The sequence below is a fragment of the Schistocerca serialis genome, chromosome 6, assembly GCF_023864345.2.
Source record: "Schistocerca serialis cubense isolate TAMUIC-IGC-003099 chromosome 6, iqSchSeri2.2, whole genome shotgun sequence".
NCBI classification, from domain to species: domain Eukaryota; kingdom Metazoa; phylum Arthropoda; class Insecta; order Orthoptera; family Acrididae; genus Schistocerca; species Schistocerca serialis.
Genome location: NC_064643.1, coordinates 95,642,449 through 95,714,537, shown reverse-complemented (window position 1 = coordinate 95,714,537; position 72,089 = coordinate 95,642,449). Strand labels below are relative to the sequence as shown.

Genomic DNA, 72,089 nt, shown 5'->3' with positions numbered 1-72,089 from the left:
CGTGTTCGCGTACTGAATTAATGCTTGACGTGTCAGTTGTTTCGCTACAGGTGTAATCGGTCTCGATATTTTCTTCGATAGTTTGTATCAACTCTGTTCGAAGCTTTTCAAACTGATCTTTGTTTTTAAGTTCTATTTTATTGACCCGCTGATCATATTTTTTCAGTGCAACCTTTGCGACCTTGCTTTGAATTGCTTGTTCTTCCGAAATTTGCATTGCTGTTCGAGTGGCTTTTTTCGTAAAACGTTCCACCTTTTTGTCAACGTTTACGACGTCCAATTGGACCTTGTCCACGTCGGTACGTAATTGCTGCTGACCTTGTGTTAGTACTTGAATTCCGGTAGCGTTCTCGCTTCCCACGACCGGGTTCCCGGGTTCGATTCCCGGCGGGGTCAGGGATTTTCTCTGCCTCGTGATGACTGGGTGTTGTGTGATGTCCTTAGGTTAGTTAGGTTTAAGTAGTTCTATGTTCTAGGGGACTGATGACCATATATGTTAAGTCCCATAGCGCTCAGAGCCATTTGAACCAGTACCTGAATTCTTTCTCTGGATTCTTTCGCATCTTTGTTTATCTGTGTGATCTGACTATCAATTCTGGCGATCCGTTCTTTCATATGGGTTTTAACCGGTTGGATCTGTGTCTTAATCTCTTCTCTCAAGTTCTGATTATCCTGTTTCAATTCCAGATTATCCTGTTTCAATTCCTGATTATCCTGTTTCAATTCCTGATTATCCTGTTTCAATTCCTGATACTTTTTTGTCATCTGTGTATTAATATTATCAATATCCTGATTCTGTTTCGTCATAATAGCGTTCATTTTTTGTAACATCTCCATGATCGAGCCCTGTCCTGCAACACTACCTTCTGCTGAACTATGTATTCTCGATCTATTGTTTTCCACTCGGTCAGTTACGTCGTTTACTGGGCAATGCTGCGGCGTTTCTAAGTTTGATAACTGCAATAACCCGTGCTGCCTGTGTTGAGGACTAGTTGCGTTTGTCATTGAACCATTACGTGACGCAAACAACTCCGCATTCTGCCCTCTCTGTTGTGTATGTCTTGTGTTTTGCAGGTACAGTTGCGTCTGTTACAGAACCTTTTCGTGGCGCTCGTAACTCCACAAAATTCTGTGTCTGTTGTTGGGGCATATTTAGAATGTGTACGATAGGTTCGACGTATTCTAAATGTTCCCCCTCTTCCTCACTGTCTGCTTCTCTTTGAACGTTAGCTAACTGCCGGTTCATTGACTGTATTGACGCGTATTCTGTCCCTGAATATGCGGCAAACAAACGCGTTTCCTGTGCTCGTTCGCTTCTAATCTTTGCCATTTCCTACGTGGGCTGTCTATTTCAGGCTAAGAATCTGTCGTACCTGGAATTTCATATTCTGGAAATTCGATGTTCTCGTCCCTTCGATTCCCATCTGTCTGATCTGTCTCAATTCTATCCCGATCTAACTGAGCCTGCTGATTCTGCAGCTCCCCCACTGTCCTATTCTCTGATTCACCGTCTGTCCTATTCTCAGGTTCACCTATTCTCAATAAGCTCGTTTACTTGCTGTCTATCTGGTTGATTCTCCCCCATCTTGTCTACTTGCTGTCTCTCACGTAACCTTTTGGCTTGTGCTCTCGTTAATATGGAAATTCTTTCACCACACCACGACCCTATCTACTAAACTGTACGACTACTTAACAGTTGGTTGAACCAACAACAACAACAACGTCGTGACTTCTCGGCTAATGTTCTGTCTGCTCTGCTACAGTCTCCAATCTCCACCTGTGCGCTTGCAAAGGGAGTAAAATGTTATTTCTTAATTCTAACTTATATGATGCTGCGTCACACTGCGTCTCTGCGTCACTCTGCGTCTGTGCCTATCACCTGAAAATCCTATGCCCTAACAGCTACACAAAAATCGTAAAAAATTGCAAAATTTTCCAACACAATAACACACGCCCTTCTTCAATACCTGTATCTATTCTGATCCCAATCTTTGCAAACAGTTATTTAATACATGAAAGAAAGTTCTTCGAAGTGCTACTGCTGCAACCTGCCATACCTAACTATCCTGACACTTTCCTATCCTGGTGGCTTACCTATTTTACCTATCCTGGCACGGTCGCCATTTTCTGTGAGCGCCGGGATTTGCTCTTCTGTCATTATGCGCAACGGATTAATCTGAGATGTACCCTTTACCCTGTGACTCCTGCAAGATGCAATTTCCACCCCCACACTACTACAGAAGTCAGACAGACGCTCCTAGCGTTCTAAAGAGAAATACCTGAAAAACTTTCAGCAATAAATGTCTTCTGCAGTCGTCCGCTGTAAGGAAATGACACAAAAATACACAAAATTTCTTACGTAACTAGTGGGATACTTGGGTACTGGAGTAGTGCTAGTTAGTGCAAGAAAAACATGAAACTAACGAAAATTATTATTTATTTGGCAAAAATTCTGAGAAATCACAATGGCACTTTTAGTTATGAATTGAACTCATTGTTTCCGGGTTCTTTTCGGAATGTGAAGTTACCTCTTAAGGATTGGATTCGCTAATGAAATTTCTATACAAAGTTTAAGATTGTTATTGACTTGTCAGAATGGCTGAGAACCGCGCCTACTCAACTTGAATAATATTCGGTTAGAATGTTGCTAGGTACGGTCGAGGCTGTTACGTGTGAAATACAGTGAAGTGTACTGTTGTGGAGGAAATATGGGGCTCGCAAGATCTGTAGCGCACAATACCGTAAGCTACGATGACTGCTGTCTGCGCCGCTCGCTGTTGACAAATAAGATAACTCTCGTTCTATCTGGATTGACCTTCGCCAATCAAACTCTCCCTACGCCTTGATGAAGTCAAGGACTCCTAGTCTAACTCAATCACCCCTAGTCTAACTATTGGCGTGGTACACCGGTCAGATAACCACCGCAATGCCATTCAAATATTTGCTCGCAGGCGTTTAACTATAATTCTGTCCGTTCACACCGCACAATAAGTGCGGTGGCCAACACAGTGACTTAATCGCAAGGACTCAATATAGAGTCGCACTTCGATTCGCTTTGAGTACACGTACGAGCACGCACGCTCTCGTTACGTGTTCTCGCTCCAAGAGCGACAATGGAACGGCCCCTCTGTATGCCAGACGTGAAGGGGTATATCTTTCGGTCTCTTCCATTACTCCTTCAGCTCAAGGCGTCAGGACTATCGTCTGCCAATCAGCATTGCTCTTCTAAAATGAGAGAATGACGTTTCGTTTAAGGCGAACAATCCGGAAATCTGCAGTATCGGCGTTTGGCTTTTGCTGTCTCCCTGCGAAAATCTCTGAAACTGCGTGCTATGTGTAAAGAATGCATAGGCTGGCCGCTCCCACACAATGTAGTGGAATTTGCTTTTAAGCCGAACACGGGGTCGTCCTTTCACTCGGGCAAACGCTGTCAGCTCTACGGGCGGTCACCGGCCGACGTAGATGGGTTGGGACTGGCCTCCTGGCGTGCAGCCTCTCTCGAACTAGAAGCTCCTGTGACCGTCGTGTCTGGAATGTATGTGTGTACGCCAGCCTCGAATATTTCAACCACGGTGCGCACTTGCGATTTATTAGTTATTTGCATATCGTTTACATGAATTCATACAACATTGACTTTATCTTATCGAGTTTGGGTTCGAATGAAGCGTCTTGATGTGCGGAATATGATTGTGAGGGCGGAATATGTAAGCAATGAAGGTCAGGAGACCACGACGTCTTACAATAGTTCAATAATTCTCACCCTGTACATTCACTCGCTAGTGAAATTCGTCATAAATAATCCATCACAATTTGAGAAAAATACTGATTATGTCCATATCTGCAGCTCTTGAGGGATAAATGACATTGTTACCAAATATAATTCTCCGTAACTAACTAATAACTCAAACTCGGAGGAAGGCATGAGGGATGTGGAAGCAGCGTACCTTTCTTTGTTCGCTCAAACAGTTGGCGGTAGCACGGTGACCGCAGAACGTGTAGTAGCGAGATGCACTCAGGACAACAGCGTGGCGGGCAGTGTGTCCAGAATGAGAACTCCGCGGAAAGATCGTAGCTGTTTTCGACTGTCGCTGACCAACACACGGACGATAGCAGCTGAAAGGTGGACAGAGGCAACGGGCCGAGTGTCACCATCAACTGTGGACGACAGATTACTGGGAGCTCTGTCGAATCTCGAGTTGCTATGCTTCGTCTACAACTGAAATCAGACCGCAGGTGGCAGAGACTCGCAGAGCCAGAGACAGCTGGGTCACCGAATGGCATTCTGTGGTGTTCGCATCTGTTGGTGCTGGTGAGATCGGCGCCAGTTTGCGTGTAGAAGAACTGGCGAGAGGTCACAGGGAGCGGCGATTCTCTACACGCTAACCTCTCCAACTCATCGACCCCGTAACGTCTCGCCTATTGCGCCCATTAATATTTAATTATAATTCCCAAGTACGTGACCAGGTTACCAGAGTTCTAATTTCTAATACCACTGGGAGGCCCAACGATGCACAGGTGAGGGGAATTTTATGTGTACTAGCAGTGTAAATGACAACGCTGCAGAAGTCTTTCACTTGTACAGCCGGTGGACTTCTGGCAGCTGGCCACCTACAGCGTTCGCTACGACAGAGGGGTTATGTATGATACGACGGCAGCCCGACTGTGACTGCAGTCTGCTTCTGATATCTATGCGGTTGTTGTCTAAATTGTTTTGAATCAAGACTGATGCGTCGGGCCAAGAATTCTTTAAATCATCTGAATTGAAACTGAACTCGACTTAGAGTTAGACAGGAAAATACGGCGCAGCTATTCAGCTGAGATTCATCTTTCGTAGCTGCTGCCTTGACGCCGCTATCCGATTCCACTAACCTTGCCTTGATTGTCTCTATTTTTCTGTCGATGTATAGATGTATGTTTGGTTCATGCTATCCCATCGGGATGAGGAAATTGCATCCTTGCGAATTTGTCCGTAGCCTACAGTATACTGACAGGGTTAAATTTTGGTTGTTGTTGCTGTCTTCGGTCCAGAGACTGGTTTGATGCAGCTCTCCATGCTACCCTATTCTCTGCAAGGCTCTTCATATCCGAGTAACTACTGCAACCTACATCCTTCTGCATCTGCTTAGTGTATTCATCTCTTGGTCTCCCTCTACAGCCCTCCGCTGAGGCCGAGCTGTTCTAGGCGCTTCAGTCCGGAACCGCTCGGTAGCTCCGGTCGCAGGTTCGAATCCTGCCTCGAGCATGGATGTGTGTGATGTCTTTAGGTTAGTTAGGTTTAAGTAGTCCTAAGTCTAGGGGACTGATGACCTCAGATGTTAAGTCGCATAGTGCTTAGAGCCATTTGAACTGATTAGTTACAGAAACGAAACACTCATTTTATCAGACATAAATACTACTAGAAAAGAACTTGTGGTGAAATTACATGATTGTAGTCTGCTTTTTAGATGGACCTGTTGTTAATGTGAACGCGAAGTTTCAAGCATCTGAGTAAGATTTGAAGTATTGACCAGCGAATAGAACATGTAATTTACCGATCTTCACAAAAATTATATTAAAGTCAATATGAGAAATAACGTCATTAACTGTATATCAAAATGCTCAGCAAGAAGCACTTCTAGTGTCCAACTGTTTTCATCCTACTAAGAGTTTCCGTTTCTTAATTAGAGCTATGTAAACTTCATGAAAATTGTGAGAATTTTACCAAGTGTTCACAAGCAAGTTACCTTAAAGCGGTCACGAGCATTCTGGAAACGTCTTTCCAAGAAGGGACTTAGTATTCTGGCCTCCGAGCAGCGCTCGGCTGTCGCAAGCGAATAATAGATTCCCGTTGCAAAATGACGACAAAATTAGTTTCTCCTGTTATTACGATCAATATCACGCAGAACGTGAATTTGTTTGTATACGAAGTTCTCGTTTACGCCTTACAGTCTCTTCCTAGAAGTTTATTTGCAGTATCAAATATTTCTTTGACTTAAATTTTCATGCATTTTTCGAAAAAATTAGTAAATACAATATCCTGAGCATTATTTCGGTTTATTTGCCGTGTAAATAACGTCAAAACTGAAAAAACGTTCAGGCATAAGGACCCGTCCCCAACGTCCGTCGGATTACTGTTTCGTACTCTTTCAGCTGCTACAAGCACGCCCTGAAAACTGCACTGACTTTCGAGTAGATGGCTCATGTCTTACACGACCCGCGCAAAAAGTGTTATTCTTTTTCTAAACGCTTGGTCATCAGGAGCTGCCACTTCTGTCACTTTCATTTCGGGCCGGGCCTTCCATGTACCATAAACTTTGACGAAATCGATGATGACGGGTAGGCGCGATCCCTTGATGGCGAAAAACGAAAAGAGGGAAGATGGGAAAAATATTTATTTCTGTCTCCGTTTTTAACAACAGAGAACGTTAGCTGAAACACACAGTTCTTAATACCTTCTTGCACAACTACAAAATGCAGATGTGTACTTTAATGTTTTGAAACAGTCATATCGCTTCTTTCATGGAGTCTTATGACCGCTCTGAAAGAAAAGATAGCTGGCAACGTTTTTCAGTGCGTTTTAGCAACCCTTGTTCACTCAATCGGGCAGACACCGTTGGCAGCAGCGGACCTGATCTTTCACGCAGTTCAGTGTATCGACGGCCGATTTGACGAGAATGGCGAAGAACGCGCCTTCACAGTCGCTGGAGCCGACTATTATCAAGATGCTGAAGTTAATCACGAGTAAACAAGTACGTAATATAAACACAACTACAGAGTGTCTCAAGGAATTGTGAAACGGTCCTGTGGCCAGCTTTCATTAGTCCGGTAGCCCATTTTCACTAGTATTTCTCTTTCCTTCCTTGTTTCTCTTTTCCCATAATTATCATAGTGGTGTGATTGAATGAATGTGGTTGTGTGTCACGTTGCTAGACGGTGGCGTAGTCTGCTGCAGAAAGTCTGCGATAGTCGTACAGATTCACCAGCAGTGGTACAGAATAGCCAACTCTCGTAGTGGTCAAGTCGGCAGAGAGGTTTTCGCTACTTGTGAGAAATCCACCTGCGTTAGGTTGGTGGCGGAAATGGCATCTTTGGGTTTTCCGGGCCACGCGGAGCGTGGAAGAGGCTGGAGAAGCGGGAGGCAGTCTGCCGCCGGTACGGGAAGCGTCCACAGCTGTGCTCCTGTCGAAGGAGGGTAAGGTACGTTGTCAAAGACGCGACGCACACTAGCGACTGCGACGGGACGCTACGTGACGTCAGAAGTTGCCTGCTGGCGCATGCGCAGTTCGAGTTTGGGATGCGACGCGCGACTGTTGCGGCAGCTGCCGCAGCACTGCACCAGTGAGCAGTGTTGCGACGGAAGTCGGACGACACAAAGACGTACGGCTGCCAGAAAGATGTCAAGCCAGTCAAGGAACTGAAATGAGCCACTCACAGGACGTGGTGCTCTGTGAGCTGGTCTCGCAACATCCTTGCCTTTACGATTTGAAGAACCCTAAATATAGAGACACTATGTTCAGAGACAGAATTTGGGAAGAAATTGGTGCACAGTTGAAACTGCCAGGTGAGTGAAATATATAATATTTTCCCATTAATGCAAATTTTTCAGGCCTGTTATGAAAATCAGTATAATCCATGCAGATGTAGAATTAGAATGATGAAAATGAACTTGAAGGTCAATTTTCGCATTACTCTTTTTTGTGACAATAAAAATTGAAAACGGCAAGTACATTATAAAATGAACAATCTAAAGTACAACGAGAAAGTTACATTTTACAATACCTTCACTTTGGAAGTAAACGGTAGATTGGTGTCTTGATGATACCTTCTAGTTGTGAAAAACCACCAGCAGATTGTTGTACAGCTTTCTGTAATCAATAGATGTTCGTTTTTGAGCAAGGCGTTTCTCAACAGATTGCGCAAACAGTATGCTGCAATAAGTAATTTGTCACATTCACTTCAATTCATTGGTAGAAGATGGTGCTCAAAAAACTTGTGCCAAAAGTGCACTACTGTTTTACAAGGCCCTTCTGGTCTGACACAGTTCACAATTGAAATTCGTCTTTTGTAAATCCTGGAGTCATCGTTTGAGTGCAGCTTGGCAAGATTAAATGTTCATGTCATCCATAACGATGTATGCTGTGAGAATATAAGAATATGGAAGTTAATTTGGATGGGAATAAAGATTCAGTCGGCTGTGAAAGTTGCCTTAGCTTGTTCCAAAAGTTTCTGCATGGGAGAAACTGACAAGTATAATTTGGGGAAATTTTGTGAACAAGCACGGACATTATTTCTTCCACATTTCTGCCGGTGTATACTGTAGACGTTCAGAATCAAAATTCTAGAGATGTTTAAGGTGTAGCCCTATCTTGTTGTCAAGAACTTGAAACAATGCAATGACACTAGCGTGCGCTTATTGTTAATAAACTTATCTTTCATTGGAATTTTAGGTGAAATGTGCAAAAACAGATGGAGGAATATTCGGGACTCGTATCAGAGAAATAAACGAGAAAGAAAGCTTGGAACAGGTTCAGATGCCTCAGCAAAACCAAGAAAATGGGTTCTGCTTGATCACTTGGCTTTAAGAAACCTACATTTCGTGGCATTTTAAATGAAATTGTCAAGAGCATATGGAGAAATATTAGTAACTCATACCGGAGAAATATGACATAAAATGGTTTCATTAGGTCCAAATGTGTCAGCGAAACAAAACAAATGCATTCCCTATCGTGTGATGACCACATGATTCTCGTTGCGCGTCGACAGAACTGGCGGCTAGTCGCGACGCTCCCGGAGATATATGAGCCCAAATCTCGGAAACGGAGATCGATATCATTCTGATCTCAACTTTAAAAATAATTTCGATATGTTAGCTTCTTTTCATCGGCAACGATGTATGACCTAACGTGAACCACACGTAAAGTAGCCAGCGACCACATTTTTCACTGTACACAATTCAAATTTTATACAGTAGGTTACTTGTAAATTAAGTATCGGAATAACTGTGACGAATATCGGAAAAATAGACACCTCATTATCAAGCTGTGATGTGAAACTGTAAGATACGTAAACATCAATTTTTTGTGCCTTTTACTTTCCTCACAATTGATAGAGAAGTAATATACAGCGAAAAAAAACACGCAAAACCGGAAGAGATACTTTTCAATTTTTTAAAGTAAAAGGAGAATCTGTATCGAAAAACTAACTCTGGGAGCCGATGTAACTTTGTTGCATTAACATACAGTATTTTTTACAGCAAGAAAATCGGAATTCTTATTTTTCTTATGTATTTGAATCCGCCGCCGCCGACCGGAGCTTGGGAAACAGCGACGACTCCAGTCGTGTTGCGGCCGTGTCGCCGTCTGCCAGGGTGGGGAAAGAGGAGGGGGCAGCGTCGCAGTCGCAGCCAACTGTCGCGTCTTGCACAACGTAACTTTAGACTGACCGCGTGGCGCGCTGTTACTTGGCGAGGGGAGAGCTGTTAGCTTTTGGTCTCGCTTTTCAAATCTGGAAGATTGCTTTGCCTTGTCGCAGCAAGGAATGCAAAACTTTGGCAGATTTTTCTTTTAGCAAATTTCTGTAGCAGACTTGGATCCGCCGGAAGAGCGCCACACAGAGGTGTCGATAAGAAGTGAGCACTCGCTTCTGTATGAATGTCTGTTTGCCTTCAGCTGTGCCTGCATAAGCTTTCACCTTTCTAAATATTTAGAGCTTTGCCTTCTCGTAAATTTTCCTTGCTTTATGTGTCTTTAGTCCGTGGGGAGCCAACCACGTGGTAGAACATTATAGTTGTTGGGCTACTGGCATCACTAACTGTCCGATCGCATGTTTGTTTTAGATAATGTTAACATGATTGTGTGATGTGATATTGTTGGAATTTGGCACTATACCTAGAAATTATGTCTCCACGAACCACGTGTTATCAGGAATCGTGTGCATGCCTCACATCCTTATCTTAGGAATAAATGATTTTATCTACAATTTTCTCTTGTGTTCCGAGATTACGTTTTTGCACCTAAGCCACTCACCTCGTAGCTTTCCCGTTAGCACATCCAATGCGTTTCCTCATGCACAGGTCCAGTGATTAGTCTCCCCCTGTATTTTATAACAAATGCTTTAGATTAAGTCTTATTTTCAGGTGTGTTGCTGGGAGCTGATCTTCTGCACAGTGTTCTTGCATGTGCTATTTTATTTTAAATGTTTGATTATCGTGAACAGTGCACGGGGAACACTTAATTACATCGTATCCCCTATGAGCGACATCACAATGTATGCATTTTTGTGAGTTTTTGGTCTGTGATCAAATTAATTTATTTTCCGACTCGACCAAATCTTTGATTAGTTGTATGGTTAGAGTCGGTGGCGACCCTACTCTTCTCACGTTAATTTCATAAGCAGTAAGTATTTCAATTCCCAATAATAAGGAATAACCCGTAGTAACAGGTTAGTTACAATTGTACCACTCTGTCTTTTTGAGGCGTGTGGTACGAAATTCCGTCGACCTTCATTTAAGATATGTGGAGGGAGAGTAGGAAAAACACAAACAAGGTAGAGCCCGTTGTATAGGAAACATAATTTGTCAGTTTTCAAGGATTGGCATAGTTTTGACTGTATGGGGAGTCGAAGTTTGAATTTCTTTGGATTGAGGTGGGTACACGACAGGGAACGCTAATGTTTTGAAATTAATGAAAAAAATGGTTCACATGGCTCTGAGCACTATGGGATTTAACATCTGAGGTCATCAGTCACCTAGAACTTAGAACTACTTAAACCTAACTAACGTAAGGACATCACACACATCCATGCCCGAGGCAGGATTCGAACCTACGACCATAGCGGTCTCGCGGTTCCAGACTGTAGTGCCTAAAACCGCTCGGTCACTCCGGCCGGCAATGGAAAAGGCACTCGATGTCCAATGCAACAAGCGTCCTGTGTATTCTCCACTATGTGTCACTACAGATGACACGCGCCTGTCCACGTTTGTACTGTGAATGTAGAGCATGCGAGGGTCGTAACTGTACCGTGCTGTGTTAAAGTTTCTAAGCTTGTCCACCCACCTGACGTCTTCTACAGATATCCCTGCACATAAACGGCTTGCATAGGTCGTGGATGTGTTTCGTGGTGTGAGGCTGTAACAACATTCTAGTGATATGGCTAAACTTCTCAGTGCTACGAAATAAGCAGCCAAATTTCAATCACAGATGTCATCCTACAGAATGCGAGTCCAGTATAGCGTCCCGACATGAAATGCAGTTGCCTATTGACTATAAGACAACTGACACCGAAGCAAAATTTTAGTTTGTTATTTCTTACGTGGCTGAAGCGAGTAGCTCTCCTGTATTGCAACATACACTCAAGCGCCAAAGGAACTGGTATAAGCATGCGTATTCAAATACAGAGATACGTAAATAAGCGGAATACGGCGTTGCGGTCGGAAACGCCTATATAAGACAACAAATATCTGGCGCAGTCGTTAAATCGGTTACTCAAATGGCTCTGAGCACTATGGGACTTGACATCTGAGGTCATCAGTCCCTAGAACTTAGAACTACTTAAACCTAACTAACCTAAGGACATGACACGCATCCATGCCCGAGGCAGGACTCAAACCTGCGTCCGTAGCGGTCGCGCGGTTCCAGACTGAAGCGCCTAGAACCGCTCGGCCACACCGGCCGGCTAGATCGGTTACTGCTGCTACAATGGAAGGTTATCAAGATTTAAGTGAGTTTGAACGTGGTGTTATAGTCGGCGCATGAGCAATGGGACACTGCTTCTTTAAGGTAGCGATAAGTGGTGATTATCCCGTACGACCATGTCACGAGTGTACGGTGAATATCAGGAACCCGGTAAAACTTCAAATCTCCAACATCGCTGCAGCCGCAAAAAGATCCTGCAGAACGGGACCAACGACGACTGAAGAGAATAGTTCAAAGTGACAGAAGTGCAATCATTCCGCCAAATGCTGCAGATTTCAATGCTGGGCCATCAACGTCAGCGTGCGAAAGATCCAACGAAACATCATCGACATGGACTTTCAGAGTCGACGGCCCACTCGTGTACCCTTCATAACTGCATGACACAAAGCCTTATGCTTCGCCTGGACCTGTCAGTTGTCTTATAGTCAATAGGCAACTGCATTTCATGTCGGGACGCTATACTGGACCTGTCAACACCGACATTGGACTGTTGTTGACTGGAAACATGTTGCCTCGTCTGATCATGTGAGTGTAGAAAAGTTGTGGAATGTTTTCAAAGAGATAATACCGACAGCAATTGAGAGATACATACCACATAAATTAATAAGTGATGGTACTGATCCCCCATGGTACAAAAAACTGGTCAGATCGTTGTTGCAGAAGCAACGAAAAAAGCTTGCCAAATTTAAAAGAACGCAAAATCCCCAAGATTGGCAAAGTTTTACAGAAGTTCGAAATATGGCGCGTACTTCAATGCGAGATGCTTTTAATAATTTCCATAACGAAATTCTGTCTCGTAATCTGGGAGAAAACCCAAAGAGATTCTGGTCATACGTGAAGAACACCAGTGGCAAGACGCAATCAACACCTTCACTGCGCGATAACAACGGTGAAGTTACTGACGACAGTGCCACTAAAGCAGAGTTATTAAACACGATTTTCCGAAAATCCTTCACCAAAGAAGACGAAGTAAATATTCCTGAATTGCAGTCAAGAACAATTGCCAAGATGAGAAACACAGAAGTAGATCTAGAATGAAATGGAGACGAGGTACTGGCGGAATTAAAGCTGTGACGACGGGGCGTGAGTCGTGCTTGGGTAGCTCAGCTGGTAGAGCACTCGCCCGCGAAAGACAATAGGTCCCGACTTCGAGTCTCGGTCCGGCACACAGTTTTAATCTGCCAGGAAGTTTCATAGAAGTAGATATCTTCGGTGTAACGAAGCAGCTTAACTCACTTAATTAAGGCAAGGCTTCCGGTCAAGATTGTCTACCAGTCAGGTTAGCAATTATATACAACCACTCGCTCACAGAAAGATCAGTACCTAAAGACTGGAAAATTGTGAAGTCACATCAATACCCAAAAAGGGAAGTAGGAGTAATCCGCTGAACTACAGGCCTATATCACTAACGTCGATTTGCAGTAGGTTTTTGGAACATATACTGTATTCGAACATTATGAAGTACCTCTAAGAAAACGATTTATTGACACATAGTCAGCACGGTTTCAGAAAATATCGTTTTTGTGAAACACAACTAGCTCTTTATACTCATGAAGTAAAAAGTGCTATCGACAGGGGATGTCAAATTGGTTCCATATATTTAGATTTCCAGAAGGCTTTCGACACCGTTCCTCACGAGCGTCTCCTAACCAAACTGCGTGCCTATGGAGTATCGCCTCAGTTGTGAGACTGGATTCGTAATTTCCTGTCAGAAAAGTCACAGTTCGTGGTAATAGACGGAAAGTCATCAAGTAAAACAGAAGTAATATCCGGAGCTCCCCAAGGAAGTGTTATGGGTCCTATATTGTTCCGGATCTATATTAACGACACAGGAGACAATCTGAGTAGCCGTCTTAGATTGTTTGCAGATGATGCTGTCATTTACCGTCTTGTAGAGTCATCAGATGATGAAAACGAATTGCAAAATGATTTAGATAAGGTATCTGTATGACGTGAAAAGTAGCAGTTGACCCTGAATAAAGGAAAGTATGATGTTATTCACATGAGTACTAAAATAAATCAGCTAAATTTCGATTACGCGATAGGTCACACAAATATGAAGGCTGCAAATTCAACTAAATGCTTAAGGATTACAATTACAAATAACCAAAATGGGAACGATCACATAGATAATATTGTGGGTAGAGCAAACCAAAGACTGCGATTCATTTGCAGAACACTTAGAAGGTGCAACAGGTCTACTAAAGAGACTGCTTACATCACGCTTGTCCGCCTATTCTGGAGTACTGCTGTGCGGTGTGGGATCCGCATCAGGTGGGACTGACGGATGACATCGAAAAAGTACAAAGAAGGGCAGCTCGTTTCGTATTATCGCGAAATTGGGGAGATAGTGTCACAGACATGATACGTGAATTGGAGTGGCAATAATTAAAACAAAGGCGTTGTTCGTTGGGACGTGATCTTCTCATGAAATTTCAGTCACCAGTTTTCTCCTGCGATTGCGAAAACATTCTGTTGGCACCCACCTACATAGGGAGAAATGATCATCATGATAAAATAACTTCAATCATGGCTCGCACAGAAAATTTTGAGTGCTCGTTTTTCCCGCGTGCCGTTCGAGAGTGGAACGGTAGAGAGACAGCTAGAACCCCCTGTCAGGCACTTTACTGTGAATAGCAGAGTAAACACGTAGATGTAGACGTAGATGTATCGAGCGGATTGATGTATACGGTTATGGAGATAACCTCGTGAATCTATGGACCCTGCATGTCAGCAGGGGACTGTTAAAGCCGGTGGAGACACTGTATTGGTGTGGGGAGCGTGCAGTGGGAGTGATATGGGACCCCTGATACGCCTAGATACGACTCTGCCAGGGTATACAGTACGTAAGCATCCTGTCTGATCACCTGCATCCATTCATGTCCACTGCGCATTCCGACGGACTTTGGTAATTCCAGTGAGACAATGCGAGACCTCACACGTCCAGAATTGCTACAGAGTGGCTCTAGGAACACTCTTCTGAGTTTAAACACTTCCACTGACCACCAAAATCCCAAGACATGAACATTATTGAGCATATCTGAGCTGCCTTGCAACATGTTGTTCAGGAGATATCTCCACCCCCTCGTACTCTTACGAATTATGGACAGCCCTGCAGGATTGATGGTGCCAAGTCCCTCCAGCATTACTTCAGACATTAGTCGAGTCCATGCCACGTCGTGTTACGGCACTTCTGCGTGCTCGCGGGGGCCCTACACGATGTTAGACAGGTGTACCAGTTGCAAATAGGCGTTTAGGTTTTCATATTGGTAACGCCACGTAGCGCTCGGTATTAAAATCGCTAACTGCACTGTGTGCAGTCTGTGGGTGATTGGACTCATTGTTGGAAGTTACTCGTTAATGTAGTGCTGGGCAGTTGGATGTCAACAGCTCGTAGCGTTGGGCAGCTGGAGGTGAGCCGCCAGCAGTGGTGGATGTGGGGAAAGAGGTGGCGGAGTTCTGAGATGTTAATATGAGCGGACGACCTGGGTGTGTGTGCGTCAGAAAAAGGAAATTTGTAAATTGGATATCACGAATTTATATGTATTATGGCTTTTGAACACTATTAAGGTAAATACATTTTTTGTTCTCTGTCAAAATCTTTCATTTGCTAACTATATGCCTATCAGTAGTTAGTGCCTTCAGTAGTTAGAATCTTTTATTTAGCTGGCAGTATTGACGCTCGCTGTATTGCAGTAGTTGGACTAACGAAGTTTTTGTGAAGTAAGTGATTCATGAAGGGTATAGGTTATTGTTAGTCAGGGCTATTCTTTTGTAGGGTTTATTAAAAGTCAGATTGCGTTGCGCTAAAATATTGTGATTAGTTTAGAAATTATCAGAATAAGTAAAAGGAAAACAGTCTCTGTACGTTCAGTTTCACTCTGGAGTTTGAAAATCAAGTAACGTACAAGTTTTACCAGCACAGTGCTTCTTTTCATTCAAAGAGAAAGTTTCACAGTTTCTTTGGCTCTTCAATGTATTTAATTCAGAGTATACTGTGCAATCTTGCGAGAAGCAGTGCCTGTTCTGAAGGTAATGAGAATCGACCAGGTACAGTTTCTTTTTTTTTTAATTTGATATATTCTCAAGCCATTTCACTTCTTCCTACTGCGACATTTATGGTTGAAGTTAGTAACCTCTGAGATTTGAATATATATATATTCTTCAATGAGTCACTGTGTACCTAAAAATTTTCTCTTACACTGGAAAAATCTAGAAATCATATTTCTGCCCTGGTATTCAGAAAATGTAAAATATAAAGAATCGGAATCAACAAATTCATAGGAGCTGATTACCGAAAGCGAGACATCTTTACATTTTACGCTAACGCAGTAGTAGTAGTAGTAGTACATAACAGCTAATTGATTATGGACGTTTCACACTTTAGCAAAATATCCCTCAACCTTCATTTTACGTAACCAATCATTTGACATATGAAATCAGTCTGTAAATAAAAATGTCCGATCTGTACCTAAATATAGCATTAAATATTCATGAGACGCAGTGTGTCATGCAATAAATTAATAAATTATTTTTCAGCGCTGTTTCTATCATCGTATGACAACTGTTTGGTAGTGAAAACGTGGCTTCTTTATTGGGGTCTGTGCTAGCATCATATAAATTGTTCACTGGAACACTGCATAGTCTTGGAACTCTCGGAGATAGAGCGGAATGTTATCGATTACAAATTAATAGTGATACATCACATCACGAAATGTGTGCTTCAGACGGAAATTGTCGCTTTCCACACACCGCCTTTAAGGGTCAAGTCTTCCGGAGTAACTTTTAACTGCCCGCTATTTGCGTTCTTTCTTCATTTATCGGAAATATTAGGGAAATAAAGCCACCGTCTTTCCAGTTTCTGCAATTGATAATGGAACAACTCAGAGTTACTTTTATTCTCCTTAAAAATTTTGTAAGCCATACTAGTTCATTTTATTAAATCCCCCATCAATCAAAATGTGATCTACAAAAATTGGTGTCAAAATCTAATGTGAATATCGTTGTCGCAGATTTGAGTTGCAGCACGATACTTTCAACGGTAAAATTGCGTAAAATGAACCGACACAGGATATGCAGTTGAGCACCAAAAGCTGTTGTACTTGTACTGCAAATTACGAGGGCCGTTCAGAAAGTAACCTCTGGTTGATTTAAAAAAATACACTAAGTTAAATAAAAATATTTTAATATATACATCTTACAACTACATCTTTGCACTATTTTTCTACATAGTCTCCATAGCGATTGAGGCACTTATCGTATCTCTTCACAAACTTTGAAATTCCTTCTGCATAAAAATCACCCGCTTGTGCCTGGAGCCAGCCTGTGACCGCATCTTTGAGCTCTTCGTCGTCATCAAACCGCTGTGACCCGAGCCATTTCTTCAAATGCATGAAGAGGTGATAATCACTTGGCGCCAGGTCTGGGCTGTAAGGTGGATGGTTGATAACGTCCCACTTGAAGGACTCAAGAAGGGCCGTTGTTCTGCGAGCAGAGTGAGGACGGGCGTTATCGTGCAAAAAAACGGTACCGGAAGTCAGCATACCACGGCGTTTGTTCTGTATAGCCCGTCGTAACTTTTTTATTGTTTCACAGTGCACGTCTTGATTAATGGTCGTACCACGTTCCATGAATTCAACCAACATCACCCCTTTGGCATCCCAAAACACCGTTGACATCAGTTTTCTGGCAGAAAAATCTTGCGAGGCTTTTCTTGGTTTGGTAGGCGAATTTGAATGTGCCCACATCTTTGATTGTTCTTTTGTCTCAGGGTTCACGTACTTAATCCAGGTTTCGTCCCCGGTCACGATTCTGTTTAACAATGGTTCTCCTTCGTCCTCATAACATGACAGAAAGTCTAATGCAGAGGCCATTCTTTGAGTTTTGTGGTGGTCGGTAAGAATTTTGGGCACCCATCGTGCACAGAACTTACGGTAACCCAATCTTGCTGTCACTATCTCGTACAAGAGAGTCTTAGAAATCTGTGGAAAGCCAGTAGACAACTCCGACATTGAGAAACGTCGATTTTCACGAACTTTTGCATCAACTGTCTGAACGAGTTCGTCAGTCACCAATGATGGTCTACCACTCCTCTCTTCATCATGAACGTTTTCTCGTCCACTTTTAAATAAACGAACCCATTCACGGACAACTCCTTCACTCATAACTCTTGGTCCGTACACGGCACAAAGCTCACAATGAATAGCTGCTGCAGAATATCCTTTGGCTGTAAAAAACCTTATGACAGCACGCACTTCACATTTGGCGGGGTTTTCTATTGCAGCACACATTTCAAACTGCCACAAAAACTAAACTAGCACAGGTACGACGTTCACTCGACCACGGCTTGATGCCGACTGACCTGTTGAGTGCGTGAACGGACAGATGGCGTCGCTACTCCCCCCACAACCCGCACTGTGACCAATCGGAGGTTACTTTCTGAACCGCCCTCGTATTATGTCACAGAACAAATACTGCGAGCATTAAAATCGTTCTAAAGCACGGCCGCGCATTATATTCTTGTCACAGAAAACACAAGACTGGATGAAAAGGTGGCCTCCTGAGCTCTCGGCCAATCGGCGTCGATACCTCTAGCCAATGGTAGGCGCTAGATTCACCTCGGTAACACTTCTCTGTCACGTCACTATGACGTGTACATGCCCAGTTTCGGCCTTCGGGAACGTCTATCGATTTTCGTGGTTGTATCGGAATACGAGAAGTGGGAGAAGCCATATTTGATAGGTTTTAGAGCACTAAGTACGTATTTCCTATGAATATATGCTGCTTGAACTATTGAGGATCTCTCGAAAACCTGTCGCCATTGGTACAGTTTGTTATAATTAAATATAAGGTAAAAACGCAACGGCAGTTTAAGTTTTTACGATGTTGGAGAGAACTACAGAACACAACTGTGTAAGGCTCCAGAGAGGCCTAGTGATTAGAGTGCTGAATAATGAAACAGAGTCGTTCCTCTCCTGCTACATCTATATTTTTTTCCTTCACTTTTCTAAAAGATTCTGGGATTTTATGGATTTAAGGAAAGCATATTCTGTAATATTTGATATTATGCACATATAAAACCGCTCTCTCCCAGAAGTGAGTTGTCATTGTAGTCGTCATTGTCATTAGTTTACAGTTTAGCGTGAAACACACAAATGATGGTAGATGTTCGAAATACGTTGATCATCTGGTAAAATAAAGTATGTAACACTCAAAATGAAAAGCATAGCAAAGACTGATACGTGTGAAAAAGAATTAAAAAATAACTACATCACAGCCGTCTGTAAAGTAGAAGAGAAAATTTAAAAGCTAGTTATTTTAGGAGAGCAGTTTTCCAATCAAGGACATCTTGTTGATATGCAGCCGAACTTTGGTTCTGGTAATGGAACAGGAATGGACCTACTGCTGTTTTTTCACGTTGTTCCAGTTACTTTCAAGTACAGAGGAAGAAATTTATTTTTCTCGCAGTGAATTGTAATTTCTCGCACAAATTAGGACATACTTCACACAACTACCAGATTTTTAACATTGGCGAAGCTTATTGTTAAGTAATTTTCATAATACATAATTGCGGTATGTAAACACGATCATGAAGTTGGATGATGTTCACTTTCAGAGAAAGAAAAGGCAAGAATAGTTTCCAAAATTGTAATGAATGTACCAATTGAAGCTATGGCGTGCTGCTTTATTTTGTGAGCAAGAATGGCTACGACAGCCATAATAACACTCCGTATTTACGACCTTTTCACGGTTTCGGAATATTACATTTATTATTCTGGTGTGGAAAGTGCATATAACTCCTCATATACAACTAGACAAAATTACATTATGTATACGGTCGTCAAATGAATAATTTCTGAATTTCTTTGTTATCTTCACATTAGTTTCATACTTCCAAATAACCAGGTATTGAAAACAGCAACCAGTCACATTATTTCAACATTAAATATCTTCAACATTTCACGGCGCTATCAGCAACTGTATAAATATTAATTTTAATAATCAACAGCCTCGGTTTACTGTTTACCTAGAATTTACCCGCCGGCTGCGGTGGTCTAGCGGTTCTAGGCGCTCAGTCCGGAACCGCGCGACTGCTACGGTCGCAGGTTCGAATCCTGGCTCGGGCATGGATGTGTGTGATGTCCTTGGGTTAGTTAGGTTTAAGTAGTTGTAAGTTCTAGGGGACTGATGACCACAGATGTTAAGTCCCATAGTGCTCAGAGCCATTTGAGCCAGAATTTACCTGAGTTCCAGTACAGCACTCGTGGCTGCCGCATAGCGGTCGCGAAGTGAGGCCGAGGCAGTTCCAAATAAGTTTTACAGTCTGACGATAATTTATGGATTTTTAGTTTTAGCTTGACGATGTCCACTATGGACAAAATGTAGTTACTGTTATTTGAAGAAGGTTGGGTTATCCTGACTGAAACCTAGGGAAATTCTAGGTAAACGGTGCAACTGAAGCTGTTAATTATTAAAATTAAAATTAATTTCAACATTATTTCATTTCGATAAAGTGCTACTACAAAAATATTCTCTAGGTGGTGGCATGTATTAGTACGATGATGGAACCAACTTCCAAGTGAAATCGCGGGACTGTAAGCTCACTGCGGCTACACTCTCCGTGGCGGAAACACAAGATGGATGACTGTTCTCTGGGACGCTCACCACGCTCACACTCGATACGACCACGAAAGTCGATAGACGTCCTCGACGGTCGAAACAGGGAATGTATACGTCATAGTGGCGTCACGTAGAAGTGAATCTAGCGCCTGCCAAGATACGAATACAGCAGAGACCATCAGCGGAAATAACACGTCTTTGGGGGAGGAATGCATTAGGCCCCAACGACTAAACTGGGAATCCCCAAGGACAGCTGGTGTCCGCCTTTGAGGCTGACGGACAATGAGTCGAGCCGCAGCCGGGCGACCTTCAACTTGACTGGCGGCGCCCACCTCCGGCACCCACTGGCTGCTGGCTGACCACTGCTCACTGCCCACTGCGGCCGTCCAGCCGGCTTCACCTCACCAGCAGGGGAACTGCCGCATCCGGGTCAACGGCCTGACTGGGCACCGGCTTCAGCTGCCGTTCTCAGATCACACACACTCTTCGATCTATATCTACGTGATTACTCTGCTATTCACAATAAAGTGCTTGGCAGAGGGTTCAGTGAATCACCTTCAAGCTGTCTCTACCGTTCCACTCTCGAACGGCGCGCGGGAAAAATGAGCACTTAAATTTTTCCGTGCGAGCCCTGATTTCTCTTATTTTATCGTGATGATCATTTCTCCCTATGTAGGTGGATGCCAACAGATTTTCGCAATCGGAGGAGAAGACTGGTGATAGAAATTTCATGAGAAGCTCCGGTCGCAACGAAAACGCCTTTGTTTTAATGATTGCCACTCCAATGCATGTATCATGTCTGTCCCACTATCTCCCCTATTTCGCGATAGTGCAAACCGAGCTTTTCTTATTTGCACTTTTTCGATGTCATCCGTCAGTCCCACCTGATAGCGATCCCACATCGCACAGCAATACTCCAGAATATGAGGGACAAACGTAGTGTAAGCAGTCTCTGTAGTAGACCTCTTGCACCTTTTAAGTGTTCTGCCAATGAATTGCAGTCTTTGGTTTGCTCTGTTGTTGTTGTGGTATTCAGCCCTGAGACTGGTTTGATGCAGCTCTCCATGCTACTCTATTCTGTGCAAGCTTTTTCATCTCCCAGTACCTACTGCAACCCACATCCTTCTGAATCTGATTAGTGTATTCATCTCTTGGTCTCCCTCTACGATTTTTACCCTCGACGCTGCCCTCCAATGCTAAATTTGTGATCCTTTGATGTCTCAGAACCGGTCCCTTCTTCTTGTCAAGTTGTGCCACAAACTCCTCTTCTCCCCAATTCTATTCAGTACCTCCTCATCAATTATGTGAGCTACCCATCTAATCTTCAGCATTCTTCTGTAGCACCACATTTCGAATTCTTCTATTCTCTTCTTGTCCAAACTATTTATCGTCCATGTTTCACTTCCATACATGAATACACTGCATACAAATACTTTCAGAAACGACTTCCTGACACTTAAATCTATACCCGATGATAAAAAATTTCTCTTCTTCAGAAACGCTTTCCTGGCCATTGCCAGTCTACATTTTATATCTTCTCTACTTCGACCATCATCAGTTATTTTGCTCCCCAAATAGCAAAACTCCTTTACTACTTTAAGTGTCTCATTTCCTAATCTAATTCCTTCAGCATCACCCGACTTAATTCGACTACATTCCATTATCCTCGTTTAGCTTTTGTTTATGTTCATCTTATATCCTCCTTTCAAGACACTGTCCATTCCGTTCAACTGCTCTTCCAAGTCCTTTGCTGTCTCTGACAGAATTACAATGTCATCGGCGAACCTCAAAGTTTTTATTTCTTCTCCATGGATTTTAATACCTACTCCGAATTTTTCCTTTGCTCTACCCACAACATTATATATGTGATCGTTCCCATTTAGGTTATTTGTAATTGCAGCGCCTAAGTATTCAATTGAATTTAAAACGTAATCGAAATTTAGACAATTTCTTTTAGTACTCACGTGAATAACTTCACACTTTCCTTTATCCAGGGTCAACTGCCACTTTTCGCATCACACAGATATCTTATCTAAAACATTTTGCAATTCGTTTTGGTCAACTGATGACTTTACAAGACGGTAAATGAGAGCATCATCTGCAAACGATCTAAGACGGCTATACAGATGTCTCCTATGTCGTTAATATACATCAGGAACAATAAAGGGTCTATAACACTTCCTTGGGGAACGCCGGATATTACTTCTGTTTTACTCGATGACTTTCCGTCTACTACTCCGAACTGTGACCTTTCTGACAGGGAATCACGAATCCCGTCGCAGAACTGAGGCCATATTCCATTAGCACGCAGTTTAGTTAGAAGACGCTTGTAAGGAACGCTGTCGAAGACCTTCTGGAAATCTAAAAATATGGAATCAATTTGACATCCCATGTCGATAGCACTCATTACTTCCTGAGTATAAAGATCTAGTTGTGTTTCAGAAGAACGACATTTTCTGAGTTCGTGCTGACTATGTGTCAATAAATCGTTTACTTCGAGGTACTTCATAATGTTCGAACACAGTATATATTCCAAAACCCTACTGCAAATCGACGTTAGTGATATGGGCCTCTAATTCAGCGGATTACACCTATTTCCCTTTTTGGGTATTGGTATGACTTGACAATCTTCGAGATTAGGTACGGATCTTTCTGTGAGCGAGCGGTTTTATATAATTGCTAAATATGGAACTATTGTATCTGCATACTCTGAAAGGAACCTGACTGGTATACTGTTTGGGCCGGAGGCCTTGCCTTTATTAAGTGATTTAAGCTGCCTTGCTACACCGAGGATGTCTACTTCTGCGTTTCTCATCTTGGCAGTTGTTCTTCATTGCAATTCAGGAATATTTACTTCGTCTTCTTTAGTGAAGGAGTTTCGGAAAACCGTGTTTCATAATTCTGCTTTAGTGGCACTGCCATCAATGACTTCACCGTTATTATCGCGCAGTGAAGGCATTGATTGCATCTTGCCACTGGTGTGCTTTATGTATGAGCAGAATTTCTTTGGGTTTTCTGCCATATTCCGAGACAGAATTTCGTTGAGGAAATTGTTATAAGTATCTCGCATTAAAGTGAGCGCTATCTTTCGAACTTCTGCAAAACTTTGTCAGTCTTCAGGAGTTTGCGTTCTTTTAAATTTGGCATGCTTTTTTCGTTGCTTCTGCAACAGCGATCTGGGCCGTTTTGAGTACCATGGGGGATCGGTACCATCACTTATTAATTTATGTGGTGTATATCTTTCAATTGCCGTTGATACTATCCCTTTGAAATCATTCCAAATCTTTTCTACGCTTACATGATCGGATCGGAAGAAGTGAAGACTGTCCCTTAAAAAGGCGTTAACAGCATTTTTATCAGCTTTTTTAAATAAATGTACTTCGCGTTTCTTTGTGATGGTTATGGTTATACGGTATTCAGTCTAGCAACAACTGCCTTGTGGTCGCTAACTCCTGTATTCATAATGAATGTCCAGGTTTATTTGTTGCTCAGAGGCCAAGTATACTTTCGCAACCATTTACACATCGCGTGAGTTCATGAACTAATTGTTCAAAATAATTTTCTGAGAAAGCATTCAGTACAATTTCGGATGACATTTTATGCCTGCCGCCGGCTTTAAACGTATAATTTTTCCAGCATATCGAGGGTACATTGAAGTCACCACTGACTATAATTTTATGATTGGGGTACCTATCTGAAATGAGACTCAAGTCTTTGAACTGTTCAGCAACCATATCTTCTGAATGTGTGTGTGTGTGGTGGTGGTGGTGGTGGTGGTGGTGGTGGTGGTGGGGGGGGGGGGGGGTCGGTAAAACGATCCAATTAATAGTTTTGTCCGATTGTCAGGTATAACCTCTACCCATACTATTTCGCAGGAACTATCCACTTCAATTTCACTACAAGGTAAACTACTTCTGACAGCAATAAGTACTCCACCACCAACTGTATTTAATCTATTCTTTCTGAACACTGTTAGGTGATTTAAAAAAAATTTCGGCTGAACTTATTTCTGGCATAGCCAGCTTTCTGCACCTGTGACTATTTGAGTTTCAGCGCTTTCTATTAGGGCTTGGAGCTCTAGTTCTTTCCCAACACAGCTGCGACAATTTACAACCAGAATACCGATCTTTTCTACAACTACCTTACTTGCACCCTTTTAGATGGACGCCCTTTCTGTGGTTTCCTGAGACCGTCTAAACTAAAAAACCGTGCAGTCCCCTCCACACAGTCCCCGCTACCCGTGTAGCCGCTACCTGTGTGGAGTGGAGTCCTGACCTATTAAGTGGAACTCGGGAACCCACCACCCGATGGCGCTGGTCAAGGAATCTGCAGTCTACACTGTCGCAGAACCGCCTGAGCCTCTGATTCAGACCCTCCACTCACCAAAGGACCACAGTCGGTTCTATCGACGATGATGCATATTGTGAGCTCCACCTTAATCTTGCAACCAAGGCTGGCAGTCTTTACCATTTTCGCTAGCCGCCCGAAACCAGAGAAGATCTCCGATCCAGAGCGACACACTTTATTGGTAGCGACATGAGCCACCACCTGCAGTTGGCTGCACCCTGTACTCTTCATGGCGTCCGGCAGCACCCTTTCCACATCCGGAATGACTCCCCACGGTTTACACACAGAGTGCACACTGGTTTTCTTCCTCTCCTTGGCAACCATGTTCCTAAGGGGCCCCATTACGCGCATAATGTTGGAGCTCCCAACAACAACAAACATTGTCAGTTTCGACACATTTTCGTGTCCAAATTAGTGTAGCAAACGTCACAAGGACAGCACTGCTTATGCACTTCAGTGAAATAACTCATCGTTCGCCAAATAATGCTATCCAGGCAGGTAAGGATAGTGCATACTGTTTCTTTTTATATAAACAATAGCAGTTAACAACAAAAAATACAAACGTTAAGGCTAGAAAGCGATTCATGAAACGCTCTGTTTGGATACCGGTCCTGGGTGGATGTGAAACATGAACAAACAGAAAGACAGAAAAGGAACTGATACAGCTACGGTCGCAGGTTCGAATCCTGCCTCGGGCATGGATGTGTGTGATGTCCTTAGGTTAGTTAGGTTTAAGTAGTTCTAAGTTCTAGGGGACTGATGACCACAGAAGTTAAGTCCCATAGTGCCCAGAGCCATTTGAACCATTTGGGAACTGATACAAGGATTTGAACTGCTACTACTTGTGACTGTTGAAGAACTGAGTGCGGTGGCGCAGGGGCTAGCACACTGGACTCGTATTCGGGAGGACGACGGTTCAATCCTGCGTCCGGCCATTCTGATTTACCTTTCCCGTGATTTCCCTGAAGTACTCCAGGCAAATGCCGGAATGGTTTCTTTGAAAGGGCACGGCCGACTTCCTTCCCCGTCCTTCCCTAATCCGATGAGACCGATGACTTGGCTGTCTAGTCTCCTCCTTCAAACAACCTCAACCCCTCCCCCGCCCCTGCACCCCCTGTTGAAGATCGGGCTGATTGCTCGAGTATAGAATGAAGTCCTGCAACGAGTCGACGTGAGAAAAAGCGCAACAAAGAACAATGATCCCCAGAGAGAGAATCTTTGCGCAGATACTAGGGTCTAAGCTGCTGAGGGGTTGTGGAAGGAAATACTCGCAGTTGCAAGCCTACGTACAAGCATAAAAGGTAGATATTTCATGCTGTGGGACGAAGCAGTTGTACTGAACTGAAGAGGACAGCTTCCAAACAGTATGAGGGAGAGCGTCATCAGAGCAACACCTGATGATGACTTTGCATCGCTTTAAGCGGCAGTCATTAAATCTTTGCGATGGTAGTTTGTACTGTCTCTTCTAGGTATCAAGAGTTGTTCTTATCGGGCAGCCGCAACTGTACAAGTCAATTTTGAAAAGTGAAGAAAACCGCAGGACAGTTGCTTAATATACAATCGTTTTCGGAACAGTTACAGTTCCATCATGTGGTATAAAAAATAAAATCAGTTAATCATCTGAGGTCATCCTTACCTCAATGCTGTCATGGAACCAAAGGTCCCGTGTCAGAAGAGTAGAAGGGACAAAAATTCTATAAAGGCCTTCCACTTTGCTGCGCGACAGGGAACACAAACAGGAAAACTATGGATGAAACTTTTGCCCCAATTACTCTTTTGCCACGGAATCTTTGGTTCCATGACAGCACTGGGCTAAGGATGATCTCAGATGATTAACTGATTTTATTTTTTACACCAGATGATGGAACTGTAACCGTTGCGACACCGGTCGTGCATCCAAAAAACGATTCTGGATGAAGCAACTGTCCTGCGGTTCTCTTCAATTCCCAAAATCTTCCAGGTATATCTCTTCAAGTTATATCTACATAACTACTTTGCAATTCACCCTTAAGTGTTCGACGGAGGATTCAGACTATTTCTCTAACGTCCCACTCTCGAATAGCAGGTGGGAAAAACGAACACCTAAATCTTTCCGTGCGAGCTCTAATATCTCTTATTTTATCAAGATGGCCATTTCTCGCTACGTAGATGGGAGTCAATACGATATTTTGGCATTCAAAGGAGAAAGATGATAGCTGAAATGTAGTGAAAATATCTCATCGCAACGAAAAACGCCCTTCTTTTAATGATAGTCACCCCAACTCGCGTATCATATCCGCGACACACTCCTATTTCGTGACAGTACTACACGGGCTGTCCACCTTTGAACTTTTTCGATATCCTCACTGAATCATGTCTGGTCAGCATCTGTAACGCGCAGCAGTACTCCACAAGACAACGAACAACCGAAGTATAGGCAGTCTCTTTAGTAGATGTGTTGCAACTTCCAAGTGTACTGCCAGTAAATAACAATCTTTCGTTCGCCTTCCCCACGGCGTTTTCTGTATGATCTTTCCAAATTAAGTTGCTCGTAAATGTAAACCCTAGGTATTTTAAAGTTTGAACGTGCTTGGGGAGCTGCAAAATCTGAAAGGACAACAGTAAATACTAACTGTAAATATAGTGGGGATCAATGAAGTGAAATGGAAAGAAGAAAAGGTTTTCTGGTCAAACGAACATACGATAATATCAACAGCAGCAGAAAATGGTATTATTGGAGAAAGATTCGTGAAGAATAAAAACGTTGGGCAGAGTGTAAGTTTGTATGAACGGCTGAGGATCGACAACAAACAAATGGTTCAAATGGCTCTGAGCACTACGGAACAACTTCTAAGGTCATCAGTCCCCTAGAACTTAGAACTACTAAAACCTAACTAACCTAAGGACATCACACACATCCATGCCCGAGGCAGGATTCGAACCTGCGACCGTAGTGGTCGCGTGGTTCCAGACTGTAGCACCTAGAACCGCTCGGCCACCACGGCCGGCCGGATCGACAACAAATTATCGCCAAAAACAACGGGTATACATGCTACGTTACAAGCAAAAGATGAAGAGGTAGAAGACAGATATGGGCAAATCAGTTTGTAAAGAGAGACGATAATCTAATAATCATAATCATAAGTAGGGAAAGGAACAGAAGAAACAGTTACGGAAGACTGAGAGCTTGGTGAAAGGAATGGGAGAAGAGAAAGACTAATTGACTTCTGAGACAAGTTTCAGCAAGTAAAAACGAGTAAACTATTCAAAAATCGCAAGAGGAAGAGGTATACTAGGAAAAGGTTTGCAGACACGGGAAAGTACCAGTTTCATTAACGTCTTTGAAGACAATGATGCCGAAACCGGAATATGATTGTAAGGCGTACCCAGGAGCAGTTATAGACTCGGATCACAATTTAGTAATGATGAAGAGTAAACTGAAGTTTTTAGAGAATAGTACGGAAAAATCAACATGGAAAGAAGTGAGATGCTGAAGAACAGGAACAATGCAGTGCGTTTAAGATTCTTCAAAGCTGTAGATTCTGCGATAATGAGTACCACAGTAGGAATTTCAGCTGAAAATAAATTGACTTCTCTGAAAAGGGCAATCACAGAAATTGGACAGATAAACACTGGTACAACTTAAGCAACTGCGAAGAAACCTTGGGTAACAGAAGAAATACTTCAACTGATAGACGAAAGAGGGAAGTACTAAAATGTTCGGGGAAAGACAGCAATACGATATAAGTCACTCATGAATAAAAGAAAAAGGAAGTGCATGGAAGCCACGGCGAAATGAGTGCAGGTACAACTCAAAAAATTGAATAAGAAATGGTCTGAGTCACCATACAGAAAATTCAAAACAACCTTCGGAGAAATTAAAAGCTCAGGCGTCAGCACTAAGAGTGCAGTGGGAATTCCATTGTTAAGCACAGAGGAGAAAGCGTTAGGTGGAGAGTAGGTATACTGAAGGCCTCTACGAGAGAAGGAGTTGTCTGATGAAGCAATAGAAGAAGAAACGGGAGGCGATATGAAAGACATGGAGGATCTAGTATTAGAACCAGAGTTTAACAGGGTTTGGGAAGACTTGCAATCACATAAAGCACAAGCAGCAGCTAACATTCCTTCTGAATTCCTAAAGCCATTGGGAAATTGGCACCCAAACGATTATTCAAGTTGGTGTGTAGAATATATGAGTCCTGAGACATGCTACCAGATTTTCGGTAAAATGTCATCCATGCAATCCCGGAGATAGCAAGGGCAGGTAAGTGAAAGAACTATAGAGCAATCAGCTTGAAAGCTCATGCAGCGAAGTTGCATTTGGATGACGCTCACTATGGCTTTCGGAAAGTTGTTAGGCACAACAGAGGCAGTTCTGACGTTGCACCTGATAAGTGAAGCAAGAACTAAGAAAAATCGACACATCATCATAGGTTTGTCGACTTAGAAGAAAGAGTTCACTATGGGAGATGGTGCAAGATCGAAATTCTAAGAAAAATATGAATAAGCTACAGGGAAAGCCGGCTAATATCTAATATGTAGAAAAACCCGATGGAAGCAAATAAGAATCGAACACCAAGAACTAAGCACTGATTAAAAAGGGTTTAAGATAGGGATGTTGTCTTTCGCACCTACTCTTCAGTCTACAAATCGAAGAAGCAACGACGGGTCTAAAAGAAAGTTCCAAGAGTGGGACGAAAATTCAAGGTAGAAGAATACGAATGATAGGATCCTCTGATGACATTTTTATACTCACTGAAAACGGGGAAGAACTACGAGACGTAGTGAGCGGAATGAAAATCTACTGCACACTGAATATGGATTGAGAAAAAACCGAAGAAGAGTGGCAGAAATGTGATTAATGAGAAATTTAATCTCAGAATTGAAGATCACGAATTAGACGAAGTTAAGGAATTCTGGCAACTTGGAAATAAAATAACACCAGACGGATGAAGCAAGGACATAAAAGACAGACTAGCACGGGGAAAAAGGGAAATGGTGGCCAAAAGATGTCAAACATAGGCCTCAATTTGGGGAAGTAATTTCTGAGAATATGCGCCTGGAGCATAGCATTGTATGGTAGTGAAATATGGACTGTGGGAAAACGGGAACAAGAAGAGGATCGAAGCATCTGAGACGTGGTGCTACAGCAAAATGTTGATAATTAGGTGGACTGATAAGATAAAGAATGAGGAGGTTTTCCACAGAAACGGTGAGGAAAGGACTATGGAAAACACTGACAAGAAGGAGGGACAGTATGACAGGACACGTGTTGAGATATCCGTGTGAATAGCTTCAGTGGTACTAAAGGGAGCTGTAGAGGTTGAAATCTAAAGGGGAAGACAGAGACTGGAAAACATCCAACGAATAATTGATGACGTAAGGTGCAAGTGATACTCTGAAATGAAAAGGGTGTACAAGAGTGGAATTTGTGCCAGGCCACATCAAACTGGTCAGATTACTGACGTCAAAAAACTATTTAGTTGAATCGGCAACCTTTAAATTTGTATGATTTATTGTGTAAGTGATTTTTTTTAACATTTATGTGGAGGGCTTCACACTTTTTATTGTTTATGGTCAACTCCCACTCTTCGCACCACGCAGATATCTTGTCTAATTCGTTTTGTCTTCTGATGACGCCGCCAGATAGTAAACGACAGCACCATCGGCAAACAATATAAATGGGCTGCTCAGATTGTCTCCTAAAGTGTTTATCTAGGTTAACAGCAGCAGAGGATCTGTAATGCTTCCTTGGGGAACTCCAGGTATAACATCTGTTTCACTAGATGACTTCCTATCAATTACTACAAACTGCGACCCTTCTGACGGGAAATCAGGAATTCAGCTGCACAGCTGAGACGGTACTGCATAGGTACGCAATTTGATTAGAGGCTGTTTGTGTCGTCTGAATAATGAACAAAACGACGTTTTCCTCATCGGTGTTGGTTATGTTTCAATAGATCGTTTTCTTCGACGTGTTTCATAATTTTGGTACACATGCAGCGGAAAAGCTCTCAAAGAATGTACGAGGGTTGGAACTTAAATAGTGGCAACTATTTATTCACAACCTATACAAAAGAGTTACGTGTTTGAACCTGTTACTGTCCTTCATAGTAGTCACCAGCGTTGTGTAGAACCCGTTGCCAGCGATGTGAAAGGAGTGGTATAGCATTAGCAAACCCTGTTCTGTTGATGGTGTGAATGGAGCGGTTTACTGTCTGTCGAATCTCTGGAACAGTTCTGAAGCGAATGCCACGAAGTGGTTCCTTCATCTTCGGAGTCACAATAGAGTCACAAGGACTTAAGTACAGTACTTCCCAGTCCCATCGACCGAACTGAGCAGCCACAGTTTGCACCCGGGGATTGTTGTGCAAAGTTATTGGTGGCTCGGAGGTAACGTAGGTATGTCAACAACGTGTGCCATCGGCGACAATATTGCATAGTGTCTCTACAGCAGAGTTGCCACTATTTAAGTTCCAACCTACACCTACGTATAAAATACTATACGAATTAATTTTCAAATTTCTGTTGTAAAGCACCGCTAGCGTAACAAAGGAACGACCGTGTTAAAGTAATGTTAACCTGCCTCAGTAATTAAATATCATGAATTATTGCCACTATTTGTGTGTAGAATATTACTATTGTTGCAGCTGGAGCGACACGTGTTTGATTCAATTTCTCAGCCAAAACTTAAATATGTAATACAGCCATGCTAACATCTGGAACGGCTTTGGTCATGATTTTGAACATTACTTAACACACAAGACACAAAAATCGTAGGAAATTACCCCTCCTCAAAATTATACATAAAAACATATACAAAGCAAATGCAGCAGTATTCACTTTTACATTCGTGTAAGCACACTCACGTACGGCCGCAACCGTACTACACTGAAAAAAAAAAAAACAGCATCAACGTAAGTACAACGTTGTGGTGGGAATATACCCCAAATTGACTGTACAAGTTCCCAGGTGCAATGCAATATTGCTATCTATAGAATTTTGAGCAAATAATTATGTAAATTGATTCTGACTAAGTCTTCAGACTTAATTACAGAAGCAACAATGGCTAGTGGTTTATGCTTATAATTCAGGATAGAGGGACAGATTTTATTTAGAGTTAGAATATTCCACACGGATAAAAACATAGGTAAAATTCATGTGAAACATTGTATTGTACATTGTAATGTGTATGAACTTGCTGAGTGGTCAATCTGCAAAACTGAATGGGGTCTTACTGAGTTATAGAACGAGTAGTTATAGCATGTTACCGTATCTTTTGACAAGCAGGAATATGTTGCCAGCACCTCCAGATCCATCAATGAACAAATCTACACTTGCTTAATCGTAATGCATTCTCTCCCATAACGGCACGTGCATCTGCTCTGCACATAAATCCTCTTAATATTCGCCATTTGCAAATGGTAGCACTACGTTACACATCCGCTGACAACATTTCTACTCTCGTGTGTTCGTCAGGCAACAAACAGTTCTTCAGCCAACACATGCCACCACATACTTGTCAACTCGCGTATATTTACCGCCAATGCAGCAAACACAGTTCGAAAAACAAACAGAAAGAATATGTGCGGGTATACCCTTAGCATTACAAACAGCCTATGTTCCAAAATAAAAGTTTCTGAGAATTTTATAAGAGAATGTCGTCGTATGAAAATACTAGTATGACAGGGGTTCTGTACGTATGGAGAATGCACTGTGGACGAAGTGCGGAAGTCTGACAGATGGGCTGAAGGATGCAGTGAGGAAGGCAAGCGTTAATACAAATGTCCAAGTTCACAATGAAGAAGGCGGACAGTCCTGTCAGCATTTTTCTCTCCTGTGTAACATATTTTCGTTTCAAGTATCACCGTCCACGTGGAAGTTAATGAGACGGTGTAACGAACTAGATTCTGAAGGGGAAAAAAGCAAGGATACAGTCTATGCTCACTTTGGATTGCGGAGAAATATAGGATCATGCAAGCAATGCTTAGATTAAAGAAGGGCAATACTTATGTTTGTAGCATTTTCGAATGTAAAGAAAGCTTTAAACAATATTAACTGGAATAGACTCTGTATTAGGATATTATATCTGGGCTAGTACGACAGGTAAAGGTAGGAGAGATAAAATGCAGTGAGCGAAATTTTATTTAGTACTTGTGCAGAAACTAGAATACAGTTATAAGAGTTCAAGGGCATTAAAGTTGTAAGGTGGCTATAATTTCGCACCTTACAAGCACTTATCTACATACTTTGCCGTGATTTTCAACCGGAATTAGGTATCATTTGATAGGTTGTATATCGTATATATGAATATTTAAGGAAGACTAACATTGTCACGTACACCTTGTAAATAGTTGATAACGCTTGTTGCATGAAAGGTGCCGGAGTGTCTTTATTATCAGAACGGCGTAATGAATGATTGCTTATGGGTCAAATGGCTCTAAACACTATGGGAATTAACATCTGAGGTCATCAGTCCCCTAGACTTATAACTATTTAAACCTAACTAATCTAAGGACATCACACATATCCATGCCCGAGGCACGATTCGAACCTGCGGCAGTAGCAGCAGCGCGGTTCCGGACTGAAGCGCCTAGAAACGCTCGGCCATAGCGGCCAGCTAATGATTGCTTATACTAGTAGAGGTTGGAAAGCCAGTGGAAATGAAATAGCAGGCGTAACTCAAGCGCAGGGTGGAAAAGCCTGCACAGATATGTTGTTCCTGCTTGATACAGGAAGTAGCCAAGACGGACGGTAGGTGCACCTGAGCGCTGAAGCACAATACAGCGGCGGCTGGCCGATGATGTAGCGGGGCTGGAAGGATAACCGGATAATACTTCAGAAACTCTGAAAATCTTGGACGCAGCAGAGAGGAACGAGGAAGCGTTACCTCGGAAGTCACGCAGGCTGGGCTATTTTCCAGGATTTTACTCTGAGAAGCGTATCACTGTATGCATTCCTAATTAATGGGGATAGGTATTTCCTCGCAAACTTTCTGCGCTGGATGACAAAAGACTAAAATATGGTTGGTCGGCGTTCGGAAGAATCTGCAGACAGGGAAAATATTCCGTGGTTTCGAGAATATGATTGGCTCTCTGTAGTTACGAGGGAGGGGAGCAGAGCTTTGCTGGGAAGCCAACGGTGGAGAGAAAGGAGTCTTCCGTTTTGAGCGCCCGTGTTTGACAGTAGAGCAGTATCAGCTTTTGTTGGTACAGATGGACTTGCTGTCTTTGTTCTCAGGAGATTTTATGCTTAGAACGGTTAGGCGCTGTACTGTTGCGAACTTTTGGACTTCAGCTCCGGGTAGGGAGTCGTTGAGTATGCAGCGTTCAGTGATTAAGAGCACTTCCTCTGTCTACTCACGTAGAGGCGTTATCTGAACTCCGTCCTTGTGGCTGGGAGTTCGCGTTTCTTGTCTGTACAACACAGAGAGGAGAAGACCGTATTAGATTACACTAGTCAGAGGACGGTCATCTGCCGTCCTAGTGTTTGATTAAATTCTTTTTACATTTTGTGGCTGGAGTTCTTCTGTCAGCGCAGACATGTATAAGAACAATCACTCTGACGCACCGGACGCAGTACATATGGTGATATTTGTAATTGCTTCGGCTTGTTAGGGCTATAAAGCTAAACAGCTGTGATCACGTAAATTTTATTTCCACTGAGGTTGCACACCACTGTGGATCATCTTTCCTCTGAACCATTTCCATATGTCATCACTTTACTATAATAGCACTTGTAGCAACACTTCAACCTGAATACTAACAATGCTTCTACAAGCAGAGCTACACACTACACAACGTAACAGTTTCGTGTCCCGCGCTCGACTCTCTACAGACGCGGCAGCCCGCAAAGATACTCCACAACTAAGCCAGCTATATGACAATACGCTTACCGGTTATCTTCTTCAGAACGACGTAACATAAATCACGTGAGGTTAAAATTGCTAACATACATGATGACCTATAAAAAAAATGGTTCAAATGACTCTAAGCACTATGGGACTTAACATATGAGGTCATCAGTCCTCTAGACTTAGAACTACTTAAACTTAACTAACCTAAGAACATCACACACATCCATGCCCGAGGCAGGATTCGAACCTGCGACCGTAGCAGCAGAGCGGTTGCGGACTGAAGCGCCTAGAACCGCTCGGCCACAGCGGCCGGCTTGACCTATATAGTTAAATGGTAGAAAATATGGAATAAAGTCCTCCATGGAAAAAGTAAAAATTGTTGCATAGGCACAGCTCTTTAAAAGAGTAGACATTTAACAAGATGTACCTGTGTAACAATTTTTACTGTTTCCATGGAGGACTTTATTCCATATTTTCTACTACTTGCCTTTTGCTCCTTAGCTCTTCATGTACGTTTACATTCTTAACCTGACGTAATTTATGTGACTTCTGAAGAAGATATCCTTTGAGGTACCGAAACCTGGCCAATCTTTTTATGTGAAACTTATGGAACGAGTTGGCTGTATACTTTATATATTGAAAATTTATTTACAGTTACTGCTGCCAGCCATGTTTAAAACTGTAAGACCTAAAACGGTCGAACGTGGGAAATAATTCATGCAGTCGCAAATGTTTGTACATTTGAAGAAGGGAGTGTCATGAACAGTAGACTACAAATCCTGACCGGGTGGGTGCTAAGTGTAGGAATGGGCTTGCGTTTCACCGTCACTTTTTTGTACGTTCTTCAAAAATAACTCGAAAACTACGGCCTTTAGCGAAAACTTACAAGAGCAAAAACCTAACTACGCTGTCTTTTTTTTCCAAAAACCTAACTACTCTGTCTTTTTTTTTTCTTTTTTTTTTTTTAAGGCTAATAGTTTATGCGTATGGAACGAGAGAATATGAAAATCTCACGCGTGGTTTCTGAAGGGCAGATATAACATTGCGGATTGCATAAGGCGACGTCTGTGAAGGCACATGAAGCACGCTGTATAGAGACGAAATGGTAAAATGAACTTTTTTTGCACCTGAAAAGGACAATCTTTTTCACGCCCTGTGATGATGAGTGGCTAATGGAAGAACAACGTGATTTAAATTTGTTTAAAAGACAATTGATAGGCTTTATTTCAAAATAAGAAAAATAGTTTCACGTTATTTTTGAGTATGTACCAGGGAGTCAAATTATAGTGAAGATATCCGGCACTGAACGTAGCAGACAGAAATAACACGTGGGCACTGGTGTAAGTAAATTTACATAACTGGCTGGTACTCAGTGTGTTAATTTACTGACGTCTTTTTTTAGTTTTTATTTTTATTTTATTTTTTTTGTAATTCAACGAAACTTACATTCTGAGTAGCCCTCCTAAATATAAGTAAAAAGACCGCTATTGAATGGGACGGGTAATTTCAAGCAATTTTATGTATTTCATGAAAGTGTCTGCCATATTCCGTTAAAAGCAATCGTTGTTACGTAGAATTTAGGGCAGTGGTTCCCAACCTGGGGGTAATTACCCCCAGAGGGGTAAAATGAAATTTTCTGAGGGTAAAAACTAAACGATTCGATTCTGTTTCAGTCTCGAAACTGAATTATTTTTCATAGTTTTGTAAGACTGTTAATACTGATTATATAAGTCATCAGTAATTACTGTTTCTCAGTTACTAGCATTAAGGCGGTGGAGGTTACAGGTTCCGCACATAGTGCACCCACTACATACATATGTTCTGATTTACCGCGCGGGATTAGCCGAGCGGTCTCAGGCGCTGCAGTCATGGATTGTGCGGCTGGTCCCGGCGGACGTTCGAGTCCTCCCTCGGGCATGGGCGTGTGTGTGTGTCGTTAGAATAATTTAGGTTAAGTAGTGTGTAAGCTTAGTGACTGATGACCTTAGCAGTTAAGTCCCATTAGATTTCACACACATTTGAACATTTTTTATGTTCTGATTTGTTCCGTGCATCGCTGATGATAAAAGTGAGACATTTACGTATCAAATGCTAAATATCTCAACAAAATGTCTTCTCCCAGTTGTAGACAGTACCTGCAGTGGTCCAGAAATTGTTTGAGTACTCGCTTCGAAACAGGTAAATGAATTAACTGACAGCACGATGCAGCACTAACTACGTAAGGGCTCTTATAGTGTTTACAAATTTTATATTATTGTTATTATGATTATTAGAGTGGTTAGAGATAAAACATTAACAGCCTGGAGTCTTCCAATTTCAGCCAGTTGAGAAGTAAGTGTTGTGTCTAGACAAGACAGCCTAGACACAATGAGAGGAAGCCGAAAGGCACGCGCTAAGCTAAAGCAGGAAGGCGTGAGGTCTGAAACAGGATACGTAATGAATGCTATAAAGAAAAGTACGTAGCTTCTGGAATACTTAACTTTAATCGATCCTTTTGGTACATCTGGAGATTGTGGCGATACAAGTGAGACTCTTTAGATACATGCAATGTTACTAATGGCGCCTTGCTAGGTCGTAGCCATTGACTTAGCTGAAGGCTATTCTAACTATCTGCTCGGCTAATGAGCTATGCTTCGTCCATGTAGTCGCTAGCAACGTCGTCCGTACAACTGAGGCGAGTGCTAGTCCGTATCTCGAGACCTGCCTTGTGGTGGCGCTCGGTCTGCGATCACACAGTGGCGACACGCGGGTCCGACATGTACTAAATGGACCGCGGCCGATTTAAAGCTACCACCTAGCAAGTGTGGTGTCTGGCGGTGACACCACAGTAAGGAGTGCGGCAATGAAGTGTTTTGCCGGCCGCGGTGGTCTCGCGGTTCTAGGCGCGCAGTCCGGAACCGTGCGACTGCTGCGGTCGCAGGTTCGAATCCTGCCTCGGGCATGGATGTGTGTGATGTCCTTAGGTTAGTTAGGTTTAAGTAGTTCTAAGTTCTAGGGGACTTATGACCACAGCAGTTGAGTCCCATAGTGCTCAGAGCCATTTGAACCAATGAAGTGTTTTACAAACAGTAAGTACCGTGCACACATCTCAACTTGTTTGATTTAAAATAGGGTTACGGTCTGCTTGTCAAGCAAGTGCCGCATTGTGGAGCAGTAATGCAGGGGAAGTATGTTTTCTAACAAGTGTCTACCCTCACTATGGATAGTTGACTTTGTTTTCTGACGAGGAGTTGGGGGTACCACTTTCGATGCACCACGAATTCCTTTGTCATTCATTCTAACACACGCACTCACTCTCTCACTCTCTTTCTCTCTCTCTCTCTCTCACACACACACACACACATACACACACAAACTAAACATTATTCATCTATCGTCATTTCAAAAATACAAGTTTCCCAGGGAAGTCTTTCATTCTACAGTTTACTTATATGCTAAAGTTGGCGACAATGCGGGGAATGGCATGGCAACAGATGGCAGGGGGCGAGGGTACTAGCTAATATCTGACTGCACTCAGAGATAATGGTCTAAGAAAGATTGGGAACCACTGATTTAGAGTGTGAGAAACGGAGCAGTCAATTTGGATTAGAGCACAATAGAATTTGGATTTATGAAAAGAGCGGCGATTCAGTGGAATTTTATTGCAGTCTCTCTCTCTTTCCCTCTCTCTCTCTTTCTGTGCGCGTGTGTTTGAATATGTGTGTGCTTTTACATGGGGGGAAGGGTGTTTACTTGCGGTGAAAAGGGCCACCACAGATGCCTGCCATTGTCTCTCACTGGCAAATGATAGGGGAACCTGTTGTGGTACGTTAGCAGATCGTGTACTGAGTCAAACATAGGGCCCAACTTTCAAATAGTTGTCAAACAATTACAACGAGAATTTCATTTTATAACAGCTACGTGATTGTAATAACAATATTTCACAACAAAAAGCTCACAGTTGGGCGAGCTGGATGCCATATGATCGTCAACTCCACACAGCATCTGCGAGGTAGCGATGAAGTAGGGCTTTTCCCGTACGGCCATTTCAGGAGTGTACCGTGAATATCAGGAATCCGGCAAAACATCAAATCTCTGACATCACTGCGGCCGGAAAAAGATCCTGCAATAACGGGATAAATGAGGAGTGAAGAGAATCGTTCAACGTGCTAGAAAAAAAAAAAACTTTGTGTTCTGCCTTACGACAGGTCTTGTTATGCGGGAAGCCTCATCAGAGAGGTCCACCGCATGAGCACCTATGGAAGTGTTTCCAGTGGCGGTTTCCCGTTCCCTTCCACTGATGATAATAAAACGATAATGAGGACAACACAGCACCCAGTCCCAGAGCGGAGGAAATATCCGACCCAGCCGGGAAGCGAACCCCCCTTGGCGTGATAGACCGCGCTGACCACTTTTTATATATATATATATATATATATATATATATATATATATATACCATTTTGTTCGCTTTCGTTCGTTGCATCTGCTCGGGGCGGACGTCGTGAGACATCCGTTTAAGTTCGTTGTTGATCGATTAACTCAGGTTTTTTTTTTTTTATTACAGAGTGCAGCTAACCCTCTGACCGAACACGCTGAGATACCGTGCCGGCTAACCACTCAGCTATCGGTGCGAACACGTGAAAGAAGTGCAACCCTCTTGCAGATTGCTGCAGATATCAATGCTGGGCCATCAACAAGTGTCATCGTACGAAGCATTCAACGAAACATCTTCTATATAGGCTTTCGTAGCCCAAAGCCCTTGATGACTGCACGACACAAAGCTTTACGCCTCGCCTGGGCCAGTCAGCACCGACATTGGACTGTTGATGACTGGAAACATGTTGCCTGGTCGGACGAGTCTCGTTTCAAATTCTATCGAGGGGATGGACGTGTACGGGTATGGAGACAACCTCATGAATCTATGGATCCTGCATGTCAGCAGGGGCTGTTCAAGCTGGTGGAGACACTGTAACGGTGTGGGGCATGTGTAGTTGGAGTGACATGGGACCCCTGATATGTCTACATACGACTCTGACAATTGACACGTACGTAAGCATCCTGTCTGATGACCTGCATCTCTTTATGTCCATCGTGCATTACGACGGGCTTGGGCAATTTCAGCAGGACAATGCGCCACCCCACACGTCCAGAATCGCTACAGAGTGGCTCCAGGAGCACTCTTCTGCGCTTAAACACTTCCGCTGGCCTTCAAGCTCATCAGACAGGAGCCGGCCGGAGTGGCCAAGCGGTTTTAGGCGCTGCAGTCTGGAACCGCGCGACCCCTACGGTCGTATGTTCGAATCCTGCCTCGGGCATGGATGTGTGTGTTGTCCTTAGGTTAGTTAGGTTTAAATAGTTCTAAGTTCTAGGGGAGTGATGACTTCAGATGTTAAGTCCCATAGTGCTCAGAGCCATTTGATTTCACCACACATGAACCTTATTGAGCGTATCTGGAATGCTTTGCAACGTGATATTCGGAAGAGATCTCTACCCCTTCGTACTCTTACGGATTTATGGACAGCGCTGAAGGATTCATGGTGTCAGTTCCCTCCAGCAATGCCACGCCGTGTTGCGGTGGCACTTCTGCGTGCTCGCGAGGCCCTACACGATATTAGGCAGGTATACCAGTTTCTTTGGCTCTTCAGTGTAAGTTATAGAAATTTAGGAATGGGAATTTGTTGTGAGGTCGCATAGGAGGTATCAGGTCCCGTGGCCGTTCCGACGTCCCGTCACGTCACTAGCGGAAGAGACACAAGAAGCTGCGAAGGCGGCGGTGTCGCGGAGGCGCAGGCGCAAACGGAGAGGCCTCCAGTGTCCGACAGGCAGCGGGGTACGCGGATGTGGCGGCAGGACCCCGCCCGTGCTGTTTGTCGTCCAGTCGGCCGCGAAAAATTCGTCCGCGGGCGTGGCCGGTCGGACGCCTGCCCCCGCAGTCCGTATATAAGGCCCGCCGCGGTCACGGACGGACACAGGTCTCTCGTCAGCGAGCAGAGGAACAACACGAGCACTAACAATGAAGGTGAGTCCACTTCTCGATGGAGCGAGCTCCGCAACTGAACCTAACTGCATTGCTGCTCATTAAACTTGCAACGCCAGGGTTCTTACGTACCGTACGTACACAGTATAGAGGAAAGAATACGTGGTCAACTTCGTAGGCGATTTGGGGTGTACAGGACGGATAGAATACGGCAAGTGAAAGAGAGAGACAGACATAGTGACAGGGATTTTCGTGTGTGTGATAGCTGGCCTGAGTGGCCGAGCGGTTCTAGGCGCTACAGTCTGGAACCGCTCGACCGCTACGGTCGCAGGTTCGAATCCTGCCTCGGGCATGGATGTGTGTGATGTCCTTGGGTTAGGTTGTTCTACGTTCTAGGGGACTGATGACCTCAGCAGTTAAGTCCCATAGTGCTACATCAACATCTACATACATACTCCGCAATCCACCATACGGTGCGTGGCGGAGGGTACCTCGTACCACAACTAGCATCTTCTCTCCCTGTTCCACTTCCAAACAGAACGAGGGAAAAATGACTGCCTGTATGCCTCTGTACGAGCCCTAATCTCTCTTATCTTTGTGGTCTTTCCGCGAAATGTAAGTTGGCGGCAGTAAAATTGTACCGCAGTCAGCCTCAAATGCTGGTTCTGTAAATTTCCTCAGTAGCGATTCACGAACAGAACGCCTCCTTTCCTCTAGAGACTCCCACCCGAGTTCCTGAAACATTTCCGTAACACTCGCGTGATGATCAAACCTACCAGTAACAAACCCAGCAGCCCGCCTCTGAATTGCTTCTATATCCTCCCTCAATCCGACCTGATAGGGATCCCAAACGCTCGAGCAGTACTCAAGAATAGGTCGTATTAGTGTTTTATAAGCGGTCTCCTTTACAGATGAACCACATCTTCCCAAAATTCTACCAATGAACCGAAGACGACTATCTGCCTTCCCCACAACTGCCATCACATGCTTGTCCCACTTCATATCGCTCTGCAATGTTACGCCCAAATATTTAATCGACGTGACTGTGTCAAGCGCTACACTACTAATGGAGTATTCAAACATTACGGGATTCTTTTTCCTATTCATCTGCATTAATTTACATTTATCTATATTTAGAGTTAGCTGCCATTCTTTACACCAATCATAAATCCTGTCCAAGTCGTATCCTCCTACAGTCACTCAACGACGATACCTTCCCGTGCACCAGAGCTATTTGAACCATTTTTGTGTATGACAAATCCCTTCCCGCGAAAATTTCCTCCCTTCATACCTCCTTTGTCTTACCACAGATGACGTGCCACTGATCTCATTTGTATTAAGACTGCAGTACACGCGAGGTACCTAGTTTCTTCCGCAGCCCGAGAGGAATGCGTGAGTTCTGAATAATGTTCATCAACCTGCAGCCTTCTCCAGTTGCTGTTCCCTGAGCAAAAAACAGCACGTAGGCCGTCAATTCTTTATCTCGAAGCTGTAATAAACAGCGAGGAACTGGTATTGTAAAAGTAATTACAATTTGAATTGGTTTGTTTAAACGGAATTCCACTCGCTTTTTTTTATTAACAGAATACGAGAAAAATAGCAGAATACGAGACTCTGCACAATTATAGACCACTTTACGAATCCATATGATTTCGATTCTTCACACTTTCATAGAGGATAAACTAAATAGTGAAGCAAAATAATGAAGTGAAGGTTTGCGTAATTACTATCGAACTAGCTGTCAGTCACATGTCCAAATATCCAGAGATTGTCAATTCTTAACCAGTGCCGACATGTCTGTCCTCCGAAACTGCCGATCCAGGTGAGGTGCGACCCGAAGATCTCCGAAGGGCTTCGTCTGCCTTTTCGTCTAGCAATTGTTTATTATCGTACTGCTAATTAATTTTGTATGTCGTCTGGTAGGCGGCGCTTGGGTCTGCCCCTGTAAACTGAAGGGTAGGCCGAATGTAGGAAGGGAGCGGGAGCAGGTGAGGTAAAAATCTCTCGGTACAGCTTTTAAGGTACAGTTGGTTTTACTGTCTCACAACAATAATAACTTGAATACATAATAACGTGAATATCTAACTTTGCACTGAGGAACACGTAGGTGCGAGGCCGGATGTATCCAAGCTCACAAATGTTACACTGGCAACATCTGTAGTGGCTCGCCCACTATAAAAATGAAACAATGTTGGTTGGTCGTCTGCTCGGAATCAAATGGGCAGAATCTGGAGCGGCACTCGTGGAGCTGCACAGCGCTGGCTAGAGGGCGCTGTCGTCGGTGTCGGTGTCGTAGTGCCAACCTAAGAACTTGTACCTACGCCGCGGCGTCGTAGCTATCGATACCACAATTAACACTTTTGAAATAATGGAATGATAGCGTGCTATTGAGAGATGCTTTTATGTGAAAGGAAAGTAAATTCACTGTTTACGTTTTCTAATACTAACAGCAGAAGCTGAACATTTTGGCGCGCTTCTTCCGAATGCAGCAACTAATCGCGGAGGAGAATCGCAATTTAGGCGGTCTTTCTCACGGTACTCGTACCGAATAAACCACCTGCGACCGGTACCTCACACCACATTACGTCATCTTCCCACTGCTTCCTTGTTAACTGCTCTAAGAAGAGCCCCTTATAGCTGAGTATGATGGTTGTAAAGCCAGAAACATTACAAGAGGTACGTCATTCCATGTTGCTCTAAGCCAGAGCTCAACAATCGTAATGGCTGGAAGAGTGAATGGCGTGCCTGTCACTCGGCAACCCATGACCAGATGCTTTCCAGTGGGGAGAGAGATGGTGAAAGTGCTGGCCAGGGCAACAGTGGAACACCCTCTCTGTCGAGGCAGGTCAGGACAACGCGGATAACATGAGGTCTTGCATTATTTTGTTGAATGTCATGTCACGGAGACCTCACTCGTGCGAAACTCAGCTTATCCTTTTTATCATATGACATCCCACATACCATGGATGGAGCGCAACAGGCAGATACCATATTCTTAGATTTCCGGAAAGCGTTTGACACGGTACCCCATTGAGCGCTGGTTTAGGTTCCCAGATATATGAGTGGCTAGAAGACTTCTTATGGAATGGAACCCAGTACGTCGTCCTCGACGGCGAGTACTCATCAGAGACAGGGGTATCGTCAGTAGTGCCCTGGGGAAGTACGATAGGACCGTTCTGTGAAACAGATACAGCTAACATCAAATAATTCATTATCAACGATTGTGAGAATCTGATTCGCAAAGTCAGCACTTTGTTGCACAGATATGGACTGGTGGCTTTGGATTTTGCTGCAAACATGTGTAGGCTCTGTATCTGTATTTTCTGAGTGCTGAGACGCTCGAAACCAGTCACGGCTGCAGTTCTTTGGACGGATTTCCTTGAAAGCCGCTGAATAATTCCAGAAACCGTGGCGACAATTTCGTGAGTAACTGTAATTTGCCTGGGACTAACGTTCCCTGCTACATCATCCGCCACTCTGCCTGTCCGTTGGAATCTGGCGAAGACCCTGCGAATGGTTTTCGCAGTGTGTCCTTTTGGAACATTAAATCGTGTGTCAAAACTGAGCCTTGCCGTAGGACCGTGTTCTAACTTGTGGTATTCCAGTTCCAGAAAAACACATTATTCAATGGAACGCATGATTTCAACCTCTTCTTTCGGTGCGTGTAATCATCTGCGTTTCAGCTGTGGAACTGATTGCTTTGAGCTACGGCGCACGATTTATACTCGTCCGCACTCCGTATTGCGATTACAACACCATTTGTTAACAGCCTTTAGAGCTATTTGGAAGCTTCGATATACCTTCTGTATAACATTCTTACAGCTTTCACAATAAATATACCGTTGCACTCGTCTATCGACCTTAGTTTTCGAGATACTGAATTTTGAATCAGGGAGTACTTCGCTGGACACCCCGTACATGTTCAGTAAGGCATAACGAGAGATGAGTACTTCTGCGTTTTGGGCCGAAGGAACTACCAAGCAGTAATAATGACATTGCTGTTCAAGAGCTGCAGAAGAGTGTATAGAGAAAGACATTGCATAGCTTTCTTTAGAAAGATTAGAATTCCAATGGGAAAAGTTTTGGGCGAAGGAGAGATGTTTATTAGCTTTAATTAAGGTATGAAAAAGTTCTCCGCAGAATCGACGGAGAAAGGAATGTACGGAATACATTGCCTGGAAGGAGAGTTTGGATGGTAGGACATGACTTAAGACATCAGGGAGTGACTAACATGGTACTAGAGGGAGCTGACACTAAACACAAAGGCAGGGATTATAATATATCCAACAATTATTTGAGTGCTTTGGGTGTAAGTGCTACTCTGAGACGAAAATGTTGGTACAGGAGAGGACGTCATGACAGGCTGAAAGAAAACATTCAGAAGTCTGCTGCGGTCAGCCATAGGAAGGGGCCTGCCTCTTTCTGCAGACGATCCATCCACATTTGGCCTACACGATGGCCGGATTTTGCGCCACTATGCGGTTTCTGCAACTCTTAACATTGTCAGTTTTCTCTTCCTTATTTTTCCCTCTATGTGTGTTTGGGAATGTGTTATTCATTAGATCATTGACCGACACTGTGGCCGCTTTTTGAGCCTTTTTGTACGTTTCCTGCAACTGTATTTAAATCTTTATATTGTCAATCTTCTGGACACCCGTGTCCCACTATTACCCACGCAATACAGTAAAAAAAAAAAAAACTTTTCTTTGCTCATTTCACAGGCAAGTGTTCTTCTATGCGTGTTAGTCCTACAATTTTTGCAGGAGAACTTTTGTGAAGTTTGAATGGGAGGAGATGAGGTAATGGCGGAAGTAAAGCTGTGAGGGGGAGGAAGGTTTCTGAGTCGATCTTGGCAGCTGAGTCGGTAGAGCAATTGAACGTTAAAGACAAAGTTCCCGAGTTCGAGACTCGGTTCGGTACACAGTTTTAATTGGCGATAGAGTCCCACGTTCACTTCTAAGGTTAGCAACACTGTTCTTGGCGAATTTGTTTCATGACTGAATGACTGATGACCTCGCAGTTTCATTTTATTTATTTAACCTTATCTGAATGGTACCATCAGGCCCTCTCTTACATCGGACCAGGGTTTCACACAAACAGTGCCTTTTTACATCACGGTTTCCTAAATACTAACAATTTTACTATGACAAGTAGTGTTAAAATGATTTGAGTGTCTGAATCGGCAATGTGAGTAAATAATACTATGATTTAGTAAAGTTAATACTGGTAGTACTTATACTACCATCGCTGCTGCCACTAATTGTGATAATAGTAATAATAATAAAAATAATAGTAATAATGATAATAATAAAATATTGATAATGGCACATATAAAAGGAATTTATAGGGGCACAAGGTAAAAGTTTTCTGATACAGCGAGTTCTCGCGAAAGGAAATTTAAGGAGACTGCACCAGCTATGGATAGTGGGAAAAGTGGCAGATCTGGTTGGACACCGTGGTTACGTACTCAGTCCAATTTACATTTTCATCTATTATTACTCCTACACTCTTTGCTAAAGGAGAGAAGTTGATATTTGTCCAATTTAGGGTTAAATATAGTAGGGATTCCCAACACTTTGGGCTGATGAGCCTAAAATTACCAACCAGAATCACTTGGGTTTTGGATGGATTGAATAACGCTGCATCATGCACCTATTTTGATAGTGGTATCAGGTCGGTATTGAGAGTCTTGGTAGCTGTCTTCAGGTTTATTGGTTTTACGCCCAGAAGCAACTGGTAATCATCAGCATTCCTGTGGTGTAGTTTGGTTCCTTTAATAATATACAACCAACCAAACAGCAACAACAAAATGGTATGGCTTCTAGCTGACTACTTTTCCAGGCAGAGAGTCTGTTAGTGGTCAAATGGGTTTATCTGGAATGCAGAAGTGTCTGTAGGTACAAGACCTCGCTCCTGCCAAAGCAGTGATGCTGGGCCAGCGGGTGCAGCCCTCAGTAAACAGCTTTTGCCTGTCGGCAGGTGGCTATCGTCCTGGCTTGCGTGCTGGCGGTCTGCAGCGCCGGATTCGTGGCGGGCCCCGCCGCGCTGGTGCGCACGCCGAGCTTCGACTCGGCCATCATCCAGTCTGACCGGCTGGGCGGCAACTTCGCGTATAGCACCGTCGAGGGCCACGCGTACGCCGCCGTCAGCCCCGTGGTGCAGAACGTGGTGCACCCCGTCGCCGTCTCGTACGCCGCTCACCACGTGCCCATTGGACACGCCATCATCGGTCGCTAAAGGCCACCTTCACTGTGTCTCGATGTCCTCCTCTCTGATCTGTCTCCGATGAACTCTTTCCTTCCCTTTTTTCTTCTATTTATATAGAACATCTGTCAATAAAAAAATTCTTCATCAGTAATGTTCGTCTGCATTTAATAATAACACCTGAATTGATATTAACAATCTTGTTTATACAATTTGTACTGTGTCCATCACTGTTAAGAACAACGACGTTCGTTGAGTACCATTTTTAATGTAACTAGCAGCTGAAAAGCGATTGGAAGACCAGGCCTGAAACTCAGTTACAATAACTCTTAGATAATGTATGTCACCATGGCTATTCCTTATATACGTGAATGACCTTCCACTTAACATCTGCCAGGCAGAATTGGTGTTTTGCGGGGGATACTAGTTCTATAATAGGTCCATTTAGAGAGAAAGCAAGAGATGAAGTTGTTAATGATGTTTTTCAAAAAATTATCATGTGATTATCTGAAAATTCTGAGAAAGGACACTGTATTCAGTTCTGTACAACAGATAGAGTCATAGCAACAACTGATGTAGCAGATGAACAGGTATCTGTAAACAGGGTAGAGTGCTCCAAATTTCTCGCCGTAAATATCGGTGAATACTTAAACTGGAAGAAGCATACTTCTACGGTGCTGAAACAATTAAGTTCAGCTACTTTTGCTCTCTGTATAATTGCTGGTCTCAGGAACAGACTAATGGATTTTCTAACATATTTTGCAATTTTCAACTGAGTAATGTGTTACGGAATAATTTTATGGGGTAACTCTTCACATATAAAGTAAGTATTGCGTTACGAAAATGAACAGTGAGAGTAATACCTGGTGTTCTCCTGCAGTCAACTTGTAGGCATCTCTTCAAGCACTTACACATTTTCACTCAACCTTCGCAGTGTGTGTGTGTGTGTGTGTGTGTGTGTGTGTGTGTGTGTGTGTGTGTGTAAGTGTGTGTAGTGTCATCAAGTGAACACTCACCGACATTCAGTTAAAAATACTGGTGTGCGACAAGTGGACAGCCTAACACCCGCGTTATTCAAACCGGTTCTAAAGAAAGTGATAAGAGAATGGCGCCCGGAGCTGACCAAGAGAGACAATGACATAAATTTAGGAAAGCACAAGAGGGAAGAAGTAGAGATCGACTGTTTGGGATTCGCTGATGACTTGGCCGTACTCTCCACAAACACTGACACAGCTTGCACCCAGACCGAAATCCTGAAGAAATGTGCAGAAAAAAACCGAATTGCAGATCTCCTTCAAAAGTACAGAGTTCTTCACCAACGCAAAATGTAAATACTTTGGTGGAATCATTTCAGAGAATATCATAGAAAGAGAGACAACTAAGGCTTTTAATTCTTAAATGGGAAACAGCATACGGGACTACCTTTAAACTCTATTATGAAAGAAAAATGGCTCTGAGCACTATGGGACTCAACTGCTGTGGTCATAAGTCCCCTAGAACTTAGAACTACTTAAACCTAACTAACCTAAGAACATCACACAACACCCAGCCATCACGAGGCAGAGAAAATCCCTGACCCCGCCGGGAATCGAACCTATTATAAAAGAAATATTGGCGTAAAATACTTCACTACACGACTGTTATTAGGCTACTGGAACTTCACGCTGCAAATACGCTCACAACAGAACACAGAGGCCTACTCAGCACACTGAAGCTCAGAGAACGCCAAATTATGAGAGAGACAGTGGGACGTAGGAAGAACTACGACGGCTGGTGCAAGATCAGCAGCAGTACGGATTTTTATCAACAGATTGAACCTCTGAGTGACATCAGCCGAAGGCGACGCCTAATGATCTACGGCCATCTAAAACGCAGGCACTCAGACAGACTGCCAAAGAGGATACTGATGTACCGTGAGGAATTTCTCCCAAACCACCTATGTTGTAACCTCACTATGTTTAATCTTGTGAACTGAAACTGGAGTAAACTGAGCTGCCATTCTTTATAAGATGTGTATCTGTGTTGTAATCACGATCAATTCAAGTGATGTAATCACGAAAACGCAATCTGATAAAATGAGTATCCAAAACTGATACAGTATTTTTAATTAACTTTGTCAAAGTAATTAGGAAACCTAAACTGTGAACTAAGTAAGCTCCCCTGTGAAACTACACACTGTGCGGGAATGAGCAGTGCTACAATGCGTGACGTCGCAATACGTAACTTGCAACTCCAACACACAAAATACTCTGCAAATCACTAACAAAATTTTGAAAGAATAAATCACCAAAACATTATGACTCCTGCTTAGTAGCTTACTTGTCTATCTTTGAAAGGAACACATCACCTGATTCTGCGTATCAGGGGCCGGCCGGAGTGGCCGTGCGGTTCTAGGCGCTACAGTCTGGTATCGAGCGACCGCTACGGTCGCAGGTTCGAATCCTGCCTCGGGCATGGATGTGTGTGATGTCCTTAGGTTAGTTAGGTTTAAATAGTTCTAAGTTCTAGGCGACTTATGACCTCAGAAGTTAAGTCGCATAGTGCTCAGAGCCATTTGAACTATTTGAATCTGCGTATCGGGAATACGGCAGTTTGTTGGTAGGTTTTTGGAGGCATGTGGCATTAGATGCCTATGCACAGGTCATGTAATTCGCTTAAATAACGGGCCGCTGATATGCGTACGCGGTGATTGCGTCCCATAGTGACCCAGATACGTCCCACAGAATTCACATCAGCAGAATATGGTCTCCGAGACATCAACGTGAGTTCACTATAATGCTCCTCAAACCACTGTAGCACGGTTCTGGCTCCGATAGACGGACAATTATACTGCCGAAATGTGACATGGCCTTAGTGGACGGCATCAAGCCTCAAGGGATGCACCTGGTTCGCAGCTGTGGGCGTGTCTTCCACTACTAGAAGAGTGAAAACCTTAAATTTGTAATAACAAATCGAAATTTCGCGTCGTTATCCTGTAAGTTGGTAAGCGTGCTACAAACAGTGAGCAGAATGCCCTGTAGGTGGCAGCATAGTGTAGATGCACACATACCGTCGCAGTATCAGTATAAAAACGGCCGCGCCACTTGCGACTTGCACCAGGGGAGAACAGCGTTCTGTAATTCGGTTTTTGCGTAGTGAACGTGTGAAACCTACTGAAATTCATCGACGAATGAAGGTTCAGTACTGTGATGAATGTTTGCCACAGCAGTACGTCTACGAATGGAGTAGGAAGTGATTTCAGTGGAACACTGGAGTAGTTGAAGCCATAGTGAAGGAAAACCGCCGAGTGACACTGAATGACATTGCAGCATGTTAACAGCTTAGTCATGGGTCAGCACACCACATTGTGCATGATGTGCTCCAGTTTCACAAAGTGTCTGCAAGATGGGTGCCACGGCAGCTGAGAGAACTGCGTGTTGATGCTTGATGGCTTCCTTGCAAGAATCGTTACTGGGGACCAAACCTGGGTTCACTTCCACCAATCGGAAACGAAGAGAGCGAGCAAGGAATGGCGTCATTCCTCGTCACCAAAACCAAAGAAGTTTCGAACAGAACCATCAGCAGGGAAGGTTATGCTCACTCTCTTTTGGGCATTCGGGAGGACGACGGTTCAATCCCGCGTCCGGCCATCCTGATTTAGGTTCTCCGTGATTTCCCTAAATCGCTCCAGGCAAATGCCGGGATGGTTCCTTTCAAAGGGCACGGCCGACTTCCTTTCCCGTCCTTCCCTAATCCGATGAGACCGATGACCTCGCTGTCTGGTCTCCTTCCCCAAAAACAACCCAACAACTCTCTTTTGGGACGAAAAAGGCGTCATTTTGAAGTATTACATGCCTAGAGGGACCACTGTCACCAGTGCATCATACACAGATCTCCTAAAAAATCATCTGAGGCCTGCAATCAAATCAAAGCGACGTGGATTGCTGTCAGCAGGTGTCCTTTTGCAACATGACAATGCCCCACACTGCCCATACAACAGTTTGCAACAATCACAGACCTGCATTTTGAGTGTGTTCGTCATCCACCATACTCACCAGACCTTGCTGCAAGTGATTTCCATATGTTTGGACCACTCAAAGACGCAATGGGAGGAAGAAGTTCCGTTCTGATGAAGAGGTACGCCACGCAGTGCATGAGTGGTTGCGCGGACTACCAAAAGAATTTTTTTCTAAAGGAATTTATGCACTTTGTAAGCGCTGGAGGACTTGCATTGAGCGTGATACAGCTTTGTACCACTTCTGCACAATAAATAATATTTAAAAAAATATTTAAGGTTTTCATTTGACTCACCCTCATATCACAGGTCCCATGCAAATGCAGGAGAATGTCTCCCATAGCATAATACTGATCCCACCAGCCTGCGTCTGTGAGGCACTGCGAACCTTCGCAGGAGAGCTTCTGTAAAGTTTGGAAGGTAGGAGACGAGATACTGGCAGAAGTAAAGCTGTGAGGGTCGGGCGTGAGTCGTGCTTGGGTAGCTCAGATGGTAGAGCACTTGCCCGCGTAAGGCAAAGGTCCTGCGTTCGAGTCTCGGTCAGGCACACAGTTTTAATCTGCCAGGAAGTTTCATATCAGCGCACACTCCGCTGCAGAGTGAAAATCTCATTCTGGAGGAATTTATATGCTTTTTAAAACTGGATGGATATATGATCCATATCTTTTCATAAGCCATTGGATTGATTTGAACAAAATTCGCTATAATAATCAAATATTACTCAGAAAGAGGTACTGAGGGGGTACGAAACCACCTCCCATAGGGACAGTGGTAATGTGGAAATGGGAGTGATACTCGAGACAGAGAAAGAACGGGAAGAGGAAAAAGTAGACACATAAAACAGGGAGGCTGTAATGGACTGAAGGCAGGATAGCTAGGAGTGAAAATGGGTAGGAGAAAATGGACAGAGGGACAAGGAAGGAGGAGATAGATAGAAAGAGTGGAAACGAGGACATGGGTAGTGAAACAGGGTAGGCGAAGATTGATAGAGTGGGAGGGGACTGACAGAGAGAGGGGGAGGAGGATATGGATAGAAAGAGGGGCAGGAGGAGATGAACAAACAGAGAAGGAAGAAAGATAATGTCAGAGAGAGGCGGAGGAGGAGATGTAGATGGAGGAGATGGGCAGAGAGTGGGAGGTGTGGATGACAGATGGATGTGGAGGAGGTGATAGAGAGAGAAGGAAGTAGGAGGCTTGAAATTTATCCAGGCATGGGATGCTACAATCAAAGTTAACCCGAGGGGTCACCATATAAGTCGATTCAGAAGGTATTAAAAATTTAGTTTACTAACAACATTTATTCTTCAAAAGAAAAAACAGAGAAAAATTATAGTTATTGATTGAATACTGTAAACAACTAACAGTTGGGTTAAGAGAACGATGGGCCAGGATCCTGGGTGGCAGAAGTGAGTCAAGTACGCTGGCCCTAAAAATGTGGATAACACAATCTGAATTGATCTGACACTGAGCAGACTTTGATTGATAATCTAGAGAAGTTTCTCAATATAGGTGCAGCTGAGAGCAGGTGGCGATTGAGATCTGTACGCCCTTACAAGGCTGGAGCAGCAGTTCGTTACCCTGGTTGCTTCATGCAGCGATATAAACTGCAGCTGGCGAGAAGTGCGCCGCGGTGGTGAGATGTGGAGGCAGCACCTGTGAATCGGCAGCGGCTGTGAAAGAAATGCAAAAATCTCACGGTCTAGCGATCAAGCAGACAGATTGCAATTCAGTCTCTACCAGAGCCCTGAAATCACGGTAGATTTCAGTGTGTGACACACCCGTTTGCTGGTTGTCCCAAGGATCAATTTGGCGCACTTATACACAGAACGCACAAGGATACTAAACGTCGAGACTGGTAAACCAAAGACGAATAAGTGCGCCCTCGGCAAACGAGTAGCCCGAGATGTTTGAAGTTACACTGTCGGTTCAGTAAGAACTTCACCACAGGCTCTCCGGTCTAACCACTCGCAAGTGAAGTCAGTCTTAGGACAGGTCCCAAGTACCAACCACACATGCCAGAGCCTCGACCAGAAGATGCTTCCAGAGAAAAGTCCAGAACCTGAGTGCTTCGCACCTCTCCAGATAAAAAATGCCATTTTCCCGCAAAGTGCGCAAACAACACCGCCTTCACACCGTCTTGAGCCAATCACAGGGCTTTAGAGGTGCTAAATCTCCCCTCCCACACGACAGCACAAACTCCTGTCGAACCAAGGCAATAGTTAAGAAACCTGTGTCTCTGGAAAAAAAGAAACCGCCAATTACTGCCTTTTTTAAGTTTTCGCAGAGGTGGAAGGTGTTTTTCTCTGAAGTTACTTCGCTTCCTGTGGCAACAAGAGAACAGATACAATCTTAAAGATCTTTTTCTAAATCGCCTGTGCCTTGGAGCATGTTGCTCCTAGCTATGAAGTGTAATAAAGATTCTACCTCTAAACGTTTCTCAGATGCCAGAGTTTCTTATACAATCGAGGCAGCCGATGGAAGTGGGTCACAGGCCTATTTGCAGTATTGAAGGAACACAATGCCCGGTTTACGAATCCACTGTGTAGATGCATTGCTTCACTCTATCGCCCCCAGCCCAGCCTTCTGCCGGCGGTGCTGCAGGTAGCTCTGCTGGAGACTTTTTACTGAGGGATGGGCTCACCAACAATTGCTTTCAACTTCCAACATGCCGTTTCTGTGAGCTAAGAACCATAAAAATACTGATGTGTCGACAGAAGTGCCGACACAGTGTTATTTTGAGGGGGCCGATATACACGCTATAAGCTCACGCAGAATATCTTGAAGTCTGAAACAGGACGCTCAATGAATTGCTATAAAGAAAAGTACGTTGCTTTTGGAATACTTAACTTTAATCCATCCTTGTTGTATACATCGTTCTTGTTGAGACATGCTTTAGACGATAATTATCAATTGCTATGTAAGGCTAATGGCGCCTTGCTAGGTCGTAGCCATGGACTTAGCTGAAGGCTATTCTAACTATCTGTTCGGCTAATGAGCGATGCTTCGTCAGTGTAGTCGCTAGCAATGTCGTCCGTACAACTGGGGCGAGTGCTATCCCGTATCTCGAGACCTGCCTTGTGGTGGCGCTCGGTCTGCGATCACACAGTGCCGACACGCGGGTCCGACATGTACTAATGGACCGCGGCCGATTTAAAACTACCACCTAGCAAGTGTGGTGTCTGGCGGTGACACCACAAATACCTCATGGTACCAAGCGTCCTACCAAGCTCCATCAACGTCTGCTCAGGTCGTTAACTTCCTAGAGTCTCGCTCAAGGTGTGTAAGGATGTAACAAAATCCTTAATAACTTTCCGTATACGAAAAATAGGTGACAGAGTAACTTGTCCTTTCTCAGGTTTACAGAAAGTGGGAATAGGAGGAGATGGACTGAGACAAAGGAAGGAGGCAGAGAGGAGAAGGAGACAGTAGGAAGAGAGGGAGTAGGAGGTCACTGCCAGAGAGAATGGAGAGGAAGAAATGGACAGACAGTGGGGGGAGGTGGGGAGGGGGAATGGACAGAGAGAGATAGGTCTAGGGGACAGAGAGGAGGGAGGATGTTATGGACAGGGAGACAGTGGAGGTGGAGATGTAAAAATAGAAGGAGTAGGAGGACATTGACATAGAGAGAGGGATGGGTGAACAGAAAGGGGGAGGACGAGTTAACAGGAGAGGGGGGGGGGGAGAGCTGAACAGACCCAGGGGAAAGGAGCAGATTTTCAGAGAGACAGGAAGGAGGACATTGATGGTGGTGTTGTGTGGCACAACCCTCATCAGCTGTACCTCCCGACATCAGCCCAAGTGACATGGTATCATGCTGGGGAGATTCGCCACTAACCAGCGTTTACGAACATTTGGTTAGATGGACACTCCTTTGTGCTTCACCTGTCACACAGTAGACGATGACGTCCAACTGCCACACCTACCCCAGTGGTTGTGAAGTATGGACGCTGGGGTGGCTAATTGTTGCCTGTTTCCTCTGTGACATTCTATTCATGATCTAACTGCACACTTTCATTTCCCCACATCCAAAATTCATACGATTGGGTCAAAGGATGGACATTCTCCTACCTTCAAGGAGATGGGGACAAATCGCGGCACGGTCAGAGGGCCCTTGAACAGAATAAACATGCAGTCATTGAGCTACTTCCACGCTACTATGCCTATTTCGCCAGTTACCTCCATGGAGCTGTACACGATCCCCTGTTGAGCTGGAATGTGCCTGACGTGGTTGTCTCGAGTGCTGTCGAGATGCACTACTAACACCTCCATACATTACTTTAACCCCCAGTGGGTGCAACGCCCAATACTGTACTGTCCTACTTTTCAATTTCCCCTTTCCCCTATCTGTCACTGCTGTGTCGCACAATGAAATTTCATGGTTACAGTTGAGTACATTCTTCCTTGACTGTCGCTTCTTGTCGACAGTCCATCGAGCTGGAGGACCCCACACGTGCTCATCTCCCACATTCCTTACCTTCTGTCTGCGTACAAGGAACCGTCACTTTCCCAATTTCAGTTTCTGACTTCATTTGCTGATATGTTCTTTTAATAAATTTTAAACTTCCCTCTCATATTCAGCTAATAAAATAAGAAGGTGTATAAGAAAAAAGATGGATGAGGAAAAAGCGGTCGGTAGAGCACTAAAAAAGAAAAAAAAAGATCACTAACGCACGCCTGTGCAGTGACGCTCGCGTCGATAGTACACTGGTTCGAAACCTGCTGGGAGAAAATTTTCACTGCCAGTATTTGATCGGCTAGGGGAAGAGAAGAAATGATGACGCTAAGTTCCTGACCATTACAACTTGCGCCAGTGTCACTTCTCTGCAATGTGTCATGAAGTGAGAGCATGCAACACTGTCGATGATGGTCCGTCCGTCGGATGGAGGCCTTAACCTTGGCGGCCCACTTGGTCTTATTTCAGAAGAGTAAGCCATGTGCCAGCAACGAATTTAACCCCCTCCCTTTCCTTCATCCATAACAACAGAAACCCAACACTACACTGTACAACCAGTCACCACAGCCATCCACACGACACAGATATACACTTGACATTCCGTAATAGGTCGGAGGAAGGTCAATGGCAAACCACCTCCACTGGGACCTGGCCATGAGCGGCGTGCAGGATTCCTGCATCTGCTTCCCCTATACTAATTACCTGACTATAGGACCACTTGACTTTTGACAGAGGAAAACAGCTTATATGAAACAACCTGTATACACGAAAAGTTCACATCTTCAAGAATTAAAAAAGATGAAGGAAAGAAGGAAGATCACGGTGCTGCTATAGATGAAGCGTAAGCTCGGACAGAATGAAGGATATCAGCAACTGTCTATTCAAAGTAAGCATCTCTTTGCTCGTCTTACGTAGTATAAAAAAACCTATATAACTTCTAGATCCCGGAGGTCAGATGGGATCTCGAACCCACGTACTCCCAAATACGAGTCCAGTGCCCAAACTGTTAAGCGTTTCGGATGGTGTAACGTAGAAGGGAGGGAGTGCTGTTGACGACAGTAGCATCCTCTGTACTCTACAGCACACACTATCGTGGCTGGTGGAGCAAGTCGTGGAAGACTGGCTGTGACAGAACTGTTAAAGAACTCATCACTGTCAAGGATTGCCGGTTGGATTCCAGCACCTTGCTACAACTGCCCTGCCACTTTTTTAATACTCATATTGGTTCATTCCAATTAAGAAATAAGTTGACGTAATACTGAAATAACACATTTTCATGGGACACTAGCGGAGGACGGTAAAGGCTCAGAGAGTCCGACTCGTAACGGAATAATGCCGACAATGATTACAAAAGTACGAAGGACAACTTGTAAAGGCAGAATAATTTACAATTTCAGTAAAGTAGGTAGAAAGCCAGTCGTGGCATAGCTCAAGAAGGGTACCATGACTCAAGTTGAACATAATAGCTGACTGATCATCGGATAGATATTTACCTAGCCTAGTAGTTCACAATGGTTCTGCAAATGAAGTTCCAAACAAACAGCGAAACTGCACAATAGGTATATTACACTGCTTGGGGAGACAGACACAAAGTGATAGTAAATGAAATGCATTTGATTATCAAAAGGGCAATGCTTGAATCTTTCAACGAGCTGTCAGTGGAAACGAAATGAGTGACCAAGCACTCATGAATGATACAGTGACTGAAATTGGGGTTAGCGAAATAAAAGTAGAAATTCTGAACTCTATTTTGAAATGTTTGTCATCATGTTGGCCCCAGGAGTAGATCCCCAGTTTAATTATTGCACTACTACAAACATGATCGGTATGGATGCTAATGGCAGTGGTGATGAGAAACAACTGAAGCTGCTAAAAGCGAAGATTGTGTTAGTTCTGTTGGTCCATTTTTGGAATAACCGTGCTGGGAGGCAGCCCAACAGCTAACACAAACAGTACGAATCTGCATCAAATTTACGTAATGAGAGATAATTATTACTTGCTGTACTGGAATTAAAGCATGAATTCTTGTTGAAACTAAATTTGATGCCATGAACAGTCTTCCTCACAGCGCAAGAAAAATACAATGCAACGTACCAATACTGAAGTCACACAAACCGTATTTTGCAGCAACTTGGTGCTTAACAAAAAGTCAATTGTTCTCATTATTGCACACACACACACACACATCTTGATGATTGGCGCTATATATATATATATATATATATATAACTCTACAAGCATGGGACCTTAACAGCCCTGGATCAAGGTAGACAGACAGATGCGTTGTTTCTCGATTTCCGAAAAGCATATGACACAGCACCACACCAACATATATATATATATATATATATATATATATATATATACGTCTTACAGAATTGAAGAAATTACTGCCTCTTCTTATGATTGCAGGTTAAAGTCATGCTTTTGAACAGCGTTGTCGTAATAAATAAAACTAGTCTTCGTCTATGGTAACTCTTAACATATGTACTTTCTTGAATTTTTAAATTACACATTTCATTTACTACTACATTGTTGGCGCACCAGTAAAAATTACACCTCCTTTTTGTCTGAGATCTTAAACATTAGTACTCTCTAGCGAGATTGAGACAAAAGTTGTAAAAAAAACTGAATATTTTCTAGACATTTCTCTTTTGTTACAGAGTTTCATTTAATTAATAACTTTGCCGTCTTCGGCGGCAAGGCACCAATTTCTTATTACTAATGAGGAAAAGAAAACATTCATATTGCGAGAAAAAATAAAAAGGTATTACACAACAAGCATCCATTCCCCGACGGAATGCCTGTCAGATTACATACAGAATTTGCGAGTGAGTGTCTCTTCTCTTAAACGTAATACGCTGTAGAATCCTCGATCGGAAATCTTCTAAAAGAAGGGTAGCAGAAGTAATCCACAAAACTAACGGCCAACTTGACTGACATTCTCATCTGTTTTAGATTCTTTGAACATATTCTGAGCCTAACTTAAAGAGGTATCTCCAATAAAAACACCTCATCCACGACAACCAACATGGTTTCCTAAAACATCGGCCATCCCAAATCGAATTGCATATTTCTCACATGGGACCTTGACAGCCCTGGATCAAGGTAGACAGACAGACATGCGTTGTTTCTCGATTTCCGAAAAGCATATGACACAGCACCACACCAACATTTCTTAACCAAAGCCCGATCACGTCGGGCATCATATAAAATCTGAGACTCTGTTCAGGATTTCTTGGTATGTAGAGCGCAGCATGTTACGTGGGATGGAGAGTCATAAAGAGATGTAAATGTATCTCCATGCTTGGTCCAGAGAACTGTGTTGGTATTCTTGCTACCCATGTTGCATATTAATCGCCTGGCACACAATATTAATGAAAACTTCAGAATTTTTGTACATGGTGCAGTTATACAGGGCAAGTCACTAACTACACTCCTGGAAATTGAAATAAGAACACTGTGAATTCATTGTCCCAGGAAGGGGAAACTTTATTGACACATTCCTGGGGTCAGATACATCACATGATCACACTGACAGAACCACAGGCACATAGACACAGGCAACAGAGCATGCACAATGTCGGCACTAGTACAGTGTATATCCACCTTTCGCAGCAATGCAGGCTGCTATTCTCCCATGGAGACGATCGTAGAGATGCTGGATGTAGTCCTGTGGAACGGCTTGCCATGCCATTTCCACCTGGCGCCTCAGTTGGACCAGCGTTCGTGCTGGACGTGCAGACCGCGTGAGACGACGCTTCTTCCAGTCTCAAACATGCTCAATGGGGGACAGATCCGGAGATCTTGCTGGCCAGGGTAGTTGACTTACACCTTCTAGAGCACGTTGGGTGGCACGGGATACATGCGGACGTGCATTGTCCTGTTGGAACAGCAAGTTCCCTTTACGGTCTAGGAATGGTAGAACGATGGGTTCGATGACGGTTTGGATGTACCGTGCACTATTCAGTGTCCCCTCGACGATCACCAATGGTGTACGGCCAGTGTAGGAGATCGCTCCCCACACCATGATGCCGGGTGTTGGCCCTGTGTGCCTCGGTCGTATGCAGTCCTTATTGTGGCGCTCACCTGCACGGCGCCAAACACGCATACGACCGTCATTGCCACCAAGGCAGAAGCGACTCTCATCGCTGAAGACGACACGTCTCCATTCGTCCCTCCATTCACGCCTGTCGCGACACCACTGGAGGCGGGCTGCACGATGTTGGGGCGTGAGCGGAAGACGGCCTAACGGTGTGCGGGACCGTAGCCCAGCTTCATGGAGACGGTTGCGAATGGTCCTCGCCGATACCACAGGAGCAACAGTGTCCCTAATTTGCTGGGAAGTGGCGGTGCGGTCCCCTACGGCACTGCGTAGGATCCTACGGTCTTGGCGTGCATCCGTGCGTCGCTGCGGTCCGGTCCCAGGTCGACGGGCACGTGCACCTTCCGCCGACCACTGGCGACAACATCGATGTACTGTGGAGACCTCACGCCCCACGTGTTGAGCAATTCGGCGGTACGTCCACCCGGCCTCCCGCATGCCCACTATACGCCCTCGCTCAAAGTCCGTCAACTGCACATACGGTTCACGTCCACGCTGTCGCGGCATGCTACCAGTGTTAAAGACTGCGATGGAGCTCCGTATGCCACGGCAAACTGGCTGACACTGACGGCGGCGGTGCACAAATGCTGCGCAGCTAGCGCCATTCGACGGTCAACACCGCGGTTCCTGGTGTGTCCGCTGTGCCGTGCGTGTGATCATTGCTTGTACAGCCCTCTCGCAGTGTCCGGAGCAAGTATGGTGGGTCTGACACACCGGTGTCAATGTGTTCTTTTTTCCATTTCCAGGAGTGTATTGCCACCAAGAATAACTCCGAAAGTATGATAGGAAGTGAAATGTTTGTGGGACAAAAGTTGCCTGACGACGTTGGTTTTTTGTTGCTAGGTGGAGTCGCTTCACAGATATAAAGGTCAACTTCGTTTCCCTAAATGGGATGCTATAGTTTGGTATTTATCTTCTGACAGCGGCTATCCAGACGAATCTAATTATATGTAACAGTAAGGTCTTTGAAGGACGACGAAGGTCACAAAGGTGACATGAACATCCATTTACAGACATATTCGAAGTGATGACCATTGGTGTCGGTGCAGTGCTGCAATCTTCTTATCATGGACTGAGTGGTATTCCTTATCACTTCGGCACTTATCGAAGCACAGGCTCTGACAATTCTCTCTCGTATATCGTGCAAATAGTAAATATTCGCCGAACACAGCGTATCCACCTAACGTACCATTGACATGTAAACAGCATTCGACGGTTTCGCAATACAACACTAATAGGAACGGTAAGACTAGTATCGTCGAATCAAGCGAATGTGAACGATGTATTCCTTCGAATAACAAGTCGATACGCTTCCCATATACGGAGAATTCCAACGAAATTCAGTGAGAGCTAGAGACTTATACGCTGAAAGATATCCTCAACGTACTCACCCTACACGTCGTACATCTAATAAACTGAGAACAACTGGATCTTTAACGCATCGGAAACATTTACCGCAAAGGAAAGTTACTAACGAGGAAACGGAAATTGGTACTCTTGCCACTGTGGTTCGAGATCCTTGTGTTAGTTCGCGTCAAATGTCAAATCGCAAGGGAATCTGGCATAAGGCAGAGTAGTGTTGTTCGTGTTCTGCATCGCCATAAATTATGAAACGTCCCCTTTGAACAATTATACAGGACTGTGCTTAAACTGACACACAATATTTTGTTAGCGCAATGCAATCTGACTTTCAAAATTCCCTACAAAAGAATGGCCCTGACTAACATTAAACTATACCTTTCACAAATCACTTACCTCACAAAAATCTTCGCTGCTCAAGCTACTGCAATACAGCGAGCGCCACTACTGCCAGCTAAATAAAAGATTCAAACTATGGAAGGCACTAACTACTGATAGGGATAGTTAGCAAATGAAAGATATTAATAGGGAACAAACAATGTATTTACCTTGATATCATCATATATAAATATAGCAGTTCATGACAAATTTCAAAACTCCGCCATCTCTCTCCCCACATCCACCACTGCTGGCGGCTCACCTCCAACTGCGCAACGCTACGCGCTGTTCACATCCAGCTGCCGCTGCCCAACACTACAATGGCAGACAACAATGCAAAGCAGCCACAGACTGCACACAGCACAACCAGTGATTTTCATACATAGGTGGCGTTAGCAATAAAAAAACCTAAACAGCCTACTTACATAGCCCCCATGCTCCCCACAAAAAAATTTACAAATTGGATTGGGCACTGGCCAATACAGATTTGCCAAAAATTTTTCACAATTACAGTAACAAAGATATCAAATGCACATACTTATTGATACAATGTTGGTCAAAAGCTAAAATTTTTTTAAAAATTGGATTTCCATGCAGTCTTGAAGAAGTAGTGTTGTCCTTCTGACGGAAAGACAGTGCTGACTCTTGACATGCAGACAGGTAATGGGCCACAACATAGCAAACCCACAGCAGAGTCATTCGACGTTTTGAGGAATATTGGTAGGTAGGTCATCACAGAACAGACCCACTGTAGTCCTGGTAGAGATTACGGTATTGGTGGGCCACCAGAGGTGCAGACCCACTGCAGGCCTTGTAGAAATAATGGTACTGGTGAGTCAGCAAAGGTGTAGACCCACTGTAGTCCTTGTAGAAATGGCCAGCAGCCATCTGTTGCGACTGTGCAGGTGCACAATCACCATCGAAGAGTCTTGCAGAGAATATAGCAAGTCCATAAACCACCACTTGTGCACTCACAAAGTGTTTGGAATTGTCCTTAGAACCAGCAATGCTGTTATCCAGTCCCTTGCTGAATTATTAACACACGTGCAAACACTATCAGTCCCTACTTCTCACATATTGTCCATGTACTATGACCAACAGAAACGTGTGCAGTGAAATGTTACTTAATTTGAAGAACTGGTAACAATTACAATTTGGTAACATAAAAATACAATAACAGAGGTACAAAATACATCATTACAGAACATAATAATACAGATAACATTTGTAGTACAGGCTTTACAAAAGAATCGAACTAACATATACATCAGTGGAATTATGACATGAGTACATACATAAAAGATCAGAATAACTTTCGAAACACCAACTTCACACATGAGCATTAACACAAAACAGAATAAATAATGTCTAAACATCTTTACAAAGTAAATAACATATTATTAATGCCAATTATATTCGAGGATAACAGTATTCCTCATCATAGTGAATGTAGCTTAATATTAAAAGAAGAAAAAATTCTATGAAACTACACAGAGACAGGAAGAAAACAAATACACAAGGGTACACAAACATATAGTGGGATAACACAAAAGGAAAGGACAGGGTTTGTTGTACTACAGTATTTTGCAAACAAAACTTTCTTTACTTCTTGGAGATCTCCCTTCATTCATCATTATTCGCAAAAAGTCCTATCTATACCTGCTTTCTGTATTCTATTCATATTTCTTTCAATATAATTATTTCTCAGTGTACAATGCTCATTTTGGCCCAAATCTTTTTCATATTGTCCATAGTCAGTTTCTTATATAGTCTACCTCCTCTTAAGCTAACTTAAATCTACTGAGCTCAGATGCTAAACTAAGGAACGAGGCAATGCAGCAGCACATAAAACAATTAATATAAACAGCAATGAAAAAAATAGAAATGGCAAAGCAAGCAGCATAAATTACAACTAATATAAGGCACTGTGCAGGAAACAAGAAAAACTAGCTTAGAAGAGTAACACAAAGTCAAATTCAGTAACACTATGCCTGGCAAACAGCAGCAACTTATACCTAAACATGACATAGCTCAAGCAGAAAAAATATTACAGTAAAAACAACAATGCAGATAAGGGAAATGTATATTCACATCTTAATATCTATGTAATTAAAGTGGTGCACCACAACAACTGATTGTAAAAAGAAATATTACCATATACTTGAAAAGAAAATTATGTGTTACTGTTACTAGTTCCTTCTTATTGTTCTTTCCTTTCCAAGTGCTCCTTTTTTAAAGAATGTGGATCATAAAATAATTATTTAATAGATCTGTTGACAGAAAGTGTTCACATTAGCAAATGCATTTCATTTTATAAAAGCAATGCTGCAACACAGCTGGAAACCAGATATCAAATGAAATAAGCAACTATGAAAAGCAAAGCATAAAAATATCATTCAGTAGTCATGTGACATTTCATAAGTTATTAGAAATTCTCTCAACTCTCATAGAAAGACGCTTGTCATAATCAGGTGTGCAGATGTAAAAATATTTCTCGTCATTTCTTTAGGCATTTCAGTAAATATCATAAATTACGAGCTCCACAGTATGCTTTCAACAAGGAAATGTCAGTAGCACGGACAATGGCCTTCCCCTTTTTTTTTTCTACCTGTGCCGCGCGGCTGTCGCCCAGGTGGGTGCCCGCGACGCATTACGAGCAGGTGGTCACTTAACTTTCTTACGGAAATATTTACGACAGCAGTTTCCGCTACAGTGACAGTCTCACATAAAAATATTTCACAGGTCAAGAATTAGCATTGCAAATCTGTAGAAAGAAAATCCTATAAATATAAGTGTCCAAAAAAATTTTCGCCGGCATTGTGATACATTCACGCATTTACACACACATTTCATAATTCTTAAAGTACGATTCTTGGTTTCCAACAACCTTTTCCACAAATCAGAGTCCCTAAACACTACTCGTTACTCCTTACCTTATTACACATATATATATTCGTCGACACGTCAATCTTGCGACGACACTTCAATATTTCATCATAATAAATACATAGCATAACCAAATTCCTCATATAGCATCAGCTTATTGATCATAAACATACCTCAACAGCATAATACACATCGTCGTCGTAAAAATAACATCATAACACCTCAGTCAAATCTCAAAATCGTCGTAGCTTCCTCCAATAATTAAAAAAATTCTCTGCTCATGTCAAAAGTGTCATCTGCCTCAAACGTACTTTAAAAATCATGAATCCATACCAAATACATCATTCAAAGCTCTCATAGTATCACAATGATTCCGAAAAAATATGAACAGTTTACAAAGTACAGACAAAATACAGTTTCATAAGTGTGAAGTTATCCAACTGTGTAATTACGTAAACATCTGTCACTGATATAGTAAAATAAATGTTTGTCTCTCTCAGTTAAATGATCAGATAGCTGTGTAATTTGTGTGTTAGAGAAATATGGTACCGATGTGTAAAGTTGTATAAGCAAATAGCATATTAGCTAGGGTTCCTTGTGCTTGCCAAACACATGGTACACAAAGTAAGCGTGTACCCCCCTGAGGATTAATGTAATTATACCCTCAGGTGTTACAGATTACAGCAATGGAATGAAATGTATCACGGAAAACTTTCTTTGTAATTCAAAAATCTTTAAAAATAAATGTTTTAAGTACAAAATTAATCACTCAAATACGTGTCCTGTAGCGCTAAATTGTGCGTCTTGTAACATAATCTCTGTGGAAGTGTCGTAGTTATCGTCCTCCGAAAGCTAAGTTCTGCAGAAGTCAATGTACTTACCTCATGATAAACAAAAGTGAAATGCTTTGCGTATAGATATCGTAGTTATTATGTTTATTGGCGTGATGAAGAAAGTACTGTACAGTAACGTATTGTTGTGCTACGAAAAAGGCTGTCTCATTGTAGCTATATCACAAAAGTTACTACTAAAACATGTTTTACTTTGCAGAATAAAACAGAAAAACTGTGCAGAAATAAAACAGAAACACTACAAAAGCAACATTGTAAATTGTCACTCATTAGAAGCGTCGTGATAAAAATCGTGTACCTGTCACATAAACTAACCTCTGTGTCATCTGGTATCTCTCAGAAAGCACTTTAAATTCAGAATGTATTTTCAAATAAACCAAAATGTTGCATTAAAATCTCATTAGCAGTACTGGTAAATGTTCTAAGTACGTAAGCCTTATAGTCGTTTCATAATCGTGCAACTAACAAGCAAGAATGTACACACACAATAACACTGTGACGTCTGTTCACTATAACAATGCATTCGTCATTTCTGTTTAAGTAAGTTCTCTTGGTTCTTGATTGGATATTTAACTTCAAACATTGTTGTATGTTAACAGATTCTAAGTCTGACAATGCATATTAGTAATGTGAAGCGAAAAATTTTATGGCAAAGACTAAGTTAAAAAGCAGATTATCTTTCAATAAATGGTTTTACATGTGAAATGTGGTGTAAACCTTTACTCTTCCCAGTACGCAGAGTTTCAACTTCAACACAATTATCATGCGGTATACGTCGTTAAAGAATGCTAAAATTTTTCTCAAGGCTAGCGTCTTATGTTATTTTTCTCGGAGCCAGCGGGCGCACACGGCTGCCTGCTGTGCGAGTCATTGTCTGTCTCTTTGTTGGCGAGCGCCGTTATTGGGATTTGGAGACCTAACTTCTACAAATTCACTCTGACGAGAAGGCCCTGCTCTGTTTGAATCCCGCCAGTTCTGATGCAATTCAGGTCTGTCGTTACGATCACATCGTCTGTCGTCATGTCGGTAGTTCCTGTAGTTTCTTTCTTGTCGGTTAAGTGGTGGAGAATTTCTCCCTGAATCGTAACTGCGCGCTGAACCGTTGCGTCTAAAGTTATTCTGTCTCCCGTGATAATAATAGTTCTGGTTGCCAAATTGTCTGTTTCTATGATTGTCTCTGTCATATTCATTACTGCGGAGAGGTGATCTTTCCCTGTAATTATTACTACTCTGCCAACGGTTGTCGTACGGGTGGTGTCTGTTTTGGTCACGATATGTGTTGTGAGAATAGCTTTGTCGTGTCCAGTTATTATTTCTTTCATCGCGGAATTGCGACGGATGTGATCTGTAATTGTTGTGCTCCTGCGTTCCGCGATTGTCAGTGTCAATTTCCAGTTCTTGTAACAGTCCCTGAAATGCTTCAATGTCGTCTTTGCAACGTCCTGCCAAAATAATATATCGTAAATGTTCAGGCAGTTTGATTAAGCAAATGCGGATGAGTTCTGAGGGGCTGTATGGGTTTGAAAGATACTGATTCTTATGCAACATGTCTTCAAAATATTTCACAAGACTGGAAAATTCAGATTGTTCGAAACGTTTCATCATTATGATGCTTTGTTTTACTCGATCTTGTGTGGCTTGAGACCAATATGCTGAGAGGAAGGCATGGTAAAACTCTCCTTCACTGTGGCAATCGTGAATTACCGATCGCATTCTTACAGCTGGTTCATTCTCCAAGTAGCCACACATAAATTCTAATCTGTGCTCTAATGACCAGTTGGGAGGAAAACAATGAGAGAATTGATGGAGCCATGCTTGTGGATGAATGTCGTTGCCAGAATTCTTAAATGTTTTGAATTTACGTGTAGTAATGAACAGCTTATAGTCAAAGTCATCATGTCGGCGAGTCGCATATCGGTCATTGTTACGTCGTTTCGGCGGTTCCATTTCAAAATTCGGTGCACCTTGCCAATTTCTTTCATAACTTCCGAAGTGTCCTGTGTTATTATTTTGTGGTTGTTCCGTATTTCTAAGTCCCTCTTCCCGTATTGGAGCGCGAGTGGCCTCTGAAATACGTAATTCTTGTATTACCTGAGTCAACTGATCTTGTACTTCCCGGATTTCTCTTTGGTGTTGCGTATTAATTTGATTCTGATTTTGTTTGAATTTCCTAATTTGTTCGCACTCTTCTGTGTCAGTGAAGGCTACGGGTCTTGTGTCATTCAGATCATCATCTACCTTTGTAGATAAGTTAGTGACCTGATCCGAAAGTTCGGCTACTTTCTCCGATAGTGTACTTATTTCCTCCATGTGTCTTTCTGAACCAATTTTCAGGGTATCTACTGTGTCCTTTAAGTTTTCCTGAGTTCTTGCAAGTTGCGTAACCGAATCGGTAGATGCAACTGAGTCAATTTTAGCCCATAAGGTCTCATGATTTTCATGAACAGTGGTTTGCAGTTCTTTTATGGCTGCTTCGTGATTCTGTAATGCATTTTCATGCCGCGAAAAAATAGGTTGAAAATGCTCACAAATTTGTGTTTTTACGTCATTACAGACTTTTTGACATTTCGATTCAATGTTATGTAACTCAGTAGTTAAATCTTCGCGTGTTTGTTCAAGTGTGGTGTCTAACTTTTGAAGATTTTGTTCCATTACGTCTAACTGTTGCTGTGTTTGTCTCTGGTGTTGTTCCATTGTGTCTAACTTTTTAAGATTTTGTTCCACTGTGTCTAACTTTTTAAGATTTTGTTCCACTGTGTCTAACTGTTGCTGTGTTTGTCTCTGGTGTTGTTCCATTGCGTCTAACTATTCAAGCTTTTGTCCCATTTGTTGCATTAATTGTAATAACAGTGCACTGGTGTCTGAAACATGTTCCTCAGTGCTTTTCGGCAGTGAAGTTGCACCGGCAACATTCACATTTTGACAAGCGGAAAATGTGTCTTGACTCATTTGAGAAAACGGTGAGAACCCAAAACCTGAGTCTGCAGTATTTGCAATATTGTGTTCTGTCATTCCCGATTCCTGAGGCGAGCTGTTGCCGACCAATCGATCGATAACGCTTCCCTGTTCACTACCTGTTTCACTGTCTACACCATTGTTTGCCGCCCGCTCCATTTCCCTATGCGCAATTACCAAATTACTACTTTCAACATTAGTTAATTCATTACTCTGCGGCGCTAACACACTGCTTTCGTCTTCACTGTCATTTCTCAGTTTACTTTGGAGCCTAGTATTACGTTTTTCACACGCCATTATTGTCACAGTATTTCACACGACAACACAGAAAAACACAATTTGAAGAGCAAAAATAAGAGAACACATTAACATAGCACTGAAAATAATATTTAGTTAATTGCAAGCGCAGCTGCGAAAAACTTGCTGCAAATCTACATGCATGCCACAACTGTTTTACTGTACAACAATGAAAAACTACAACTACAAAGGAAATTCTCTCTATGATTACGCGCTATCAATAAACAAAATCTACACTAATTACACAACCTACAAGAAAAAAAATCAGAAGATTCCAGTGAGGTATCCTCGGCTAAGGGTCGACATATGAAACGTCCCCTTTGAACAATTATACAGGACTGTGCTTAAACTGACACACAATATTTTGTTAGCGCAACGCAATCTGACTTTCAAAATTCCCTACAAAAGAATGGCCCTGACTAACATTAAACTATACCTTTCACAAATCACTTACCTCACAAAAATCTTCGCTGCTCAAGCTACTGCAATACAGCGAGCGCCACTACTGCCAGCTAAATAAAAGATTCAAACTATGGAAGGCACTAACTACTGATAGGGATAGTTAGCAAATGAAAGATATTAATAGGGAACAAACAATGTATTTACCTTGATATCTTCATATATAAATATAGCAGTTCATGACAAATTTCAAAACTCCGCCATCTCTCTCCCCACATCCACCACTGCTGGCGGCTCACCTCCAACTGCGCAACGCTACGCGCTGTTCACATCCAGCTGCCGCTGCCCAACACTACAATGGCAGACAACAATGCAAAGCAGCCACAGACTGCACACAGCACAACCAGTGATTTTCATACATAGGTGGCGTTAGCAATAAAAAAACCTAAACAGCCTACTTACAAAATATCATCCTTATCATATCAGTCCCCACCAGGAATTAACTGGTACGGATTGTATGAGTCGCAATGAATTCTGCCGATGGGCTCAACTTTAGATTCAAAGGGATGACACATTTATTAATTTGATTTTATTCACTGACGAGGCTACATTCAAAAACCATGGAAATGTTAATTTTCAAAACATGCATTATTGGGCAACTGAAAATCCATGTTGGCTGTGACAAGTTGCACACCAAAAACCGTGGTCGTTGAATGTATGGTGTGGGATTCTGGAGGACTGAATTATAGGCTCTTATTTCATCGCAGGAAATCTTAATGGTGGGAAGTACACCATATTCCTGCAAGAAACATTAGGTCTGTTATTGGAAAAAATACCTTTAGGAACAAGGAACAGAATGTGGTATCAACACGATGGGTGTCCAGTACATTTTTCACTGATGGCTAGAAGTGAGTTGCAGAGACAATTCCCAAATCGTTGGATTGGACGCGGAGGAGATGTGTCGTGGCCGGCTCGTTTGCCAACTTGAAGCCTCTGAATTTTTCTTGTGGGGATTCGTAAAAGATATTGTTTATAAAGAAGTTCCAAGTACACCTGAAGATATGCGGGAGAGAATTGTCAGAGCAAGTACTTCGATAAGTGCTGATGTGATAAGGAATACCACTCAGTCCATGGTAATAAGGTTGCAGCACTGCATTGATACCTATGGTCATCACTTCACACACCTTCTGTAAATGGACGTTCGTGCCACCTTTGTGACCTTCGCTGACCTTCAGAGACCCTACTGTTACACATCATTGGATTCGTCTCGATAGCCGCTATCAGAAAATAAGTGCCAAACTATAGCATCCCATTTAGGGAAACGAAGTTAATCTTCATATCTCTGAAGCGACCTCACCTAGCAACAAAAACCAACGTCATACACACATCAAATAACGTTTTGCATCACCCCGGTTCCCAGAACTCATGAAGATCGACGTTGACTGTGGATATTGTATCACAAAGTCCCTTTGACTGTTCAAAGAAGTCACTAAACCCACCCAAAAATGTAAACAACCATGCGTGAGCAGTGCCTATTAGACGGAGGGGGTCCGACGGCCGACCAGTTCCAGTCATTCCAACAGGAAGGAGGTACATGGCTCGAGTTGTTCAACCATGCCTAGACAGTCAGTACCGCGGTTCGATCGCGTCCGCAATGTTACTTTGTGCCAGGAAGGGCTTTCGACAAGAGAAGCATCCAGGCGTCTCGGAGTGAACCAAAGCGACGTTGTTCGGACATGGAGGAGATACAGAGAGACAGGAACTGTTGATGACATGTCTCGCACATGCCGCCCAAGGGCTACTACTGCAGTGGATGACCGCTAACCACGGATTATGACTCGGAGGAGCCCTGACAGCAACACCACCACGTTGACTAATGTTTTTCGTGCAGCCACAGAACGTCGTGTTACGACTCAAACTGTGTGCAATAGGCTGCATGATGCCCAACTTCACTCCCGACGTCCATGGCGAGGTCCATCTTTTCAGCCACGACACCATGCAGCGCGGCACAGTTGGGCCCAACAACACGCCTAATGGACCACTCTGGATTGTCATCATGTTCTCTTCACTGAGGAGTGTCGCATATGCCTTCCACCAGAAAATCGTCAGAGACTTGTTTGGAGCCCACCCGGTCAGGCTGAACGCCTTAGACACACTGTCCAGCAAGAGCAGCAAGGTGGAGGATCCCCACTGTTTTGGGGTGGCATTATGTTGGGCCGACGTACTCCGCTGGTGGTCATGGAAGGCCCCGTAATGGCTGTACGATACGTGAATGCCATCATCCGACCGATAGTGCAACTATATCGGCAGCATATTGCCGAGGCATTCGTCTTCGTGGAGGACAATTCGCGCCCCCATCGTGTACATCTTGTGAATGACTTCCTTCAGGGTAACGACGTCGCTCGACTAGAGTGGCCAGCATGTTCTTCAGACATGAACCCTATCGAACATGCCTGGGATAGATTGACAAGGGCTGTTTTAGAACGACGTGACCCACCAACCACTCTGAGGGAACTACACGGAATCGTCGTTGAGGAGTGGGACAATCTGGACCAACAGTGCCTTGATGAACTTGTGGATAGCATGTCACGACGAATACAATCATACGACGAAAACAGGCGTCGCATCAATGCAAGAGGACGTGCTAATGGTTATAGAGGTACAAGTGTGAACAGCAATCTGTGTCACCAACTCTGAAGTTCTCGCTATATGATGGTACAACATGCAATGTATGGGTTTCAAGAGCAATAAAACTGGCGGGAATGATGTTTATGTTGATCTCTATTCCAATTTTCTGTACAGCTTCCGGAACTCTCGAAATCGAGGTGATGCAAAAGTTTTTTGATGTATGTATTATGGCCCCCGTGGTCCAATGCAACTTTTGTTCCACAAACTTTTCAGCTCTTATCATAATTTCAGAGCTATTCTTGGTGGCGCTAGTTAGTGACTCACGCTGTATAAGTGTTACCTCAAAAAAGCTGCGAAAATGGTGCATTGAAAACTTTTAACTGGCACAGACATAACTGAATATTTAAAATAAACAGTGTTGGGATGTGTAGTGCAATAGAAAAATTTATTTACTTTGTTGTTAAATCCTGTAACGGCGTGCCAATATTTTTTCTTGTTTTTCTTGTGCTAGTACAATTACCTTTACCAAATACTCGTTATATCCACAGTGTCTCAAAATCTGGAGGAAAGATTTATATTATAACATCTTTGTCAAGTATTGTTTATCTTTTGTCTGTCTTCTTTGTCACTTCCTTCGTTACCTTTCCTGCTCCTGGCCTTGGCCTTCCTAATATGTATGTATCGTTGAAAATGTATTGGGGCAAATAAATCTACACTCCTGGAAATTGAAATACGAACACCGTGAATTCATTGTCCCAGGAAGGGGAAACTTTATTCACACATTCCTGGGGTCAGATACATCACATGATCACACTGACAGAACCACAGGCACATAGACACAGGCAACAGAGCATGCACAATGTCGGCACTAGTACAGTGTATATCCACCTTTCGCAGCAATGCAGGCTGCTATTCTCCCATGGAGACGATCGTAGAGATGCTGGATGTAGTCCTGTGGAACGGCTTGCCATGCCATTTCCACCTGGCGCCTCAGTTGGACCAGCGTTCGTGCTGGACGTGCAGACAGTGTGAGACGACGCTTCATCCAGTCCCAAACATGCTCAATGGGGGACAGATCCGGAGATCTTGCTGGCCGGGGTAGTTGACTTACACCTTCTAGAGCACGTTGGGTGGCACGGGATACATGC

At 43.2% G+C, this 72,089-nt stretch overlaps 1 protein-coding gene across 1 annotated transcript; it reads left to right on the top strand.

The window, feature by feature from the left end:
* Positions 1-40,320: 40,320 nt before the first annotated feature.
* Positions 40,321-46,790, top strand: LOC126485148 (uncharacterized). The gene is made up of 2 exons (XM_050108812.1): positions 40,321-40,474; positions 46,412-46,790. Exons 1-2 carry the CDS (start codon positions 40,469-40,471, stop codon positions 46,667-46,669), a joined length of 264 nt encoding a protein of 87 aa, XP_049964769.1. The 5' UTR covers positions 40,321-40,468; the 3' UTR covers positions 46,670-46,790.
* Positions 46,791-72,089: the final 25,299 nt, after the last annotated feature.